At 42.5% G+C, this 60,942-nt stretch overlaps 2 protein-coding genes and 1 long non-coding RNA gene across 3 annotated transcripts in view; all 3 read left to right on the top strand.

Annotated features, from left to right (window-relative positions):
- smpdl3a (sphingomyelin phosphodiesterase acid like 3A) overlaps positions 1-796 on the top strand; it is a 9,402-nt gene extending 8,606 nt beyond the window's left edge. The window contains exon 8 of the mRNA XM_037087122.1: positions 1-796. This exon is cut by the window's left edge and continues 1,056 nt beyond it. The gene's annotated coding sequence lies outside the window, so the exon portion shown is untranslated.
- Positions 797-15,774: 14,978 nt separating this feature from the next.
- clvs2 (clavesin 2) lies at positions 15,775-49,849 on the top strand. Its single transcript, XM_037087451.1, has 5 exons — positions 15,775-17,079; positions 19,224-19,398; positions 45,903-46,013; positions 46,764-46,996; positions 48,197-49,849. Exons 1-5 carry the CDS (start codon positions 16,691-16,693, stop codon positions 48,288-48,290), a joined length of 1,002 nt encoding a protein of 333 aa, XP_036943346.1. The 5' UTR covers positions 15,775-16,690; the 3' UTR covers positions 48,291-49,849.
- LOC119013089 lies at positions 38,816-40,055 on the top strand. The gene is made up of 2 exons (XR_005072686.1): positions 38,816-39,256; positions 39,365-40,055. It is a non-coding gene; the product is annotated as an uncharacterized LOC119013089 (long non-coding RNA).
- Positions 49,850-60,942: the final 11,093 nt, after the last annotated feature.

The following is a 60,942-nucleotide window of genomic DNA, read 5'->3' on the forward strand; positions in this document are numbered from 1 at the left end:
GGACATGGGTCTACATCACATGTAATTGGATACATTCGTGTGACCTCCTCAGAGTTCAAGTTTTTTACAGGAAAAATACGGATTTTGATCTAAATGATTTTTATTGACACATAACTGGACACAGGGAAAACAGGGAGGCAACTTGGAAATTCTTTTTTTTTTTATTTCAGTCTTGTTCCCAAATTTTCCGATACCTAGAGTTGATCACATCACTGAAACGCGACGATGTGTGAGATGTGGTCAGAATTTTTGTTTAAAGCGTCCCAAAAAAAAGACCGTTACCAACAAAATACGAAAAATCAACAGTGTTGCTATGCCGTGCTGTGCTGTGTTTTGCTAAATCAACCAAGAAGCCTATGCAGAGTGTTGCAGAGATGTCTACTAAAGTAAGCATGCTAACGAGCTAGCCCCGGCCCATCCCGTCCAGTAATGACGCTCTGTACCATCAGGCGACAGTCTGACAGCTCCTGTAATATCAGCTGCAAGATGTATGAGGAAGTTAGTTTTCTACATAGTTCTACATAGATAGCTACAGGAAAGCTACCTCTGTATTCTGGCCATTTCTTACAGGTTGCACCTTTTTTGAGTATAAAACTCCAAGTATGAAATGTGTCTAGTTGAATGTACTGTAGCAACATTCAGCCTGTGTACAATGTGAAGGAATGAAAACTGTGGCCATTCTTTGTTACAAATAAAACTGCGCTGCTATATTGTAAGATGAAGTACGACTAGAGAGCACAATCATGTTGCAGATTGCTTATTTTTCTACTCAATAAAAGTTTTTCATTCAAAGGGATTCTGGTAAAGCATGTGTTGTCTTTATGCCGTAAGGGTTGCTAACTTATAAGCCGCTGTGGAAACTTGTGCGGGCTAGTTTAGTTTGTCTCCGCGGGGGGGGGGGGGGGGGGCAAAGGAACAGCGACGAACCTCATCTGACCCCCTCACTTCAATTTCACGCCCTCCCTCCATCAGCCCCCCTCCGATTTCATTCTCCTCCTGTTCAAACTTTCCCGAAACTCCTCTTGTTCCTCGGCCACCACCTCAAGCATTTGCCCCTCTCCTCTCCACCCTCCCGGCTCTTTTGTCCCCTTTGCCTCCCTCCACAAATGTTGATTGCAGCCCTCCTAAAGCTCCGCCGGCCGCTTTTTGATGTAAAAATGCACCGGACCAAATCACCAAGAGCTGGGCTGCAACAGAAATGAGCCAAATGTTGGGCTTGTTGTATTACGCTTAAATTAAATCGGGGCTCTGAAAATAGCAGTTCCCGCACAAGGGGCTGTGGGATCAACCTTAGAGGACATGAGATATTAAAACACAGCCATGTTGGAAAAAATATAGTTTACCTGTAGACCTGTTTCTCATTTGTACTGAATTGCTGGATCATTTTATCTCTTCAGACTTCAGGGGGTCCCTCAAATCAACCAGACTTGAAGGGAAAAGTCACTGGAACATGTGCAAAGCATCGAAAGAAAACACCTCCTTTAAAAGGATCACAAGCCAAAAAGTTTTGGAACCAGAAAAACTGATGACAGTGATGATGATTTGAATATAGAAACATGTCACTTAATGTTTATGGTGTTCAAAACTTCAGAGAAAAGAGTGAGAGTCCCCTTTAGAGCCCCGATCAGTAAATCTCTACTTTGTATGTGTGTGTTTGTTCAAATCCTTCCCCTCATGTGCCCCCGTTGGCCATTATTATTCCCGACGAGCCTCCCTCCACTCGGTGCCTAACAGAACGTCACCGTGGCAACAGAGTTGCTGGTGAGCATGGTGATGGAGAGGACTCCATCGCCGCGGTAACGGCAGTGGAGCTCCTCTGAATCCATCTCTGAGATCACTGTTAACCCCCGAGCTGCCAGTCCGCTCCACTACTAGGCTGTTTCAACATTCAAGCAAAAGCCACTTACTTTTCCACCAAACTCCATTCAAAATTCAAGCAATTTTGTACATGGTAGCTCAGTAGTGACTGAAAGCTTGTAGTTTTGTTTTTTAAAGGTGGTGGTGTAAAGTAACTAAGTACACTTAACGTAGCAGTAGCAGTACCACAGTGTGTGTAATGTGTGGTATCAAGGGGTTTCAGTGCATTTTAGTAACACACCTGGATCTGGAAGGTGCAACTTTTGGTGAGTTATTTTTGGTCAAACTGTTTAAAAGTGTCATTAAATGAGACCTGAGCAGCAGAATTTAAGTAGATGTTCCTCAAAGTGGAAAGAAAATCTAAAGAGACAGCTGCTGAAGGGTCAGAGAGGCGATCCAGTGGCTGAAAAACCTTTTTGAACGTGATTATAAGCTGGTCGGCTGGCTGGTGGACTGTCTGTCTCTCTAATGACTGTCTGACTGGCTGGCTCTCTGTCTGTCTGGCTGACTGTTGGCTGACTGGTGGAGCCCCACAACCAGTTAATCTGAGGATTACTGTCAGGACAGTATAGCCATCCAACGGCCCTCTCCTGGGGAGCTGGAATCTCTGCTCTGTGGTGTGTGTGTGTGTGCCATTACCCTTCAAGCCTCCAGCTCACCTAATCCCCTTTAACATCTTCGAGTCTTAAACACCGTCCCTCTCTTTTAACAGCCAGCGGTCTCCTTTGTTTCATTCCTGCAGTTGTTTCAGAGTCAGACTTCAGCTCCTCACTGCTGATGTCTGGTGGCATCTAGTGACTAGATCCCACTCAGGAGGAATATCCATGAAGCGTCTCACTGTTCTCCAATAAATCAATTTGATGAGTAAACGTTTGGGTTCATATCGCATCTTGGAGTCTTTCCTCAGCACAACAGATATAATCAGGACCTCTCCTGAACTTAGATGGCCGTGCATAGCTTTTGTCCTTGTTCTCCCCTTGTAATGTTAAAGATCCAGTTAGCCTTTATAGGTGGTTTGCAGGTAAAATCTCTAGATGTTTCAAGTAAATCTGAAGCTAAATTTGAATTGGAAGACAGAGGTCGCCTGCACAGTGCTAGGTGGAAAACTTCAATAGGAGGAAAAGGAAATTGAAGATCTTGACGCTAACATTAGCTTGCGTCACATGCAGTTGCGACATGGTATTAGGTTCCATTTCCCATTTAATATTGTGGCTGTGTTGTGGTCTTTTGTAAGTCTGGGAATTTTGAAAACGTTCAAAACTATCCAGTAAATTCACGGCGACAAACACTGAAACACCATCTTGAACAGTGGTCTCCTGCTTGCTAGCCTTCTCGCCTAGTCGTCCCTCTGTATGTGCATATACATACTGCAGAATGCTCTAAGTGGTTGCAGCTTTTATGGAGACATAGTACATTGTAGCCCTATGTATGCCTTTCAGGGGCCCACATGAAACCTTGCACTGGATTTCTCTACAATTTAGACGCCTGGACTCAATGCCATGGGGGTGTGTAGCATAATGCCAACACAACGAGTTTTGTACATCTCTTCCCGTCAGACGCAGCGTCAGCAGTGGCCTGTGACCGCAGGTGACCCCCTCCTTGTGGAACTTGGCTAATCCTTTTGTGTAAAACAGCCCCTTGTTTTGTCTGGATTGGACTCAAAGTGATTAGCAGTTTGTTGCTGAGTCGCCTTTCTTACTGAGGTTTTTCCTGCAGATGCGGTTTTGTGCCATTTTTACAGTTTCGATATCAATTTAACTCCAAGTGCAGGCGGGTCGCTGATTTTGTCGATTCTTCCTTGAACGCCACACTTCACTGTTGCCTTCTTGCATCTAAACCTCAAGACCCTCCTCACACTCCCCTCACCAGCCCGCATCATGGGCGAGCATGGCCTGCTAATCGCTGTGCAGCTGATCTCATTACAAGGTCTAGTAAGGCGAGGAAAATACTTTAATCTGTCTTCTTTGTATACTGAAATTGGTAGGCAGGCAAAAAATTAGGCCTTCATTACCTTTACCAAAGAGATTATGGTTTTACCTGTCTGTTTGTTGGTTGGTTGGTTGGTTGGTTTGTCAGCAGGATTACACGAAAACTGCTTAACAGGTTTTCTTGAAACTTGGATGGAGGATGGGTCTCAGCCCAGAATAGACCCTGTGAACTTCTGGTGCAGCTCCAGATAAAGGGACGGATCCAGGAATATTATCTCAGTTTCTTTAAAGCTGCTGCAAGCTTTGTGGTCAATTAAGCTAACCTCCTGTTTGTTTCACATTGCACAGTCCCCTCCTTCCTCTCCACGTCGCCTTATGAACTTTAAGATTGAATCTGTTTACTCATGAGTGTTACTTTTAAAGGCTCAGCGTGTAGGAATCGGGGTAATCCATTGGCAGAAATGAAATACGATAATCATAATCACATTTTCATTAGTGTATAATCGCCTGAAACTAAGTATTGCTGTGTTTTTGTTATTTCAGAATGAATGTTTTGTGTGCTAAATCCAATAACTCAACATCTGACACTGAAAAAGATAGAAATTACCCCCCCCCAAAAAAGTCTTTTATTATGTTTTACTTCACACCACTCTTTAATTTGCCTGTTTTAAGTCCTTCTTTTAAAATTCTCTGACAGATGTCACACACATCAAGACAACATCATCATTTATAGTGAAGCTTTACTGTTACTTTTCAGTTTTTACATGAACTAAAAGACCATTTCCATTGTTCTGTTTAACACAGAGCTCCTTTCATAACTCCGGTGTGTCTCCCGTGTGATATTCTCTCGCACCCAAGTCTCACACAGTCTATAATGGAGAGAGAGACACACAGACAGAGGGGTGGGGGGTCTCCATAGTCTCATGCTTCAGTAGTAATTTGTCAGCAGGCATGAATGGACTCCTTCATCACTGAGGGGAGACAGCAACAAGCAATCTGAGTCCATGTGTGTGTGCGTGCTTGCGTGTGTGCGTGCGTGTGTGTGTGTGTGCGTGTGTGTGCGTGTGTGTGTGTGTGTGTACACTAGTGGGGGTCCAATCTAGAGTTTGCTCTAAGCCTCTTGTAGCCCAGATCGCTCTTGTATGGCCCCACATAGGCAGTTCCTCCAACAGCCAATCAGACTCCACAGAGCCCATTACTTCACTCGCTGATGGGGGCTGTGTCGGGGTTGGACCAGCATCCACCCAAAAAATGCTAATTTCAAGAAAAGCAGGAGAGCATGACTCGAAGACTAACAGTGCCTAAGAAATAAATATACTTTGCATCTTTCAACAGTCCCAAAGAATCACCCAAGAATATAAGATAACATTTTTAATAAATTCAGGCCCCGTGTCAATGGAGTGCTTGTTTCTTTTGTTTCGTATTTTTTGCACAAAGTGCTGGCAGTGCGCTTGGGTGCACAACAACCTCACAATGCGTAGAGTGATCAAAGCACAGCATTCACCAATAACATTTAGGAAAAAGTCCACCTTAAAGAGAAGGCTGAGGAGCAGCTGGACCTAAATATATCTGCAGTATTTAATTCTTTCAGCTGTAGCAGGTCTTGAATCACCACATTGTTCGTTTTAATTATTAATGCATTGCTTGGGCATATAAGTTAAAGGAACAGTTCACCCGAAAAAGAAAATCTACAGTCACCACCGCAACGACTGAATTAGATGAGGACTTGACAAACAACTGAAAAAAGAACACAACATGGCTCCAAACAGCTCGTCCAGTGTAATCCAAGTCTCTGGAAGCCCTTAGATCCCGAATTGTTAGCGCACACCCCATCTCAAGTGGGTGAATGAGCACAACCAGGTGTGGAGGGTGTAAATAACTTCTTTTTCAGTCAGTTTGGGATCTGCAGGCTTCTGGAGACGCGGAATAAACTTTTTTTTTCGAGCTGTATGGAGCCAGTTTTGTGTTTCTTTCCCAGTTGTTTGGTTTGCTGTGAAGCTCCAGAGATGTTTTGTGGACTGTATTTTCCATCAGCATGAGGGTAAGTAGATAATTACTGAATTTTAATTTTTGTGTGACATTATCAGTTAGGTATTAAACATACACCGACACCACAATGGAATTATGCTCTTGGGATTTATTGTGTTTTGTCCTTCTGGCAAATATTGTATGTCATGTCTATACATACCGTATAAGTAATTAGTTTTTGTATATATATATATATATATATATGTGTGTGTGTAAAAATTATCTCAATCATTCAATCCCCAAAAACTGTGTATGTTTGGATCATTAAACACTTTCATGTAACAAAATCTATACATTATTTCCACCATCTCCTATGATATATTTTCCTTGTATTTGAAATTCCTAACGCCTGTGTCCATTGTAAGACAGTTCATCCGTAATATTGATATTTTGACATCAACAGCACAACAGGTACATATGATGTTTTTTCTAAACTTGTGAAGTTCAAAAGATTGATTCCCAGCTCCTCTTAATCCAAGACACTGAGTTCCCAAAATTGCTCCTGCGGGTTGTCACCGGCTCTGTGATTAAATGGGTTGATGGATGAAATGCAGCCACAATTTCCTAGCAGCCATAGTTTCAACTATGACAAAACTCAGAAAATCTATAAAAAGAAAAAAAAAAATATGTTTCTTCTAAACTATGTCAAGCTCAACAAAACTTAAAGAAACACGTCTTACTTAACAGGCCTTTCTAGAGAGCTGCTGTCTAGGAAGGTGTGTGTGTGTGTGTGTGTGTGTGTGTGTGTGTGTGTGTGTGTGTGTGTGTGTGTGTGTGTGTGTGTGCGTGCGTGTGTGCTCATTCAGTATGAACGAGTTGGCAGGAAGCCAGCCACTCACATCCCGGCTGCACGGTTGAGTCTCCGCTTCCAATTAAAATCTCACCCAGAAACAGGAGTTGTACGTTTCCCACTGGAGTAAATCTATTGTATAAGAACACAAAGCTCTGATTATTGGCGGTGGTGATGAATTTATGAATGGGCACAAAAGATGGCAGCCATTAAGGAAAAAAAAGTGTCTCATTATCGTAGAGTGTTGTACTGAATTTGTCTTCGCGTGTGTGACAGGCTGCTCTGAAACGACGCTGGAGAGGTTAAACACAGAGGCATCTGAAAAATGGAGCATTGGACAAATTTGATCAGGGATTGGTTTTAAATGAAATCTCTTGATAAAGGATAGACTGACAGATATGTATTTTTTTTCACAGTACTGGATACTTTATGCCCTCCTTTTTTGCCATCTAGAGACTTGGGAGGACTGAAGTTGGAGGGGGGCCATTGTCCCCCCACTTTACAGCCCTGGCCCACATCCATTTAAGTTGCATGTCGCTGTAACCCAGTTCCAGCCATTCCTGATCACTCTAGAATAGCTGGTACCCCGTCTCTGTCCGTCTGTCCATCTACCTGTTTGTTGTGGACATTATAACATAAATGATTTTTTTTAATAGCTTCTTTTTTATTGAGTTTTCAGTGTGATCAGCATTTACACAAATCTTGCTCTTTTGGATTGCCATGTAGAAATTAAACAGCATACGACACCCAGAAATAACAGTAGAATAAAACATATAACACAACGAGAGAGAGAGAGAGAGAGACCCAAAACAAGAAAGAAAGAGAAAAACAAAGAAAAAAACATGTGTTGGTACATGACTTTAGTGGTCAACCATATATAAAAGACAGAGGCAGACACGCAAGTGCCTGCGGACGGATCTTTGCCAGAATCAAAACTGTACACGACAACTAATACCACCGTGTTGGTGTTGTTTCTGAAATGCTGCAATAAATCTCCAGGACTGACCTGTTCTAGGAGCTGCGCCAACACTGCTATGTCAAACAGACCTGCAAGACGCAGTCACAAAAGTGTACAGGTGTGTAGATAGAAACAAAAGCTGAGTCTGAAGATGGGCGCGGTCCTACTCATTAATACTAAGTGCTTCAGTGTAGTCACAGGTCAGAACATCAACATGAACAGCTGAACCTCCACAGATCTTTTCTTTTATTCCTCCTACTCGGGCTCTTTCCTGAACAGACTGGCCGTATTGCAAAGACATACGACAAGCAATCGTTCTCCGAGGGGGAAATCCAGGAGGATAAGCTGACTGTTAAAGCTTAATCTCTCTGTTCTTTACTAAGTCCATCCTCCCATCCCTCTATCGTAAACTCACACGGGATCTCCCCCCCTCCACACCCCTCCTCCCCTCCGCCCCTCCACACCCCTCCTTCCCTCCACACCCCTCCTCCCCTCCTCCCCTCCACACCCCTCCTCCCCTCCGTCCCTCCACACCCCTCCTCCCCTCCGTCCCTCCACACCCCTCCTCCCCTCCACTCCCCTCCTCCCCTCCGCCCCTGCCCGCTCTGCTTGCAGGGTCAGTGAGTTTGCCCTCGGAGAGGTCTGTACAGGAAGAGAGGGGTATCGGGGTGTGGCGTGTCCACCGGTGTCTTTGATCACTTCGGGGGTTACAACCCTTTTTATTCCACCTGATCAGCACTGTACTGACCCCGTGGTCCGATCCCCAGGGGAGAAACAACTGCATCGGGGGCTCCAGGGAGGTGCATGGGGAAGGTTTCGCAGAGGTTCTCCGTCGTTCCCAAGCTTTTTTTCCCCTCACCTATTAAGTCCTCGTCTCATCCATGTTGAAAGTTTTTTTCACATCATTGTTTTCCCAGTGAACACAAAACTTATGCAACCATTTGGTTAGCAGGTAATGAGTCGCTATTATCAAAGTTAAAATATGAGAGTATAAGTGTTACTAAAAGCTTAATGAACGTGTTTAGTGCTACATTATAAGTGTTTGCAATAAACTTGCCAAATGTGCTTATATGTTTATAATAGCATTAAAAACAAATGTATTGGTATCAGAGTATAATTCTCACTAATGTACTTATTCCATCATTGTTAAGACTTTTTAAGATTAAAGCTTACTTTATTATGCGTCCAGTAACGGTTGTCTATGTATTTGTGAACAGTTAACTAGCATTATTGCAGCAACCAGATCTGAAGTGAGAACAATCCCTTATTAAAGTACATTATTGCTTTATTATGCTCTGCTTAAGCATTAACAAATACGTGTATTTCTTGCTATTTATCCTGTAGCTCCATAAAGATTAGTTAACTGTAAGTAAATGAATAATAAAGTCTGTTTTATTTAAAAAACAAAGCAACAAAATTGCTTAGTAAAAGTATTTAAATGTGTAAATGTATTTAAAGAAACACCTCAAGTTTTTATCAGTGTTTTTAAGTAGTCCATAAACTGTTAACAGATTACCTCTAAGTGCTCATAAATTGACACATTATCTCAACAAACATTTTATATGAATATAAAGGGGTTCATAATAACCTATAATATACCTGTTAACTAATGCTTATTACAAGGACCTTGATTTAAGGCTTTATCAACAAGGTTGTATAGTTGTCTCAGCCAGAGAAGATGTTATTCATGGAGAACCTGTAAGAGATAAAAGATTAAACAATTAAAATGTAATTAAAGATGAAGCTTCCGTTTCACTTCTTTGTCTCTCTACAGTTTGGCCCGTGTTGCCTTGCTCTGTCTTATAAACATTTACCAGACATCTGCCACTGTTCTTAAAAACATTTGAAGCTGTGGTCTGTGTTAGTATAAAGTGAGGAAATGTGTTAGAAGCAGCACAGGTAACCAACAGCCTCATGTGATACAGTGTTGCAATAATAAATGAATTCATTTTCCCGCTCCATACTGTGTCCTGTGGTGAAATCCACAGGTGAAGTGTGACAAGCTGGGTTATCAACTGAATCAATGCCGCCATCTGCTGTTCCTCCAGTCGTGCTGGCTGCTGACGATGTTTGGAGTCGAGGGAGATTCATATGCTGACGGCCTGGCTCTGAAGGTTGGAGAGCCACAGTGTGGTTAGAGACAGTCCATGAAGTATGATGGCAAGGCTGTGAACAGAAATGTGCATAAATAGCAATTACTACAAGACAACATGCTGTTTTTTCTTCTGCGTACAGTAATACAAAGAAGAAAACCAGTTTTCCATGTGCAAGTTGTGCTTTAACTCGCGTCTTGCTGTTTGTACATCACACAAGACTTTCTGTTGGCTATAAAATAATGATTCCATGTGCACTCAGTGTTTCACTTAAACTTCATATTCTAACATTTATAAGCACAAATGAATGAATAGATGAATGTCAATTAATAGGAACAGCACTGATGTACTTGTACTATATCTGAGTATTTACATTCTGTCCTACTTCAACATTTCAGATGGAGATATTGAACTCTCTGCTCCACGACATATTTCTGAGCAGTAGTTTAGAGTCATTTGTGTCTATTATCAAGGTCAACTAGTTTTATTAGTGTTCTAGAACAATGTGACGTTTTTCTTGGTATTTGTTCATAAGTAAGTTCCTAAAAACAACTTGTTTTTGGGTGAAAAAAAACAGCTACACTGGCAGAAATCTTGTAAAATATTTTGTGGAAAAGACTTAAGACTCAACCAATGAGCATTTTTTTAAGTGATAAAAATTCAATAACATATTATGTGTCACATTTTGCTGATAACACTTCTGCACTTATGGTTTTGAATGCAAATTTTATTGCAGAGAATTCTTTTAGTAAAGAATCTAAACATTTTTCTGCCACTGATACAATCTACTAGCATATCAATGGCTCCTCTGTGTCGTCCTCGCTTCCTCCTCTTCCCTCTTTCCTCTCTCAGGTGTTCCTGATCACCAGCTGATGAGGACCTGCCGATATTTAAGAGGGGTCGAGGGAGAAGGAGCTCTCTCCTCCAGACAAATCATCTCTGACCCTGTTAGACTTCTGTCCTTGTCCTCACTTGGTGTTTTGATCTCTTTAAGTAAAGAGCTTGGTTGTTTTCAGTTATTTTTGTTAGTTTGGAGAGGAAAGCTCTGGGTCTTGCAGCTCACTGCCTGGCTGGCCCAGACTCCACCACCCCAAAGTTTTTGCTATCATTAGTAAATGGAACTCATTTCTCTCTGCAAACTTCTTCCTGAGTATGGTGTGCTATTTATCTGTTGCTGTCAAAGGAGCCAATTGTGTGTTTGATGGATCTTTTCATCGTGCGACTTCAGTAGATTTTTGATGAAGTGTGTTCAAGCCACCGGCCAGCAGAGGGCGTCACAGTGCTTCAGTGTTCTGGATCCAGACAGCCCATCACAGGTTCAGATGTGAGTTCCTCCTGTGGTTGGTGCACGTTCCTGCTGCTCTTTGTTTCTTTTCCAATTTTTTCCAATTTTTCCAAATTGGTGGGTCAGTTCATCTTTTCATTCAGGCCATCACATGGCCGCCCAGAACCTCACCGCTTGAAATGACAAGCTGTGTGGTGCTGCTTTTTAGTTCATTTGTCTTCCAGAAACAGATTTAAAATGTCCCCTCTTGGTACTTCATCAAATGTCACCTGCCTCCCTGTCAACACGATAAATATATGAAACAACTGATTGAGAGGTGAAAAGTAATTAAGCAGTCGGCAGTAATTTCCAAAGACTGACGCTTAACATCCGAGCTCTATGAAGCAATTACAGTCAGCCGTGTTTTGAATATCAAACACGGATATTACTGACTTGTACATGATGTAATTATTCTTTAATTGAAAAGGTTGCTGACTGAGACACACACGCATGCACACTTAATTAGCCAATACAGTCCAACACAGCAGCCCTCCCCTCGGGAAAGGATTTAATGTTCAGCCGTTGTTTGGACTTTCTCACAGAGGTTCAGATGACACCTATTTCTATTATTTTGTCCACCCTGTTTGCATTAGGCTCATGACAGCAGCGCCTCTTAGAACAATGCTCCAAAACGATTGTGCGAATTGAATCGAGACACTTTGAGCAACGTTCTGGGAGGATTTATTGCAGGCCTGCCGCGTTAGCTCCAGATAGGCGTGCCTAATGAAGTGAGTGTAGATGTGTCTAATGGAGCTGAGTATCAGGGCAGGAATCACAATATCAGGCAACAAATGAACAAAAACAAAAACAAAAAAAAACTAAACATTTGTGACACATATGGGGGACTGAGGCCAGAGCCTCAGACTCCCTGAATCCACTGGACGTCCTCGCTAACTTTTTATGTCCGGTCGTCTTTTTTATTTCAATCAGCCGTTCGGCCCCCGGAGCCTCAAATCAAAAAGACAGCTGTGCCACTGAAGACCGGAGGTAATTTCCAATTTCCAATGCATGTCCGCAATTTATTTAATTCCCTCCAACAACCGGCCTGTCAGAGCTGAGGGGCATTAATGCAACGCCCCCGGCTGCCCCCAGGGACCCTGTTGGATCCCCCCACCCCCACTCCCACCCCCACCCATTCAGGATTTGCCCCTCACCCCACTCCCTACTGCCAGGATATTATCATAACTGTGGTCTTCAGACAGGAGCTGTACAGGCGGCAAAACACAGACCATGAGTGATTTCGTTATCAAAAAAAATAAAGTGATGTAGATGTATTCAAAAAGACAGGACGGTCTGTGTGTGTGTCTGTGTTTGAATTAGTGTGAAGAGACAAAATATGAGCATGAATATGAAAAAATATGTGCTTGGATCTGTGTTGCTGCGAGTGGGAGGACGTTTCTTTTGTGATTCAGTCAGCCGCAGATGTGCTCGGTGGAGAAATGAGCTCCCCTTTCTTAAAGGCTGACACAGTCTGAGTAACTTAACAACACATTCTAAGAGTCATCCGTGATTCGGTCTGAATTATTTATTTGACTTCAGAGATGCGGGGCGGAGTAGGTGGATGAGCCGGGTGTTCCTGATACCAAAATGTGCCAAGAAATGTCTTATAAGGTTTGTGTTGGACATGCACATTTATATTGATTTCATATCAAACTATTGACACGTCAAAGTGTGTGTAATCATGTGTTTTAAAGGCCCTGTGGACAAAAGTGGTGGTTGCTCACCTTTTCTCCCCATTCCAGTCTCCTTCCCCTGTGTGTTTCCGTCTTCTTAAGTCTTTTACGTCTTTTTTTCGTCTTGCTACGTATGCCGAGCGTGATGTGCACTGATAGTGAAAGTCTTGTGATGGTGGGAAGGGTGAAGATAATCCATGATTCCCCTTAAAATGCATTCAAACTAAAGTAACAAGCTGTTTTTGAAAATGTGAGGGAGAGAAAGTATAGATATTTGTGTCAGAAACATATATACTTAACTAGAAAAATGTATTTAAGTGCTTGTCCTCTGTTGCCTCCCACCTCTGATATCTGCTGGGGGCTCCAGACGGGCGCTGCTCTTGCCCCTCTTGATGGAGACGGAGGGAAAAGTGACAAAAGAATTGGAGGACGAATGAACGCGAAGGGGGTTGACATTTTCTGTCCACCGTCACTCAGAATTTGCTCAGTTAGACGGAGATTCAATCAGCGAAACAGGACACAGATTCTGCAGGGATTTATTAGGGAGCGGATGAAGCGTAGCCGCAGTGGAGGGGCGCGTGGATGAATAGATGCACTTAGAGGGGGGGGTGGAGGGGTGGAGGGGTTGGAGGAGGGAGTGGCACCTGCTCGCTGGTCACCAGACAGCTGCACTTAAACATGCTGAATTAATTTCTTTTGTATCAGCCCACTTATCTCCTGCGAGGTCGACTGTGTGAGCTTCAGACGCAGCTCGGCTACCTTCACTGCTCCCTGCTGAATCAGACAAACAAACAGGACAAAACATCCTACATTACCCTTCTTTCATACAGTGTTAGGATGAAATGAGATCAGCCGCCTGCAGTTGTATTGTTATATCATGATATGTCTTGGTTTTACAGGCTGCATTACAGCAGAGTGGTGTCATTTTCTGGACTTATCAGTCTGTTCGACTTGTTCTAATACTGGCCTTTTTCCTGCTTTGTCACTATATCCGCATTCATGACGAGTCATTGTAAAAAGAATCTCATTGTACTAATGTTCTGTTACCATTTGTCATCCCTAAAATATTGTTGCAGTACCGATATTGAGGTATTTGGTCGAAGTGCCATGATATTTGATTCCTAAGATAAGATAAGATAAACCTGAATTTATCCTCATTCATCCTGAAATTCAGGCAGTACAACAAAAAAAAGAGAGAGAAAAAATTACATCTTTTCAAATCAATTTTGGATCTACTGACTTCTTCTTCTGCAGCACTGTTTTGCTGTGAAGCTCCAGTAATGTTTTGACCCTGCTGACGTGACTGAGACTAAATTTTCCTCTCTGGGTAAAAGATACCTTCATCAAGATGCTTTAATTTAAGCACCACCTACGGATAATGGCCAAATTTAAAGAAATCAAAGAATTGATTTGGTCCATCACGCATGTTATCGTTCACTTTTTTATTTATATATTTATTTATTTCTGATGTATGGATCCACACCTTTTAATATTGTTCATGCTGATCATGGTGGGCTGAGTGACACACTCTGAAGGAGGCGAGTTACCTAAGGGAACTTAAGTGTTAGTTCTACGGAAGCCCTGAGGTGCCAATGTAGAAGAGAAAGATCTTCATTGAATGCTTTATTATTATTATTATTATTATTTTTTATGCCTATACAAACTCTCTGTGAATAAACTGAAAAAAACAAACTAATCTTAAAGCACAAAACCTTAATTTCCTCAGAGAACAGCTTGTTTATTCAGTTATGAAAAAAAAAAAGTCTTGAATCTGACTTTGTATTATTTGTATATTATTGTATATTTATTATTTATATTTTCTGATAGGGATAGTTTATCAGTTAGTTATGAACTGATATTTCTGTATGGCAAAGCTGAAAGGTAATCAATCTTACATTTAGAAGAGTTTAGGAAAATGAATTTTGAGTTTAGAGCATGAAGGAAGCTGGTGAATTAACATTCAGTGACTTATGGAGAAGGTGGGATGAAGAAGTTCATGATTCGTCTCACTCTTCTTTCAGACATGTAAACACAGTCACCAAGTGTTTGACAATTCATTTTGCTCCATGCTTTTCATTGTCTTTAAACATTTCTTTGTCTGTCCACTGTGCTTTTTATCAGTTTATTTGGGTTGTCTAACTATTATTCCCATCTGTCGTTTGTTGTTCTTTACATATTCGAAACAAACCATCTTTTATTACCTCATTAACATAAATATATATGAAAATTCTGAGTTTTAATTTCTTCACCAAAACTGCAAAGTGCCCTTTCAGTCATTAACTGAGGAAACAAACCATTTAGGTCATACTCAGAAAAATGGATTTCTGGATTCCGTACAGCTCCATCATGCTTGTATCTCAACAAAATAATAAATGAGTCTACTAATAAGTTTGAATTTTGAGAGGTAAAGGTTCGGTCACTCCTGCTCCGTGGTAATCTGGTGCAGTTAATAGAAAATAGTCCACAAAAATGATGAAAAACAATAATTTAGGAGGTGAAACCTGCAAGCATGTGATCCTCTCAGGAGGAATAAGAGCAGAGCGGTGATGCTGAGGCCCCTGATTCTGCCCTCAGGCTCCACATCCAACAGTCCACCCCCACCTTTCAGCTCTCTATTCTACCTCCACCCTACCTACAGACATCCTCCCTTCACTATCCTCTCTCCATCCCTTCCAATTTCTTTCTTTCTTTTTTTTTTTTTTGGCCTCTCCACATCCTCTCCATCTTCCCTGCATCTGTTGCCTTTTCATCTCACACTCCACCCCCTCCATCCAGCTACCACCACCACCACCACCACCACCACCTCCCCCCCAGCCGGTGGCGTCCATACACCGACCGGAGCGCAGACTCCCTTGTTGTCAGTCACTTTCCCCGCGAGCAGACGGCGGCAGCAGAGGCAGCAGGAGGAGCGGAGACGGTAATCCCCCCACAGAGCCACACACCCCACCCCACCCAACCCAGAAACCGGTGGCAGGAGGAGGAGGAGGAGGAGGAGGAGGAGGGGGAGCACAGCCTCTCGGGACACCTGTGCTGCTGGATCCCCTCTATTCAGTCTTTGTGAAGCCTGATTTTTTTTTTCTTTTTAAAAAAATCTGAATTCACACCCAACCCAAAATAATAATAATAATAATAATAATAATAATAAAAAAAAATCGGATGCTGCTGCTGCTGATGATGCTGCTGCTGATGATGATGATGATGATGAGACAGGGGATGTAGAGGCGGGAGCAGGCGGACAGATCTGCCTGGATTGACGGTGACGGAGCGGAGCGGCACCAGCAGCAGCAGCACCAGCGGCGGCAGCGGCACCAGCAGCAGCAGCATCAGCACCAGTCGGTCGGCGGACGGAGATGCGCTGTTGTGAAGGCGGAGGGACGCTGATGATGATGATGATGATGCTGACGACGAGGATGAGGATGAGGATGATGATATAGCAGGTGCTGCAGGGTCGTGCCGCATTGCCTGGCCGCCGGGGTTAGACGGTGATGCTGCCGTCGACGTCGTCATCGTGCCTCCGACTGAGAGAGAACGCGAGGAGACGCTCTGACATGGTGGGAAGCGGCCGTCTGTCGGCTCTGAGCTCGGGCCGCCCGGATCAGCAGGTTGGATGTGCCGAAGCCTGAGAGCCCCCCCTTCCATCCCCGCCCACCGGAGGGACCTGAGTCATGACACACGCTGTGGGAGGAGAGGAGAAAAGGAAAAGAGAAAAAATCACAATAAAAGTTGAATCCTCTCAGGTGGAATTAAAATGTTCGCGTGCGTAAAAGTGAGCGGCCCGTACGTCGATGTGAGGAGCGTCGCAGCGGCAGCGCCCGTGCCAGTTCGGGGTGGATTACGTCTACAGAGCAGCAGGCCTCCATCTCATGTCAGCTGGTGAGGCAGAGAGAGAGGCGTTCGCGGACACACTTCACCCTGTTGCTGCAGGTAACGTCTGATTTTTATTTTTATTTTTTTCTAATTTTTTATTTTCCTTTTTCGCGTTGTTCCGCTGGACGCCGCCGCGCTGTGGTCCCCCGCGGAGGGACAGCTGTTGCAAAAGATGACTCACTTACAGGCTGGCCTCTCTCCGGAGACCCTGGAGAAGGCCAAGGTGGAGCTGAAAGAGAACCCGGAGACTTTGCACCAGGACATCCAGGAGGTCCGGGACATGATCATCACCCGGCCGGACATCGGGTTCCTCAGGACAGACGACGCGTTCATCCTCAGATTCCTCCGGGCGAGGAAGTTCAACCACTTCGAGGCGTTTCGCCTGCTGGCACAGTACTTTGAGTACCGGCAGCAGAACCTGGACATGTTCAAGAACCTGAAGGCGACGGACCCGGGGATCAAGCAGGCCCTGAAGGACGGGTTCCCCGGCGTCCTCTCCAACCTGGACAGATACGGCAGGAAAATCCTGGTCCTGTTCGCAGCCAACTGGGACCAGAGCAGGTAATGAAGAGGTGGAGGGCTGTGGGTGGTGGTGATGGGGCTGTGGAGTGTGTGCTGGGAGCTTATCTGATCAGACAAACAAAGAGCAACAGGACACAAAGACCAGAGGATCAGTCAGTGGGTTAAAAAAAACACTAAAATTGAATGGAGTCTGGTCTGTGTGGAGCTGTCCACTCAGCACCTCTTAAATCACAAACCACAAGAAACCCACTTATGTGTGTTCTTTAATCAAATGAGGGGAAAATGCACTGCATGGCCAAAAGTTTGTGGACACCCAAACATAAGGCAGTGCATTAAGTACCAAAAAGTCACACTACAAGTTGATAGGATGTTAGGATATTAATGGTGAAAAGTGAAAGTCACCCATGCAGGTAGCACCTGAGTAAAAGTAAAACACACTCATGTACATGCATGTATACTGACGATCGATTCAGCCGATTATCAGAGCCGATATTCAGCTTTTCCCTCTGTGTGTCTTTTGTCCATTCGCCGGTATGATGATTTAATTTAGATGTGCTTCTTTGGCTCTGACGCAGCACGCAATCTGCAGAGTAACTAGTAATCACATTAATGTTGTGGAGGAAAGAGTGCACTTGTAGTGGAGTGGAAGTATCAAGCAGCAGAAGTCGGAAATACTGAAGTACAAGTACCTCAGAACTGTACTTTTGACTTCAGTCGCCCATACAAATAGCACCCGAGGGAGCGTCAGAAAGTGTGTACACTCATACAGTATGTACATGATTGTGAATATTGCATAATCAGGGTTTGATTATTGGTCATACTATCAGATCTGATATTGAGCGTTTATCTGTTTATCAGGGATTTTTTTAAAATATCTAATATTGTTGATCAATAAGTTAATCTGTAACCTGAAATGTAACTAGTGACTAAAGTAATCAAATAAATGTAGTGGAGTGAAAAGCAGGAAATTTGCATCCAACATATAGAGGAGTGGAGGTAAAAAAGAAGCTCCTGTTTTATCATGTGTTTTATGAATTGTACTGTCCTTTCTTCAAAACACTGAACTAAAGTAGTCTGTTGATTCAAGCTGGAAGGACACGTTAGTCTGAGGAGGCTTTTCTCTTGTTGAATTAACTAAGTAGAGTCCAAACAGCCTGGACATCGTGTGTGTGGACGGGTGACAGCATGTCCACACGCCTCTGTTGATATAGTGCACTTACTTGTAAAAATAAAGAAAAAACTTGTGCATTTTAACATTTTATTCCAATGACAGTAAACTCATGTTAGCCCTCAGATGTTTAAACCAGTGTTTAACAACATTTCACCCCTTAAAATGAACGATATGTCGACAGGGCTGCAACCAGCGGATCATTTTTAATTGCTGATGGTTTTCTTGATCAAATCGATTCGTTGTTTGTTTTATCAAATGTAAGAAAATGGTGAAAACTGTCGATCGGTGTTTCCCAAAATCCAAGATGATAGAGTCAAATGTTGTGGTTTGCCCACAACCACAAGATATCCAGTTTACCGTCGCTGAGGAGGAAAGAAACCGGAAATCAAAATAGTGGCAAATAACTTAGTAGCTGACAGTTCATCTATTAATATTTGCAGCTCATGTCATCAAATGAATGAATTTCCATTTAAAGCTTTTTATGTGAACATTGTTTGGAGCTCAAACTATCCAGACTCACAAAACACCACAGAGAAAAATCTGAAAATATCCTATAAATTTCATCTTCTTTGCCATCCTGATACATATCTGGAGGTAATTTGAGATTAAATGCAGGTTTAAACTACAAACTGTTGCTCATCGTGTTTAGACTAGATATGTATATTCTTCAGAGTGATTAAAGTTGTCAGATAAGTGCCTACAAGTGAGTGCAAGGTTACGCATATTCTTCTAATCTTCGTCATCTTTCTAACTTTTAGTTGTGAGTTTTAATGTTTTCTCCTTTTTGTGTTAACTTGAAAACAAATCATTGGGTGGCTGGTTCTTTAGTTTAGTGCTGGTTCTCTGTGTAACAAAGTCGTTGTGAGACAGAGGGAGCAGAGAGTAAGTTCTGTAAGTTTTAATTCCAACCATAAGATCTCGTGCATTCAGTGTTGTTACGTATCAGCCGACAGACGGTGCACCGCTGTGAAATAGTGACGATTCACACGGTTATTCTCTCCACTTTTCCCAGGTACACGTTTGTGGACATACTGAGGGCGATCCTGCTGTCGCTGGAGTCGATGATAGAAGACCCGGAGCTGCAGGTCAACGGCTTCATCCTCATCATCGACTGGAGCAACTTCACCTTCAAGCAGGCGTCCAAGCTGACCCCCAGCATGCTGCGGCTGGCCATCGAGGGCCTACAGGTAAGACGCTCGGCGGCCGGAAAGAGGCTTCCGTTTTTGGCCGATTGCTGGTTCTGCGTCAGACTGTGATCCAGGAGGGTGGTCTGCGTCTCAGGATGTCGACCTTGTTCTTTACCATGACTGTGAACTTCACCAAACACTCAACAGATGAGTCAGAGAGCCTAGAGCGTGGGCACCACAGACTTCTGACCAAGGCTGAGCTTGAATGGGGATGAAATAATTTAATCTCACAGGTCCTCTAGACTTTCTAAATTTTACTGGCTCCAGTTGTGACGGCCAAACGAGTCGTGTCCCGGAGGTCGTGACTCTCGCGTCTACCATTTTACAGCTCCTTCTTTCACATTGTAAGCGTACGGGAAAAAAGTATTTTTGGGCCACAGTGCATCACGTGACAATCTAATTACATGGTTTGTCCACTGTGAAAACTGGCTTTAAAGCCTGCCGCTCTTCCTGGGGGCTTTGAAGGGGCCACTTAGCTCCACGGCTAACTGAGCTACTTTCTTACAGCAGCTAGTTGCAGCCCCAACAGAGAGTGTAGTGAGCAGCAGTTAGCGGGTGTGCTGTCCCTTTGAATTCTGGCAGTTTCTTACAAATTACATCTTTAACTGATACTGATCATCAACGCCGGTTGCAGCTCTAGAGCAGCTCATAGATTTTCCCGAGCATCAACAAATCCGCAGTCATGACTCGACAAAGTTATATTGGCAGAGGAAAGAAGCAAAATCTCGGGCTTCACTTGACTCTGGAGGATTATTTTTGACCTTCTGACAGTGGCAGAACAGACCTCCAGCTCCAGCTCCTGTCAGCCACTCTGCAGTCAAAACGTTCCACTTAAGGACGAGTCAAGCGGCGTGTTAAAGCCGTGAGCCTTGTTTAAAGAGCAGTGGAAAGAATAATGACATTTCCTTTTCCATTACACACTGCTGGGTGCTTTTTTTTTTTTTTTTTTTCTTCCAAAGGCTCGCTTGGTAGCTAGACGTCGCGAAGGAAGTGATTTTCAGTTCGGTCTTCCTCTGTGGTCTGGTTTTTGTTTTTGTTTTTTTGTTTTTTGCAGGGGGTGGGGAACAGAGAAATTAGATGAATGTGACAGCGCTCATTAGATTTGTATCTGTGTGTTGAGGGATTTGTTTCCCTGGCATGAACACGCATTAGTGCTCGCCGTCTTCAGGATACCTCTAACGTCATAACTGAAATGAGATACGGGAGGAAAAAGCTCACAGGCAGAGTGTTACAGCTGTCCTCTGGTAGCCAGCCAAACCCGAGAGGAAACGTCTTGCCCGTGTGTGTTCTCTCTCTCTCTGTGTTTGAGTGTGTGTGTGCGCGCGCGTGTGTGTGTGTGTGTGTGTGTGTGTGTGTGTGTGTGTGTGTGTGTGTGTGCGCGTTGGGGGCAGTTATTGCTTTTCTCAACATCCTTGTGAATCATCTGCCAATTTGTGCTGGGCTCCATTAGCCAAAGTGAAATCTAAGGGGAAGCGTTTCCAGAGGGAAGTGTTGAGCAAGACGCAGCGTGGTCGAAAAGATTATCCGAGTGTCCGTGATGGATGCCAAACTGTCAGAGTTGCTCTCCCTCGAATTTCACATCCTAAAGTTTGGTTCTAAAGCTGGAAACTAAGAAGGGGAAGAGTGTAAAAGAAAGCGATTATGTCTCAGAAATTAGCTAATCAAACAAAATGCTAATTCTAAACTGGGCCCACATCAAGCCTGATTATGACTGTGAAGATAAATTTTACATCAAATTGTGTTACTTAATTGGTACCAAATGAAATGTGTCAAAAACTGCCATGAACTGCCAAAGATGCACCTAGTCCAGGACTAACAGCTGCCTCTGACGGTGCCAGGCTCTTTATTTCAGGGAATTTTGGAAGATTTACCTGTTGTAATATGTAGCTTTGGTTTACAGATCATGGGTCTTTAAAGCGACTTCAAGCAAGTTTGATATTATGTTGATTTTGGAGTCCCCTGTGGACAAAAGTGGTAGTGTTTCCCATGTCAAAACCACAAAATATAACGTAAAAAAAAAAAAAAAAAAAAAAATTATTGAAGATTACCTTAAACCTTCTTTAAAAAGGGCGCTTTCTTCTTTAAAATAATGCACTGTGTGTATTTTCACGTAATTTCCTTCCTCATGAAACATTGGCGAAAACGTTTCAAAGTGTGTTTTGTTGACACGGTTTGCTAGCGAGCCGTCTTCCTCCTTGTCTCTACGAACATGCACGGTAAAACAAACCGACAGGCAGAAACCGACCCATCAAAACATGGCTCCACAGCGCTGCCAGCGGTCAAAAACTCTGCAAGGCACCTTCACTGTCCATCCGTCAATCCATTCATGACAGCTAATTATCCTCCTTGTTTAACAGTAATGTGGAAGTCGCAAAGTCATCCGTTAGTGGAGCTTGTTTTATCGCTCTGTGTTAAATTGACTGTTAGCTGAAGACACAACAGTCAGCCGAGAAATGGGCAATTTTCACGCGTCGCTCGGTTGTTTGTTTTTCAAGATAATGAATCAGTAAACTGTTCCGACATAGCCCAATAACAGAAAGAAAAAAAAATCATCCTCTACTTAAGCAGCAGCAATATTTGAATAGATATGATTTTATGACATCAGCGGGGTGCTTTCACATTTCCTTCCACCTCCTCCACTTTCTGCCAATGTTAGCTTTCTGCTGTGTCAGCACAGAGCTGGGGTGGTAACGTCGGCGGGGGGGAAAAAAAAAAATCCTTCTCCTTTTTCAGGCCGAGGGAACGACCAGTGCATCACTGCGACGAGTCCATATATAACACATCTTCTGACGGCTCTCCAGACACAGATTAGAGCCTGAATAATTGATGGCGGCTATTAGCTGAGCCCTGAGTCATTCCCAACTGTGCGAGCGCTCACTCAAATGGCTGCTCATCATTTTTGAGCAGGGAGGGGAAAGAAAGACGTGTAACGGGGTGATCTGATCTGATTTAATGTCGTTTGAGCTGACAAATTAAACACACAAAACACACTGACAAAATCATCAAGGACGTGGCTGTGAATTAAAGCCTCATGTTCTACTTGATGCAAAGATGATGAAAACAAATGTGTATGGAGTGATGATCTTTATAATACTTATTGTCAACAGACTCCAAACAAATGCACTATTTCCTCTTGTTTGAGTGACGTGAGTGTGAGATAAATGTTGCTCCAGGATCGCAGGTGTAAGGGGAGGTGGGCTCCGACAACAAAAGAAATGCTTTTGGAGGTAAACTGATATGGCTTTTTATAATTATTCAAAATTTTTCACCATTAAAACACAATGTTGCATCAAAGATTGCTCTATTTGGCTGCTCCTCATCCACCATGCTGCTTGAAAACACAAGTAAGAGGACATTAAATACCGAACCTAATCACCAGAATGCATTTTAGTTAAGTGCATTTCTGCAAAACTACAGTTACATTTAAACTTAACATTTCTTTATGTTGACTTGACGTCTGTTTAGGTTCAGTTTTCAAATTCTCCCATGTCACAATGCTGTGCTTAAGCTCCGGTCAGGTTTAGCACAAAAACCACCTGGCTAGGGTGAGGAAATCATGGTTTCCCTTAAAGTACGTGTTTCGGTCGCCACAGAAACAAATGGAAATGATCTGACTATGAGGTTGTGCGATTGCGTCACGAGAGAAAAAGTTGGTTTTGGTCTTAACAAAAAAGGCTGGAGAGGTCAGACTTCCCAAGAACAAAAGCCGGCTCTGGTCAACACAAAAACAACTGGAAAGGTCCCCAGGTCTCTTTAAAAAGCACCAAATTTTGTCAGTGTAAAATGGCTGGTGATGGTCGGACTTCAGGTTAAAAATAATTGGCTTTGGTCGCCACAAAAACGACTGGATATGCCAACTGGCCTCCTTAAAAATCACCTGGTTTCGTCTCCACAAAAACAGCTGAAGATCTTTCGACTTCCCGTCAAATATAAGCGGGATTGGTCTCCACAAAAACATTTGAAAATGTCTACAGGTCTACTTAAAAAACACCTTGTTATGTCTCCACCAGAACAGCTGGAGAGCGTTCGACTTCCTGAAAAACTATAAACTGCCCGGTTTGGTCTCCACAAAAACAGATGGCAAACTTTCAACAAACAAAAAGCTGGCTGGGTTTGTCACCACAAAAAAAGGTGTCAACCTGTTGTCCCTGTTGGATAAACAAATATGTAAACAACTCGACTGCAAACACACGAAACATTTATGATTTAGCTTCTGCACAATATGTGAGAATAGTCGAGCTGAGTCACTCCCACGCGCCGACACGCACAGAGATCTAAATATTTCAAAGCAGTCGCAGTGAGTCACTTCAGTCCGAGCAGGTTTCAGTCGGGAATCTGAAAAGCGGTAAGTGTTTAAATGCAGCTGAGTCAGATTCATCTTCAGGGTAGCCGGACGGAGTTTTCTTCTGCATGAAGGTTTGATGTAGTTTGATGGCTGATTTACACGGAACACATCACTCAGTTAGCTTCCGTGTGCATCAGCAGCTTTTACGTCTTCTGCTCCTGCTCTCCTTGTTTTTCTTTGTTGCCACAGATTCTTTCAGGCCGCTCGGAGCCGAATTATCTGATTTCCATTTGAACTGACAGCGGTTTGGCGAGCCACACTGCAAAAAAAAAAAAAAAAACAGCCCAAAACTAGAGAAACTTGCTCATATCGGTCTCAAGTCTCATCACACTTCGTTGATATTGGCCAAGAAAATGAAGTTCAGCTAAGTTCTTTATCCAAATAACAGATTATTCGAGTTATTTTTGTCTTGCGTGGTTATCATGCAACATTTAATCCACTTTCCACTTGTTTCTCATCAGCTGACAAGGATTCACTGTGTCAGGGTAACAAATTAAGTTGAATAATCTGCCTGAAATTGAGCTTGATGGAATAATTGAACCTCCATAAGAGAAAATCAGACTTAAACATCCTAAATTAAGATGACATGGCATTCTTGAATTGCTCCTTTTGCGGTGTAAGGCCTCGGAATCCTTTTTTTGGTTTCTCTGTTCATCTTCCAGTTTTGCCCGCTCTGACTCATCTGCTCGCCTTTCTCTTGTCTCGTCCTCCACGTTAATTCTGCTCAGAATGCCTCAATTGTGATCTGCTCTTTGTCATGGCAACCCTGACAATCTTAGTTTTCAGCAAATACAAATAGCATGTAGGCCACATGCCTTGGGATCCAAATTTGTGGCACAGCGTGCGGCGCAGATCACAAGACTGTTAGTGCCGATCCCTGCTGGCACCCACAGAGGGTTCAGTGGTTGTTGCAACCCCCTGAAACATTTTCTTGTTTGTTTGTTTGTTTTTGGATTATTTTTGGAGCGCTTTTGCCTTAAGTATGTATTCGGGAGGCAGAACGCGGGGAATCCACATGCAACAAAGGTCCCAGCCGGATATGAAGCTGGGATTTTGTGGCTTACGTGTGAAGCATCTTAACGCGGCACTTCTTCAACTGTCAGGAGGAAAAAACTGCAGACTGACAACTCGACTGACAACTCTGTTTCGGAGGCTCGGCAGTAATGATGCTAACATATTCTCCTAAATACTGAGACCCATACAGGAGGGTACATCATCATGGTGTGATGAAAACATGTCCATTCAAACCACTGTCATGCAAATAGAGTCGTCGGTCCACCGTGTCTCTGTCCGTTTTGGCGTCACCTATCAACGCAGTCCCTCCTGTGGTCCAGTTATATTTCAAAATAAAAGCACCAACGCTACCTGGTTAAGCTTTGAGCAAAAACATGGATTCACTTAAAATAACTACCGTCCTCAAAGCAGTTACCGATGGCTGTTGGCCTCATACAGGACCGACTGTCCCCACGTAGAATAAACCTCATGACACTTTGGTGCAGGTCTGAATAAAGGGACTGATCCAAGATTTTCATCTCACTTTTTTTTTTTTTTTTTTAGCCATCGTCATTAATTTCTCAAGGAGCAATGAATGGATTGTGATGAAAATAATCTAGCGTATTTAGGTGACTGGTGTCTGTTAGAGAGTACAGAAGGTACCGTGTTGGCAGAATATGCTCTCTACTGAGAAGTGTGGGTTTGGTGCTGTAGGAAAGCTCTTGGAAACTGAAAGTGTCATCAGCTTCTGAACTGAATAATCTAGATTTTGGTTTGATTATGGAGCTAGAAGGAAAGCAGAGGGTGTCCCAACAAAAAGCTAAAAACATGAAGATCCTGTCATCCTTTGAGAACCAAGAAAAGCACTACATCATTACTGTTAAAACAAGCTCGCACATTTAGGAAGTCACTTAAACCGCCACAATAAATGTTGGTGATGTTGTTTCTGCAAACCACGGATGCGCTGACGCACCTCAGTTTCAAATTTTATCTTGTGACAATGCTGCGCTAATGCTCAGGTTAAATTTAGGCACAAGAGCCACTTTGTTCTGGATAATGTGAAGGCTTACAATTACCTGTTTTGGTCGCCATGAACACAGCTGGAGACGTCCCGACTCACCGTCAGGTATCAGTGCCTATGAGCTTCATCCTGGCGACTGGGCGCTGGGAAAAGTCTGACCACGGACCGGCTGAGCGAAAACCCCACTCAGCTGATTAATCAGGCGTTGTGACCTCAAACTGCTCATCAAACAACAGCCTGGTTCTAAAATTAGACCAAGGGTGGGATCTGTAGAGTCTGTCTGGCTGTAGGAATCCTCCCCCTGGGTGTCCTGGATATAGTTTCACGTACAGATGGACTGGCTTATAGTGCTATATTTTTGCTCCTCTACTAGGATGGAGAGCGGACAAAAAGTCTGTTTTGTGTAGTTTTTTTTTGTTGTTGTGATTCAACAGTGCGACGGGGAGGGAATCTAATGGTACACAATCGTTAGCCCACCAGTGCTCTGTGTCCTGAGGTTGACCCTCGCTGTGGTCGTGCTCTTCATGTGCAGCCTGACGCTTTGTGCCAGAGACTGCACTGCCTGCGCTCTGTGTGCTCACTCCTCTCAGATGCAGCCAGCAGAGTACAGTACGTGTTCCACTTTCCCACTTAGGTTTCATTATGCTTTCATAAAAGAGATTATATTAAGGAGGTGAGACAGTGTGCAGGATACAGACCCCTCCAGTCATAATCCTTCCAGGATTACAATGTTACAGAGGGATTAAAGTTTCAAGTCTGCAGAAAAACCTTCTTTTGACTTGTCCATGTTCCAAACAAGTTTAGACAATGTTTTCAAAAGGGGGAGTAATGCATATTAAACCGCTCCGTAAAAATAGCACCAGCCATTTTTGTAGGAGTCCGGTGTAAGATTTTGCAGCAATTCGCAGGTTTTATGTCCACGTATGAGCAGATTGTAACGTGATGTGAAAAGCGAGACCTCCCCCGTCTCTCTTGTTTGCTTTTACAAGCCTGTGGATGATTTGCTGAAGCTGTTTTGGTGCCGCTGGACTGTGGATTTCTTTGTGATGGACTCAGGTCGGATTTTCCAAAACAGTCCAAAGGATGGGACTTAATGCAGGTTCTCACGCGCTTCGTCTCAGAGCTGCTAACAGAGAGCAACAGTGGCTAACGTTGGTTTAGAAATGGAGTCCCAGCACAGCACAGAAGATCCACAGAGCCCCTTTTATATTGCAGCTTTTACAAAGTGACTTTAACAAAATCGAGGAACCCAATTTCCCTCAAAATTACCAGGACTAATAATTTAAAATTAGCTTGTGCAACTTAGATGTAAAGTCCATTTCAGTCTGTAATTCTAAGGTTAACAGTTTCCTGGCTTTTCCAAAGTAAAGTAAACTTTTAAAATCACAGTTGAGTTATACATGATTCAAGTAGAGATGAGCCCTGGTTTTTGTCTGCTAGGAGCAGAGAGGGAAATCGAGAGAAATTCAAGTGAGTCACAAAGGTTGTGATCGATCAGTAAAGCTTCAACATTTACCTTAAATATTAAATATGGAACTTTTGATTTTTAACCATCCCCAGCATGACGAGCTGCTGATTACAGGATGCAAAATACAGCTATTCAAGTCATCAGGTGAAAACATCTGTACTTTTTCATATCGTATCATAGTATATTGCAGGAAACAAATATCGCAATGTCAATATTTTCCAATAAGGTGCAGCCCTTCTTCTTAACACAATAAAACTTATTGAAAAATGTATTCATCATTTTGTACAAGAGGAGTAATTCATTAAAAAAAGGACCAGAGTGCAGCATTTACTTTCACAAACACTGTCAAAGATGAGGGGAAAATAACAAATAGAGAATCTTTCATTGTCTAAGACAAAATTCTAAAATTCATCGCTTTAAAAAATGAATAAGTCATACTAAAAAATGGGAATGATAATGATTTAGAATACCTTGCTTTCATTTTCGGGCTTTTAAGAAAAAGTTGTCAAACCACATCGAAGTGAAACAGCCTTTCACACCAGAGCGTTTCAGTGTTTTATGGAGCCATTTCATGGAACATGAACTCTCCTAATTCATCATAATTTGTTCAATAGTAAAAAAGAAAATGGCACTTACTTTGCACATCGCTCAAACCAGACCACACCACACACACACAATTAGTTTCCTCCTGAATATTTTTTAATCAACCAGAACTAAAGATCTTTCTTTTCTTTCTTTAGTTTTCTTCTTTTTATGTTTTTGTCATTCCTTAATGCCACTGGACTGGATCGCACAGTTAACCTGTCTTTAAATTCAGCCCGATATGTTTATATTCGACAAGCTCAAAATGTTGCACGATATGAACCATGAAGGTGAGTTATAGAACAGCTTTAAAAGACATTAAAATGATCATTAAAACAATAGAAACCTTTTTGTTATCCTTCTGTTTTTTTGTATTTTTTTGTTATATTTACAGTATTTAGATGATTGTAAACAAACATCTGTGTGGACGTGCCAGATGTGGACCTGAGCTGCTTCCTGAGCTGCCTCCTCTTGTCTCTGGAGATCAGAGATGTGAATCACCTCATTACAGCGGTCTGTCACAGCCTGACACCGTCTGACCTCAGATCAAATACCTGCCAGTCAGGAGTGAACGAGCCGTCCTCGACCTCTGACGCTCCACTGACTGTACAGCTGACACTCAGTAGAGTCAGCGTGTCGTCTGTGTCACCTGCATCGGTCTGAACTAATGTTGTTACATCAGCCTTGACCCAGAAATCAGCTCATTTGATTTTGCCCGTGATGCAGATCTGGGATTTTGTCTAATGATGCGTTCACATGCTCGTTTGAAAGTCCATCATATGGGGGCTCCCTACTGGGCTGATAACAGGAGCTGTCTCGCTGTGCTCTTTTTTTTTTTGAACAGCAGTATAATGAAGTTCAACCTTGATTGGATAATTAAAGCCGAACCGAGTCACTGTAATGTAAAGCAAGGCTACATAAATGCATTATTCATGTGTCTGGGATCCGAGAGCCGGTCGAATCACATTAAGTCTAATGTAGCCGAGTTCAGTTCCGTGGTTTTGTTGTGGATTGCAGGTCTGTGCGTCGACGTGTTTGAACTTTCAGCTCTGGTGTGTCATTAAAACATTTTTGAGAAGTGCAGACAAAATGTATCGCTGGTCTCTTTCTGACCCAGACTGTTGGAGTGTTGGAGCTGCTGCCAGTGATTGTGTCCGCTTTCTGTTTGGTTCTGTTTGGGTTTCGGCCCAGAGTCAGGTATAATTATCACCGTGTACTAAAACGGAATTCATGCCCAGTAAGGGGAGGTTCGTCTGAAGGTCTGTCAGAAGATTCAGACCTGTGAAACATTCAACCTCTAAAACGTGAATGCACCAATTGGGCATTTTTGATTCTTGAGGTCTCCTTGTTTCTGAGGAGGGTTGAGGAGACTTGGATGTATCATGCTGAAACATTTATTGAAGGTCAATCGAGGAGAACCAATTCTGAAGCCTTGTTTTACATTACGGTGACTTTGTTTGGCTTTAATTATCTATTCAAAGTTGAAATTCATTATACAGGGTTAAAAAAAAAAGCACAACAAGATAACTTCTATGATCGGGGGGAAGCCTAAAGCACCTAAATGCAAAATTGGGCAGCATCTCAGATCCACATCGCAGACAAAATCAAATGAGCTCATCAAAACCATGAGACCGTCCTGGAAAAATGTTACACTGTAGTGAATAGAGAAAGACAAATCACATGGCTCACATGGGTTGACTGGTGGAAAAACGCCACAACGGTGCCAAAAGACATCCTGTTGTACTAAATGTAAATGTATTTAACACTGATGATTAGTACCGGCTAATTGAAAGGTCAAAAACTGGATATTCGTACCAGCAAATGTGTCTCTAAACAGGCTGTACCTGTTCAGAGACACAGCTGCTGAGTACAAATACAGCAGGTCAATGTATGCATAAGATTCAACCTTGGCGTAATGGACGGAGCGAAGTGCAGTCTGGTTATTAAAATGTGTTTCTATTCTGTCGAGTGTAAGACGTAGACTATATAAAATCGTCTGTAGTTTGAAGTTAACTTTTACAGACAAGCGTCTCGCTGCAGGTCGGCCGCCGCCATCGACACAGAGCTCCACAGACTCTCAACACGCCACACTTTCTGCTTATTAGCTCAAGGCCGCAACTCCATCTTATTTCTAAGAAGAGCGGCTCTCCATAGTCACAAAGTCGGCTTTGTTTGTGCAATCATGACTTCCTAACAAAGAGTGCGAAAATGAACTTTTATGCATTTTTTTTTTAATTGACGCCAATATAAAGGATAAGGAAGTTGGCCTAGTCGTGCACAGAGGAGAGCTGAATAGTCGGCAGCTTCTCGTTCCGCGTTCCAATTCTTATCAAACTTCAACTTTACAACTTTATTGTGCATCCAAGGCAGGAGGCTCGTCACAGTGGTCCACCCGGTGTACAGCACAGACTCAATTAATGCGTCGTCCCTTGTCTTGTGATAATGTAATGTGCTTTCATCTGACGTCCTGACCTTTTCTTAGACTTCCACTTCAACAAAGTCTGAAGTAACAAAGGAGCAGGGCTCATTGATCGTAGCCACAGTGTCGTCTTCCTCCTGAAACATTGATTTAAAGAGAATCCATATCATGGACGTCTTTTCTGTCTTCACCCTCCTCCTCCTCCTCCTCCTCTCCCTTGTCCCCTCTGGCCTCCCCACCCCTTTCACTTTTGTTTTCTTTACCCTCCCCCTCTCTCTCTCCTTCAATGCCATCTTCATCCCCCCCGTCCCCCTTTTCCCCCCCCCCCCCCCCCCTTCAGTTCAGTCACTCCGTCGTCAGTCAGCAGAGACAGAGTCAGCTTCTGATTTTTAATCTTTTTTTTGGTTTAAAAACGACCTCAATAATCAGAAATAATCGCAGTCATCGCGAGAAAATGTGTCCGCAGCAACATCGTTGCTCGAAGACGTGGCGACAGAAATCCTCCAGAATCTTCTCCCCGTTTTTTGTTTTTTTTTCATTTTCATTTTTAAGATGCCTCAATGTGCTCCATTGTACCCCCCCCCACCCCACGCGCTCCTCCTCCTCCTTCCTCCGCCCTTCCCCGGCTCCCTCCCCGCCACATCCCGCCCTCGCCACGTTGCCACAGCAACGTGTCGGACTGCCGCGCTATCTGCTCTGCCCTCTCCTCCAGATGGGCTCCCTTTTGTTGCGCGTCCGCCTGTTTGTGTGCGTGTGCGAAACACATTCTCTTCATCTCCCAAAGACTCCCAAAGACGCTCGCAGGCGGCCGCTGGGCAAACCAGAAGACACTGTAAATTCACAATGTGATGTGTAAATGTGTGATGTATAATTAACTGTGCGATGACCAGGAGTGAAAAAAAAAATAAAAAAAAAATGACTCAGTACAAAATCCTGTTGCTGGATTTAAATAGAGACCTCTACATTAAGACCTTTCTGTCTTTGCACATTTACGTGTTTTTTCATTTTTTATTTATTTATTTACAGTTTTTCACATATAGACAGTCGGCACAACCACTTTGAGCAGTTTGGCTACACCACTATTGTAACTACAAATCCCAGATCTCGTAACAAAATAACAGTGTTGTGTGTTGACGTAAACATCAGAATGAGAATCAGAATGCCTTTATTAGTAATTATTATAAAAATTTGTGTGTCACAGCAGCCAAAGGACTGTTCAATATAACAATACGCAATGATCATAGTAAAAAACATAATGTTATAATAAAAAGGCCAGGACTAGAAACAGACTTGTATGCACATAATATGTACAAATATAAGCAGTGCAATTATAAACAGTGTGGGCAGCATATTGTTGTTAATAAATAATAACTTTGGGTATGAAAATAGCCCAGTTAGTTAGAGCAAACCAAAATGAGAAACAGGGTCATGGATGCAGTTTTTATTGCACAGTGAGGTCTACTGGGAGCAGTGGTAACGTGTGGGTAACACCACAATCCTACCCTCTCACTGAAGTTACATTTAAAAGTGACGGTGGTCACATATAGTTTACGTCATGCTTTCCGAAATTAAACTACTAATGATAATAACACCCACTGAATTATTTAAATCAGCTCACATGCCAAATTGTCAAAACACGGCGTGCTGAAGCGTCTCCTGTGATGAGTTGCTCATTTTCTTTGCCGTAAATCCTTTTAAGATTTAACGTCTTTGGGTTTCGGCCAAACACCATCCCACAATTCCTTGCTGTCACCGATTATTCAGTTCACTTTGAATACGAGTGCATCCCGAGTATCCGCTGATATTCAGACCACATTAACATATACAGTAGTACAGCTCCAGTCAGTGGATCCTCTGTGGGTTTACTCTGCATCGGCGTCGTTATGTAACACACAGACACCTCCAGAATAACTGGGGCTCCTGAGAAAAATTGTGCCAACAGCGTCTGCAGGAAACACATGAAGCACACTCTGGCCCACTGTATCTCCGCGGGCGGCGGACGTGTTCGTTTTTCAACGTGTTTCATTAAACAAATTCCTCCTCCTTACATAAGATTTCCTCCCGGTCAGTGCGGGCCCAAGCCTTTTGGGGGTCCATGAGCAGAATTTGATTCGGCTGACTCTTAAAAAAAAAACGGTTGAATTTGATGCAGTGTCTATGTTTATGCACGTGACTCAAACGCTGGCAGACACAGCAGTTGTAGGCAGGTATGTTTATCATCAGATCAGAATCATCTTGCCTTGAATTATTCATTCATTCATTCATGTCTCGTGTTTAATATATTTGATATGTAAAAAAAAATAATTTAAAAAAGTTTTTTTTGATTGGGGCCCTGAGCAGTCGCTTAGTTCGGCCCTGCTCCGGGTTCACCTGCAGATAGCGGTCTGTAAACAGAAAACAAGACGGGTTTGTTGTGGACGACCAGGTTTCGTCTTCACGAACACCGCGGTATTGATTGACACCATTTCCTTTATCTCAAGACTGCAGCTGGAAGAGTCTCTCTCCCGCTTCAATAAAATGGATTACGCTACGTTTGACTGATACGAGGTTCTGAAGCCTGTTCAAAAAGACGTTGCCAGCAGCCGACATTCCCTGCCAACGTCCTGCTTTTTCTCTGAATTTTGTTTGTTTAGTTGGAAGCGTCGTCGCCAGAAAACAACAGCATTTGTTCAAACACTCGAAAAAGAAGAAGGAGAATTGGAATAAATCAGAGGCTCGCTTGACTTGCCGTATTATCAGGCTTCAGGAATCATGACGCAGTGACGGAGCAGAGAGGGTCATCCGTCGCTGCGTCTCTCTCCTTCCCGCCTCCCGCTGTGCGTTTGGCGGGAGGACAAGATCCGTTGAGCTCCGGCCCACAATCTGGACTCTCAGGTCAACTGCGGCACAACGCACACAAGGATGAACACACTGACAGAGGGCCGGCAAACCTGGCAGAGCTGAGACAAGCTGCAAGAAAAAGGGGGGGGGGAGGTTTGTCATTCGCTGAGAGACATTTGAACTAGTTTTTGAGACAATGTGCTAGCAGACAGATACATCTTAAAACGTAATCCTTCTTAAAGGAACAGTTCACAAATAAAAAAAAAAAACATTTAATCCAGTACATGGAAAGGGATAGAAAGTCGGGTGAAGATTCGTAGTCCACAAATCAGCAGCGTAGCATTCTCCCGAACAACTGAAGTAGATGGGGACTGGGAAAAAACATGAAATGTCTCCCAACCCGATCACCATAATCAGTGTCAGGTGGGGAAGTTTCTGCAAAGCCACAGATTAGAACTGGATGTTTGTGTTGCAACTTCACTTCCTGGTTAAATTTTCGATGTATCTCTCGTCACAACACTGTGCTCATGCTCTGGTTAGGTTGAGGCACAAAAAAATCACTTGGTTAGGGTTAGGAAAACTTAATATCTGCATCTGTTTTGATCGCCAAGATCACAGATGGATATGCACCAGCTTCTGGTGGAAAATAGCCAGTTTTAGTCGCTATGAACGTATCGCAGGTCCTGACACCCCAAACATGGATAGCGATGTCTCCACGACTCCTTAAAAACACAAGATTTTGTCACCAAAGAAATGCTGGAAATGTTCGCAAGTCTCCTTAAAAACACCCAGCTGTGCGACTCGAACCACAGTTGCCTGTTTGGCTGCACTGTTGGCTTCTAATCACCATTTTCTGTTTTGTTCCGTTCGTTTTCTCGGTTGGTTACGCTAACACGCGAGCGCAGGCGCTTGAAGCTACATGAAATCGATTCCACGGCTTTATGAGCTCTGGAGCACGTCACCTGGAAATCCTGTATGGAAAACCATACAATTGAGCAGGAGCTGCAGGCAGAGCGGTGCATGAAACAACCAAAAAAACCTGTCCTGATTTGCGATCTGCTTTAAAAAAAACAACCACTGCTTCCCAGTTTGATGACGCTCTGGCTGAATATGTCCGAATGCATCGGCATATTAATGGCGCTGGTGGATGCGTCTGTGCTAGCCGGACCAGGCGTTTGCATTTGTGTTTAAGTGCTTGTGTGGGCCATGTTTCAGGCCTCCTTTAGGTGCTCAGGAGAATGTTACAACGCTCACTAGATGATGGCTGAATTTACATTTTTCGGGTGAACTTATCCTTTAACAATCACAGAACATACCTGAAAGCGCCGGTGTGGAGGACACTCCGCTGAACGCTCAGTTTGAATTCAAAGTTCACCATCAGACAGTGCTGTAAACGCCCTCTCAGGTCGAGCAAAACACTCCACAGGCAGCTGAAATGAAAAAAAATATATTAAGTACACACACGTGCACTCACACACACACACACACACACACACACACACACACACACACACACACACACACACATATATTTAGATACATGTTTGATCTCTGTGCTGGAGAGAAGTTTCATCTCTCTGCTTCGTTCCCTCTCTCAGCTCCTGAGTGGAGTTGCCAGTGTTACATTAGCCTGCAGACGCTGCAGTTTAATTGGTGTGACCTTCACTCTCAGTGTGAGTCTCTGGCAGGAAAAGAAACTGTACAGTCCCCCTCTTATGTGTGAGAGACCTGCAGTTCTCCGATGCAGGAAGGGAAGACAGCTGCAGTCAGGAGTGTCCCCGACGGGGTTACGCTCGCATTACTTTTATTTTAATGTAATGATGAACGTGTGATTTTTTTGGCATCTGTTGCTGTTCATTTCCTTCAGTCTATGCGTGCTGACACATCTCTTCCTTGTAATCCGCTCTGTGCTCCGACTGGTCCGATTATGCGCACCTGGCAGTGTTTAAATATTTAAATGAGGTTGGATGGCGATGGCGGCCAAGACGTTTGTGCTCGTTGCTCCTCCGTCATTAGCTTTCCTGTCCCAGTGTGAACCAGCTTTACTGCAGTCCCTTTTTTGCATTTATGGTGTTGTAGGTGAGTTCATAAGATGGAGGTCTTGAAGGCTGTGATACATTGGGTTGAGCCAGGAGGAGGAGCATCACTACACTGACAGATTATAATGAGAGTAAAGGGCATATGCTGCTGGTTAGTGTGGTGTTATCCCCATCATAAGGTAAGAATAGAGATGGTTCGGAGTCAGGGCTTCACGGTTTTGATTCAAAATCAAAGATCCATACCAAGGAGCTTTCAATTTCAATCATCAAGATCAAAAGCAGGATCTGCAAGGTATCCCTGCACCTCCGACAGTCTGACGCATTTCTTCAAATTTGGCATAAACACCGACTTGGACTCGACGATGAGCTGACCGGAATTTGGTGGTCAATGTCAACGTGACAACAATATATTTTTTTTGGGTTCGTTACTCAACAAACTCTGTGGCCATTATTCAACGCCGTGGCTCAAGAATAGCAACTTCATTGGTGCACAGAGGCAAAACAGATGCAACATCTAGCTTACCAGAACTCACGGGCACTTACTGTGTGTGCACTGAGACGATACAGCACCAGAGATGTTGGGTTTATTATCTTCACTGAACTGTTTGGGATGAGGGTTAACTCTACACTAAAGCTGGATTTCCATCTTCTGTTGTTTACTCTTGAATCCCCGAACGGTTGTATTTTTTGGTGAACACTGTTTGAACTTCCCTAACGCCAACCTGCAAAAATCCACCTGGATCGAATCGTAGCTCTTGTTTCAAAATAACCCCGATCTATATGAGGAAGAATTCAGAAGGGTAAATCAGAGTTGTTAGGACATCAAACCGATGAGCTGTTGATCTTTACACACCCAGGTGAACAATGACAGTGATGTTTGAATCAAGAGTGGAACTGAATCATGGACTTGGAGAACCATGACCCCGCCAGTACATACAGTAGTGCAGCGGTGATGGCAATCATTTTAGTAAAGATAGCTGTTTTTATTGCCACTGTTCCTTTTGTTATATAGACCTCTATGCTTGTCAACACACTTTGATACCAGCATTAACATAGTTTGTCTAGTACGTCTTATTCTTTATTCCCCTTTAGTTTTTCTTACCATATTCTTCGATATCTCACGAATAGATAGGAAATAATCACATTTGAACTCAGATATATGTTGTACTTTGGAACGATAAGGATACAGCAGTTAATGTATTTGTTTCAGTGTGTGTGAGAGTGAATGTGTCATTTCTGCAGAGTTGCATCGCTCTGGTGTGTTTCCAAAGACTTGACCTGCCGGCAGCCCGCTCAGGTGACTGACGGAGGTGCACCCGTAGAGCACCCCACACGCAGGGCGGCTCGTTTCAGCGCTCAGGAAAGTCCAGCGTGGATGGGAAACGTTGGCGCATTCTCTCATTGTCTGCACAGCTTTGTTGTTCATCAGATGGAAAGATTTCTGTCCGCGAGTCTTCCCTTCACTTCACTTTTATTGCCATGATTACAGTGCCAGAGGAGAAGACAGATAAATGACACTTCGTTGGGGGAGGGGGAGTGTTTTAAGGCACAGCTCATCCCTTGGAACCGTTGTGGTGTTTTTTTTAGCACCTCACATGGAAGCCCAAAAAATGTAAGCTTAGGTTTCAGAAAAAATATGATTGAAATGATATTTGGAGGGACAATCGGGATGAGTGATTTGAGCGTGACGATGGAGAGAAAAGAAATAGGTCCGGCTGTTGAGAAGGTTCAGGAGTGTGGGCAGAGGTGGAAACGTATTGAAGTGGCAGCAGGAGGAAGAGGAAGAGGAAGAGGAAGAGGAGGGCTGGGTGACGAGCCGGTTCGCCTTTGACATTTTTTAGGGATTTCTCCTGACGAGAAGTGACTCATGGTTAAAAATGTTCGACCCGTGGAGGCGAGCGAAGCGGCTCCGCTCTCCGCTTCCTGTCACACGCGCTTAGATTCACCGCTGATTTACCGCCCAGCATTAACTCCAGTCAGAGGCTCCTCTTCAGAGGTGGCCTTTTAAAGGAACAAGCCGGCAGCGAAACAATGTCATCACTCCAGGCTACACTTTACGTCCCGCACGAGAAAAAAGCACTCAAATGGATGTCTGCTTCTTTTTTTTCACTGTTCACTGTTTTCCCTCCATGTTTTTTTTTTTTTTTTCCACTGGAGGACACGGTTTACTCATCTCTCGGCGGATGGGAAGTGACAGGAACAGAGCAGAGTGGAGGGAGCTCATCAACCTGATGTGCTGGAGAACGACTGAAAAAACCCTGACAGAGAGAGAGATGTATGACCACGGCACCCTGACACATATAGAGCAGGAGACGACGCATGTCAGCTGCTGTAACGTCAGCTGCGTGCCGGTGGAGTGCTGATCGACTCCCTCCGAAACTCCAAAACCAAAATCCAGGATGTTAGAGATTTCCTCAAACCAAAAGCTGGAAGTTCGGTTTGCAGTGTTTGAGGCCCAGTCTCGTAAAAATCACAAATCAGGGGAGAGGAAGTTTCATGGACTTATCTTTTTACACCTAGCAAGTAATTTTTTTTTATATATATTTTTTTTGTATCACCTTTGTCCATTTTTAACATATAAAAAAACTAGGAAAATCTAGAACACTTTCACCAGACCTTGTGTTTTATCCAAAGTAGGAGGAAATTTTTGTGATCCGCTGTAAGTTTTAAGTCTTTTTTTTTTTTTTTCCATCTGTGAAAGCAGGTTAATGAGGAGGTTGGAGAGACAGTTACAGATAAAATGTTTTGCAAGAACACAAATGTTGTGTGAATAAGTAGTGCACTCACACATACTGCCTGCAAAGAATAATCAAAACAAATGGTGTAGCTCCAAGTATCAACTGAGGAAAAAGGGACATTAAACTTGCCTCGCCGGGCTTCTGTAGCAGTTATATTCAATTCAATTCCCTCCACAGTATGAACTTTATGGCAGGCGAAAACGATTTTTTTCCAATTTGCCTCTCAGGGCCCCCGTACCAAAGAGTTTCCACCAGATCTGCGACCGGGGAAGGATGATGAAGGCTCGCCGAGGGGCCGATGTGGATCTGGTTCCCGTCACCTGTTTCCATCCCGCCCCGTGCTGCTGTCACAGCTCCCATTTGATAAGTTGAATAATAAATGAGCAGCCTGTGAATCACAGGTTGAATCTCCGGACGACCTGATGTTAGAGCTTCAGCAGGTTCGGCTGTGACAAACACTTCATACATCACAGACGGAACAGCTTCCCTCTGTCTTCCTCTTCACATGAGGGCCGTCTTTGCTGTGATCCTGACAGACGTTGCACTCATCTTTGTCTTCTTCTTCCTGTTTCCTGTTGCGCTTTAACTCGAGATTGATCCCAGCCGAATGGTTCATTCTTTACTCTATATGTTGCAAAAAAAATGTGTTCACGATTTTATTTTATCAAATGTTTGGTTGTAAGATAAATACTGAAGCCCTGAGGGGCCAGTCAAGACATTTTTTTCTTAGTCTGATCTAACTTGTTTATGACTTTTTTAATTTTTCCAAATTCCTCAATTTCTCTCTCCACCCTCCATCTGAATAACCCTTTGTATTGATTGCAGTGGATTCAGATCACCTGTTGCAGGTGTGGAGACTGGCTCCTAATGATAATTGAGCGAGAGCAGCTTGAAGCGTTCCCCTCCCAGCCAATCAGGGTGCGACCACGCCCTCTTGTGAAGGTTTAAGAGGGGAGGGGCATGTCACACCCAGGTCAGACGTTTCGTTCTGATTCTGTTGTGAGAAACTCTGTCCAGGCCCTAGTTGAAATTTCTTTGCTGTCTTTGTTCTTTCTTGCTGAAAGTAATTGTGAGCATTATGCAACCTGGTTGAGTGGCCATCAAAAGTCCCCTGTCAACTAGGTCACCTGCATCAGGCAAAGAGTTTTTGCTTTTCCTTTCAGCCGCCTGATGCCTGCAGGTTTCTTTTATTCCTCATAGCTGAAGCCCTCGATACCCGAGGCCCTCTGTAGGGAAGTGATTCACAGATGGAGGTGCTGAGGGTTCAGTCTGTGTGATGACGTCATAGTCACTGGTGTGTGACATTTATGTACCTGGTTATAAAATAACTGAAATAGAAAAAAACCCACACCAGCCAGTTGCTGGTCAGCTTCGCTTAGCGCAAAGACTGGAAACATGCAGGAACATGGAGGTTAGCCTGGCTCGGTCCAGAGGTAAAGATTTGCCTGCCAGCACCTCCAAAGCTCACTATTTAACACGCTTCACCTCCTGTTGCTTTATCAGTTTTGGTTTTAAAACACTCTTTATTTTGTCCTCTGCAGCCCGTTCTGATCCTGATTCAGCAGTCCGCTGATACTGGAGTCGAAATATGAAAGCTGCTCGGAGCAAAGCTTGTACTGTGTGTTTTCGGTTATCTGTTAAAGGACACATCCAGGATCTTCTCGGGGGCTCAGAGTAGCCAGAGCGCAGCTTTTTATCCCACCCGACAGACATTTCAGTAAAGAAGCAGCTGTGGTCTCCGATTGGCTGACTTCATCTGTTCTTTGCTCCAGCCGTCGCGGGGACACGTCACATGTCGTGTCCGCTCAGTGTGTGTGTGACTGTGTGTGTGTGTGTCAACAGACTCTCAGTGTTTAACCCTCAGTGTTAGTGGCAGCCTGTCTGCGTGTGTGTGTGTGTGTGTGTGTGCCCTCCGGATCTGTGAGGTTTCGTAACAGCAGCACACCAACAACATATGATAAGAACACTGATGCTGTGTTCAGGTCACGTGGGACAAAAGTGTTGGGGAAAGCTGTCACACACGAGAAAGTCAAGTCTGTAATTCTGCTGCTGAGTTGAATTTACATAATGGTTAATAGTTATTATTGAGCGACAGCTGTTTGAGTTTGTCATGCACATGTAAGAGTCAAAAAAATTGTTTTTGACATTTTAATTCAAATTATGCGTTTATATGTCAAACACTTCTGAAGCTCTTCTTCATTGCAAGACGCATTATTTCCTGTATCATTTAATCAAAACTTTTGTCAAATTGTTACCCATATTTAATACCTCTACGCATCCAAATGTGTGTGTGTGTGTGTGTGTGTGTGTGTGTGTGTGTGTGTGTGTGTGTGTGTGTGTGTGTGTGTGTGTGTGTGTGTGTGTCCTGCTGCAGGGGGCTATAAATCACTGCAGTTTTACTTTAGTAAGAACAGCTTGGAAAATGCCTCTGGAAGCAGAAAATAGGGAGGGAAAAAAAAAAACATCTGCAGATTAAAAACCACACTTCCTTTAAGTTATTAAAAGATATATAAATCATTAAACTGCATTATTTATTCTTTTTAACCATCTAGATAATGAACCACATTATTTAGGGACAAAAGGATTCCCAGGTCTCGGACATGAATTGGATTTATAAGTCAGAAACTGGTAAACAAGGTTAACTCCTACATGACGTGAAGGCAGCACCATGCTGGGCTCACATGCGGCTCGGTGCTGGGCGAGTCATACCTGCTTATTAAACTGAGTGTGTGTGTGTGTGTGTGTGTGTGTGTGTGTGTGTGTGTGTGTGTGTGTGTGTGTGTGTGTGTGTGTGTGTGTGTGTAAATTGGAGCCATGGCGACAAATGGATTAGCTGTCAATGCCAAATCAGTCGCCAGCTGTTTTGACAACGGCTTCAACGTTTTGGGTAACTTACAAGAAAAAGTCAAATTCTCTGTTTTCAGCTTTTTTAAATATGAATGTCTGGCAACTTTCGTCCATGTTACGTTGCGTTCGGAGATCGATACTTCTCAGTTGCCATGACGGTGGAGCAAAGTTTCAGGTTGTGTCGAGCCCTTTTTTAGTAAAATATAAACATTTTGATGCTATCGCTAATTTGCCCATAGCACTCCCACTGAAAATGAGTTTGAGCCGAAAATGAAAATATGGTAAATCTTAAAAGTGCCTCTTTTGTCGTGATTATGCTTTTACATGAAGGTTTGACTCCTACACATTCACAAATAAAGCCTGGGTTGCTTTTTGGCAAGTCTATTCTTGTTGCTAAACCAAAACAGACCTTAAATTTGAAAAAAATTAAACTTACGTTTGATTGTTTGTTTGTAGAAATATTCAACAGGTTGGAAAATCACCTGGTGAATCAAGGTCCAACACTTGTATTTTAGTCTTAATGTTGTAATCTTTTAATGATTACTTTCACTGTGAACACAATTGAAGAAGTGAAACTACTGGTGTTGTAATCTACTTCTGAAAAGCAGTTCTTATTCCGCCTTTTTTTTTTAAAACAAAAGCTAAACATTTCCCGCTTCACTCTGATAAAATAAAGCAGATTCATTTTGATCCATTACTGCAGTTTAAAAAAAAGAAGAAGAAGAAGACCATCACCAACGAGATTGGCAGCCTCTTCACTGCATTTAGCACGTTATGGCTCCGGGTCAGATTTAGAGGGAAAATCTGCTGGCTTGCCTCGGTGTCACAAAGCAGGAGGTGGGCGCAGTTTCTCTCCAGCAAGCCGAGCTATGGAGAGAAAATCATTTCTAATGTGTTTATCCTCTTCAGTGAAGCCACAAGCTCCCAGGAGGGGGGGGTGACGGATGAGGCGACAGAGGGCTTTAAAGGAGATTCTGAGGAAACACAATGTGTCTGTATTTAAAAGCCATTGTGTTGTTTGGAGAAAAAAAAAAAAGACTCTTCAGTTCCACGTGTCGTCCTGTCGACGTTGACAGACTTTTGTCCCGCCGGCTTCGATTCTCCTCAACCTTTCGCCGCGGCCGAACGCGCTCGGCAGCGACCCGCAGCAGCGAGAGGCCAAAAATAAATCGGTCGCTCGTTTGTTCCCTCAAACAACAAAAGCATAAAAGACAAAGCCGAAGCAGTTTTGAGCGTTTGCATTCTGGAGCCGGCTGTTTATGTTTAATGAATATTTGTGCTGTTTACTTACCGACTAGACCTCACCACAGGTGTCAAACCTGATCCCCTCTAACACAGGATTTCCATGAGGTTTCTGCACAATTAATGTCAAATTATTAACACATGCTGTCATCTTAAACCTCTAACTGTTACTCATGTTTGGTTTTTTGCTGTATAATGCCATTCAAAATCTCTCTTGTCCATTAAATAAACTTTTTGAATGAAGGTCCTGTTTGAGGCAGTTTGAGAGTCCTGGTTACATTAACAATAAACTAAAGACGAATGCAGTTGACTGCAAAGGAAGAGCACAACATGAGCTCCGAGTCAGAGCTAAATAGAAATGCAGTCATAAAAGCATGAATGAAATGGAAGGAAAAAAAAGAAAGAAATTAGGTCAAATGATTTATTCTAAAAATAAACAACCCAGATCAAACCTAAAACCAAAGCGACTAGAAATCTGTCGAGAACTATAACGATACATCCAAAAAACAATAATTTAATGAGACTAAAACATTGGCAGCAAGAAGAGAAGAGATAATGTATTGGCAGCATTTATTTTTAAATATACAGCCATGAACCAAATTGTGCAAAATAAAAGATCTGATCCAGTGGTGGATCAGAAGTAGCGGTAACATTTTATCTGAAGATGTGTTACTGACATGACAGTTTGACTACAGGGAGCGACAGTAACCAGACCGGAATCAAGTCCAAAGTGTGCCACTTATGTACAGTTGAAGAAAATTATTCATGACCCAGTTTTTGACTCCAGCCACAAATAAAAGTTGAATGTGATATTGCCACATAAAGCTAGATAGTTAATTTCAGTTGAATTATCAGGCCTGCTATGATGTCTTTATGAAAGGTTGTCGTTTGGTAATGTCAAGTTGCAACAAAACACATCAATATCAACGCTGCATTAAAACTGACATTACTGACCAAACGACACTTAAAGCAACATTATGTGACTTTTAGGTTAACATAACAGCTTCAGGATCAATTTTCTGACCAAAAATGTTCTGGTTTGTAAGGATTTGCTATTTTATATCATCAAGTGAACAACTTTGGGCTTCATGACTGTTGGTCTGAAGTTTGAAGATTTCATGTTGTGCCATGGAAAATTCAGACATTTTTTTTTTTTTTACAATGATTTACTGAATTATAGAGAGTGTAACTGGCAGAGTAATAATTTACAAGATTAGTTTGAATGCGTCCAGCCTGTCAGTGTCAGATTGCTGATGATATCATCAAATATCAATTAATGATTCCGCAGCTTTATTTCCTTCATGATCGTCCAACAGATCCATATCATATTTGGTGTTTGTGGTTTGTTTTCTACCTCTTACTGACATTAACTGGATTATTGGGCTGACTATTCGTTTAATGGTGTAGTAATAGAGAAGTCATCACAAAGATCTGAATAATATGATGCCAAACATGACTTTAGTACTTCGCGGGGATTTATCTGCTCTTTAGCCAGCGAGAATATAAATATTGAATTAATATATGCATTGGACTCAATTCTTTTCATTGCACACACTCCAAACCATCTGCGTTACTTCTCATCTTAAAAGTGTTATTAGCCTTTCTTCTTCTGAAACATTGATCAGTTATCTTATCATTGGAAGATTTCTCTCCGAGAATCCTGCACTTTTTCATCTGTACTGTAATAAAACAACAAAACGATGCTGTCCAAAGATCATTTCAAAGCCGCTCTCCTCTCCCCTCCACCTCGCCTATACGTCTTTCATTCCCTCTTGGATCTCCTTTGCCTCGTATCAATCTCCCTCAGACATCACTTTGGTGAGAGCAAGTCAAACCCCCCCGCAGCTCATATTCCATTTCCAGTGTTTCATGTTTAATGCAGCGGGTCCCTTCATCAAAGTGAAAATGTCTGTCCGGGCGGAGGGCAGGCCAGAGGCTCGGAGTCAGAGGAGGAGGGGCTGTCTGAACGTGTTCTCACCAAAAATAAGCCTCTTTGTTGCTGCAAATTTGGAAACCTGCTGATGGTCAATATTTTGCACCTCTTTCAGTAACTGGAGTCCCTCACATGGTTTCATATACATTTTTGTTTTGTTATGGTGGATGGTAATGTAAAGTACACATGGAAGTATGTGGCTATAGCTATCACTTAACATCAAGGCAGCATAAATTAGCCTTAAGATGAAACCCTGAAATACAGTTTTTTGAACATGTCATGCTGCCAAGTGTTTGCTAAAGGGGACACTTGTAACATTAGGCCCAGAATTTTTATTTACAATTTCAACAGAATGTGTAGAAACGTCTACATACTGTACTCTGTTGCACATACTACATACATGCTAACCAGTTTGCCCCAGTCCGTCTCATAATACTACTTTGTACCTCAAGAGGTGATGGTCTGACAGCCCACACAGTTTCAGCTGGGAGATGTGTGCAAGTGAGTTTGTGACGCCTGACCTTCTGTAAATCACCTCCTTACTGTATCTCCCTATATTCCTGAACTCCATCGATCTTAAAGGTTGTGGCCTTGTTGAGCAGGGCCTCGCTGTGACTTTCCCTTTCATCTGAAGTCCCAGACCAGGAAAAATCTGATGCAGCTGGCTCCACAGCTAACTGAGCCATGAGCTGATTAGCTATCTACAGCCAAGGATAGCTAGCAAAAAATGCTGCCCCCTATTTATTTTTGGGGCTACCTTTGAATTCTGGCCATATTTTACAAATGACCCCTCAGAAGGTAACAGAAGTGTAAGCTATAAGTTCAGGTCACCAAAATCCTCCTGGAATCGTGAGTATTAACATAAAATTGAGTGTGAATTTAGCCAGAGATGTCCAGATACAGTATCTTGCTTAAAGCCGACAGTACGGCAGCCGACATCCCTGCAAGCGTAGCTAAACCGCAGGCTGTGACTTTGGTCTTTGTGACTCATGCGGGTCAAACCCTAATTTACAAACCTGGCCTGACCACAGAGACTCTCACTGTCTCGCCCTCTCCCACACACTGCTAACAGCTTTTATGTAAACGTCTGCCCCGAGCCATTTTCAACAGCCAGCTCTGTTATGTCAGAATATGATTTCACCATACTGCTGGACCACAGCCAAATTATGACTCACACACACACACACACACACACACACACACACAGAGCAGAGTGTAATTATCATAATTGTGTCCAGCGTTCTAGGAAAGTCCGTTTCAGGCCCAGACTCCACACGCTAACCTCAACGAACAAGGACTCATTTCCCTCAGGCGTTGTGCTGCAGCGACTCCAAAATAGACCGGACCATTTCCTACTCACTATGAGATTAGAGCCCATTTACGAAACTAATCTAATGAAATGGGACAGGAAAGCCACAGAGGTAATTTTTCATTTGCTGGAAGTCAAAGATGACTGAAAAAAGCCCCCTTGATTGAGACTACCTCTTTGTTATTTGTGATACAAAACCAAAAAAAAAAAAAAACTGAGAGTTCATGAATCATAGTCCAATGTGTCTGTATCCTTGGGGAAGAAAATCATGCACAGTCGCAACAATGAATTTGAATCTATTTTTAAGACAGTGACTTGGCCACGTTTCCTACTGTTGTCTGTTGTGATTATATATAAGATTTCTGCAATTAAGTTTTAAAAAAGGACTTGAGCTTTGTGTACTTACATCATCCCAGAGGGACCAACAATGTTCTAACCCAGAGAAATCCACAAGTTTACTCAAGATACAAATTGCTATAAATTTGAAGTCAGTGAATGAATCCTGGTCAACTCTCACCGAGCAGCAGAATTCACATATTGTGTGTCAAAATACAAAGGATGCACAATATATCAGTTGTCGATATATACAATTCTCAAAGGAAATACTGTTTATCACATCAAGAATGTTTTGGCACCCTTTCACTGAGCCTTTCAAACACTAAACACAAGGACAAAAAAGAAAAACGTGGATCAACTGGATGGGATTATCCTTTGCTTGTTTTAACTGTTTTATTTCTGTCTCAAACAGGACAGTTTTCCTGCCAGATTTGGAGGAATCCACTTTGTGAACCAGCCCTGGTACATCCACGCTCTCTACACCGTGATACGACCCTTCCTCAAAGACAAGACCAGAAAGAGGGTGAGGATTGCACATAAAACATTACATAATCAATAATTCCAGAACAACAATGGACTGTATGACTATGTACACAAAAAATGGGTCAGTAGTAGTCATAATCCCATCTGAAGTTACAATATCTTCCAGCTAATTTTTGGGTACTAAAGCCTGCAACTGAGCAACTAAAGAGCCTGATATTTCCCTCAAAAGATGGTGGAGACCAAAACAGAGCTAAAAGGAGAGTGACTATTGGACTCACCCTCATCAGTTGGACACCTAAAGAGTGACAAAGGTGCTTTGTAACTTTGTGAAAATAGGTGAAAGTTATCAAACTGTTCACACCTCGTTTCCGTTGCCCCAAGTGGCCAAAAATCAGTGAGGGCAGGTTTCAGCAGACTTTCCACCAGAAAGGGTTTCGGTTTTGGTATGTAAATGTTAAAACTAAAAGGAGTTTGAGGATTTTTAATTAAAAACAAGTGAGGAAATGTTCAATAAATACAGTGTTATTCTATATTGTGATGAATTGCGGTTGAATATATTATTATTTATCAGTTTTCCATGAAATGTAAAAGGAATTTTTTGAGATTCCCTTCTCAAAATGTCATGACCCATTTTGCAACATATAGACATAGAAGTCCAAAATGAAGTTTCTCAGTCTTTATGCTATATTACTCTACAGATTGAAAGGAATCTGAATCTGACGCTGTAAGAGTTCCTCCAACATGCGGCCAATCTCAACCCTCCCTCTGTTTGTATCCTGTCCTTCTGCAGATCTTCATGCACGGTAACAACCTGAACAGCCTCCACCAGCTGATCCATCCTGAGATCCTGCCGTCGGAGCTCGGCGGGATGATGCCGCCGTACGATATGGGCACGTGGGCGCGGACGCTGCTGGACCACGCCTACGACGAGGAGACCGACTACTGTCCGGAGTCCTACACCCTGTCGGTACAAGACCTGGAGAGAGACCTGGAGAAAAACCTGTCCCCGAAGACCATGAAGAGGTCAGCTCAGCTGCTTTACAGCAGATGTTTATGCTGCAGGGATTTGAAACAGCAGCTTTTGGTGTCATGTCTTGACTCTGCTTTGATTCCATGGCTTGGTGTGACATTTTATCACAATAGTAAGATCATAATGATTTGTTTAAAGTGGGACAACCACAGTCTTGCTCAGTGTTGGCACAGAGTATCTTTGTTGCCATAAAGCTGTGAGTATGTTTGACATTTCGCAGAGTATCATTCCCCCCCTATAGGCCACCGTGCAGTATGATTCACTGTGACAGTAAATCATCTGACCACCATGTGACTCCAACTGACTCATTCACTCAAAAGACATTTAGACAGTGGAACACAAACAAGGATATGAGCTCAGACAGCAGCCTGTCAGCCCCAACACATATCGATAGATCACAAGTCAGTCATGAATTATCTGACAACTACGTCACAATCAGAGTCACTTGACGATTCAGTTTGATGCCGTTAGAAGTTACAGTACGAGCATATTACATGCAAAAATACTGTTTGCAATGCAAGACGGGGCAAATGTAACGAAACCTGCCAAGATGTATTCTTCTTTGTCAAAGTAAGACTTACGAGAACCAAGTTAAACATTTGACAAAAATAAATGCTAAAATACGCCTGCAGATGACCTGTAACAGCCTCTATTAGCTGGAAAACATAATGGGTCCACATCATATGGTCTTACATGGTTTCAGTTCAAATTCAATAACAATGTCGCTAAAAATGGACACAGGAAATGTTCAGGCGACTGCGAGAAAATGCCATTTTCTGACCCCCAAATACTCCTATTTGAGAGTAGCTGTAGCACTTAACTCATTATAATGTTGTATTTCTTTATTCACTCAAATTTCATGCATATAAAATAAGCTAAAACAAGTGGTGAAGTGGAAAGAACGGGCTTTGTCAAGAGCAAAACGCATACAACTACTTCAACTAGCATAATTTCCAAATTTGGAGCTTAAGAAATGGATATAAAGTAGATGTTCCTGGATTTGAAATCTCATTAGCTACGTGATGCATCAATAATCAGGAGGCTGGCGTCTAAGTGGTTCAGGAGAGAGTGGAAAAAGAAGAGCGAGCAGGTCATTCATTGGCGGTTGTAGGCTCTAGGCCTGGCATAGAAGCTCCTATCTGCTGGTAATGCACATACCCACACTTGACGATCGTGTCCTCTGCCTCCTGCAGGTCTCAGTCTGTGGTGGAGCCGGGCGTCCTGAAACGACCGGACAAAGTGAAGAGCGAGGAGGACAACATGCAGCCGCTGCTCTCGCTGGACTAAACCAACACGCTCGGCGACAGCTGAGAAGCATACCCGACTCAATATTAACACACATGTAAAACACACTGACTTACCTGTGCACCTGCTGGAAGCGACGCGCGCGCCCTGAAACAAACACACCTTCCTCCGGGAAAAGAAAAAAACGCTGCTTCTGCTACCGGATTCTTGTTTCTCTTGAACTCAAACGAGGCAGACAAACAAGCCCAGAGACGGACGTTTCCTCACGCGGAAGGGGCATCCTAAGAGCTACTGATGTTGTTCGATATATTTATTTATTTAGTTATTTGTCAAGTGCCAATTCCAATGACTTTAAATTAACTTCTTTGAACAATCCAGCCCTTCGGAGTGGAGCAAGGGAAAGGAGAACGAACACGTGTGTGTGTGTTTCCTACAGTTGTATAGTGTTCTGGTGATGAGGGCTGCGGGCCACGCTCCCCGAGCAGCATTTCTGTTTTTTGTTTGTTTTTTCTGTCTTTGTACAGTGATTTGAAGAAACCGGCTCAGGATTAGGAGAAGTGATGATAATAATGAGCTTGTTGAACCTCCTGGACACAAAACTGGCAGAGAGGCAGGCAGGGAGGCAGGCGCTGGGTTTACTGGGAGTTTACCTGGGGGTTAATGGGCGTCTTCGGTCTCGCACCGGTTATCTCTTGGTAAAAGCAAACGCCCCCCCTTTACTGTGAGAGTCGATCTCTTGAATTATTATTTTTTCCTTTTGGCCTTTTTCTCTCTGTCTCTGACCCGTGCGTCATGGAATATATTATTTCTTCTGCCATTAGGGAAATACAAAAACATCTCACATCGTCCAGTGTTTGTTCGGCCTAAGATAAATATCAAGAATATGCCTAAGTGTAATTTTGTTAAAGCAGAGGAAGGGTAAACATGCCACCCTCTCCTGTGACACATTTGTTATGTCTTTGGCAATAATAATCTTACTTACTGAAACATTAGCGCAGTAACAACATCTGCTCTCAAACACGCCAGTATTAGAAGATTTGATGACGCATCAAAACGCGCTGGCCTTTTTTTCTTTTTGCATGATTTTGACAGTTTATTAAGAATCACACTGTTTAAGCTGTATTATTTTAGCACACTGGTGTTTAACTATTTAACGTATTACTTTATAATCTAAACTCAAGGTCCACACATCTCAACTATTTATTTCAACGTTTTGATCTGTCGTTAAATAAGAAATTCATACATACAAAACACAAACAAACAAAACCCGGCATGTCCTAACCAGTGACGTATTTAACTGAATGTGCATGATCGGGCACTTTTGTCACGCTGCAGTCAAAGTCGGCTCAGTTTCAAATTACTGTGAACACTAGCAGCATACCGAGCTAACGCAAGCTGAACCAGAGATGATAACACGTAACGGCTAAACCTCTGTAGAATTGGGCTGACTTGGTTCCTGACCAAAAGCTAACACAGCCGAACGTTAAAGCAAGTGCAACAACACAGGACTCGACAAATAACTTCGTCTTTTAATCAGCGAAGCTACCGCCAGCGACCAAAAGTCTGTCTGAAATATACATTTATCTTGTGCTTCTCACTGAGTCACTGCTTCTTTTTCTCTTCTTAGCTTCCTCCAACAACGTCGTCTTCAGTCTCTCCACCTCTGTCATTGACCTCCGGATCTGAAAACCTCCTCCACCCGGTGGTTTAAAGCTGCTGTGACAGCAGTCAGCTAACAGAGCTAACTTGTCGCGTGCTTTCAGGAAACTCTGCAAATCACAGAGCTGAGGCAGAACAACTGGGGAGACACCAGAAGGAAAACTATTAAACATTTTCCTCATGAAATATGGTCCAGTTTCACAAAAACCACTCAGGCGGGTGCCGTAAAGTGTTACGCGCTGTGATACTACCAAGTTCTAACTGAACTGACGTAGAAACATGCAATGGGGGGTGCAGTTGCTGAGGCAGACTTCATTTTTCATGTCGTGATTCACATTCCTGCCTTTAATTTAACAGTTTGTGAAGTCCTAATGTAGTGAAGAGCAAGACTGCTGGCTGGCAAACATCAGCGCAAACCAGTTAAAATGTAAAAAATTGCGGCTTTGCAAATGTTTTTACGAGGAAAGAAAATCCCGCAACATTTGTCGTTTGTTGAGTTCTGGTGGTAAACACTGAATGTAAATAACACTTTCGCTTGTTTGTGAGAACTGCAGGGGCACACTTGAGTCTCAAATGTCGGAGCTTCCTGAGAGCACACGAACGCACCAGACCCACCAGAGGTTAACTGCAATAATTTACCTTTTGCAAAGTGATAATGATAAAATAAATTCTCAGTCAGGTGTTGAGTAGTAAGTAGTAATGTAAGCGTGACTGCCGGGAAATAAGTTGGTTCAGCATTTATCCCTATTTTCTGTACAGGTGTGTCTTATCTTTGTTTCATCCCAGAAATGTATTATTTCATATATTTAAATTACAGTATTTAAATAGAAAGTATTTTTCAGTCGGATTCTAATTTAAATTCTGCAGTCAGACGAGCTACTGCTGCAGTGTAAGTACAGTACGATATTTGTTTATCTATTTCTGTTTGCTCCACTTGCAGTTGTTCAGGCTTTACTGACTCCCCAAAAATACTCCTCCATATGAAACAGGGACCGGCCGAAAGCGTCAAACTAAATCACTGACTCACTGCGGGCTTAAGACGTGAAGTGCAAAAAAAGGTATGACAACCCCCCCCCCCGAACTTTAAGGAGGCTGAGACTGCCATAATGACGGGCAGAGCGGTTGAGGAAAAGCCAGTCGGGCTGGCAAGCATGCAGCCGAGCGGATCACAGAAAAGGCCCGGCAGGCAGGAAGCGTGAGGTGGCCGGCCGCAACGAGAGCAGACAGCTGGAATGTTAAACTATCACACCAGCGTACACGACATGTCAACCCTGCTCACAACAGCTCAGAGGCTCACAGACCCGGTGCAGAGCAGAGTTAGACTGGCGGTTCCTTCTTCAGGCTCAGCGTGATCCGTCGGGCCCCACTGGTTGTTCCGTAACGCTCGGCCACATGGGACGGTGGTATTTTTTTCCCCAATTTGGCATTTCAGTCCTCAGAAAACCTGTTATGAGTGTTCAGTTGCTCACTCGTATTAGTCATAACAGCAAAGTCCCATGTGCTTACTTCTTAGTTCACACAATAATCGACCCTTTTGCTAAACCCTGCTCACGTTAGTTGCTGTTGCTACACCTGTCGAGCTGCAACAGTAGCATGCAAACATACACTGAAAGAAAGAAAATCTCAACAATATTTCTTCCTGTTAGAGGCGGCTGCTTCTTACATGTATTTGGCCAGGTTCAGATGTTTTCAGGTGCGTAGGATCTGGGAGGATCTATTGGCAAAAATTAACGTTTTCGATTTTGTACAATCACCTGAAACTAAGAGCCGCTGTCATTTTGTTACCTTTAGCTTTTTTATATCTCCAGTGGAAGCTCGTCCGCCATGTTTCTACAGGTGGACAAACCAATCACAGACTCCCGTGAGGGACTTTCACATTTTCTGTGTTGATTTCAGCCACCGTAGGGGAGGGTTAGATGATGTTCAGTTCAGCTGGCTACGATCTGAAACCTCACTGCTGCTGGACGAGACTGTATCCTGAACACATGCCCTTTATTTCTACAATGAAAATAATTCAAACTGCAATATGAGACCAAAGTTGACCTTCTGACAGAAAGGAACCCTGAAGAATCGGTCTCGGATTCATGTGATCAACACAGTGATACATTTGACAGTTCAATCACAAGCGAGATCTAAAACTAAGACATGGCTATAATCTTTTCCCATCTTCAACCAAGTGTTAAGGTGCAATATGTTAGATAGCCAGCTGTCGAATTCATACTCCAAGCAGATAGGGGGCAGCGTATAACCAGATTGACAGCTAGCTGCTGCAAACTGTCGCTAACGGTCGGCTCAGCAGCTAGCATACAATGTGATTTTAAAATGTTTAAAACAACTTTACATGTGTCAAAAACAGAAATGAGCTTTTGCAGAAATGTTGTTTTCTCGGCAAGCCAGTGACGGTCATTAACAGTAAAACGCACTCATGAGAACATGATCTTGAATCCAAATGTTTATCAGCGTCACTGCTGATGGCGTTTTAACTGTACTACTTTTCTGATTAATGTCATTTTTTGACAGATGTTATTTGTGTTTAAGCCATTTTCAGGCATCTCCTCCTCCTGCTTCGTCAGACCAGTTGAACGCAATCACTGATACTTCCTGAAGGGGAAATACAGCAACTGCCAGTTTTGTGCACGTCAGAGAGACTTTAAGAAACTGTGGGTCAGACCGCGTGCGTCAAGTGTTCGGCTCGGTAAAGACTGCGATGTATTGTCTTGCAGTGAAAAAACACAGACGCCGTCGAGCAGTGACGGGCTGTGAAATCAGGATTCAGTCGAGCTTTTACTGTATCAGCGTCAGTCCGAGTTATTCGGGAGGAATTGTGAAGGAAAACACAGATTTGTACCATAAGCAGGGACAGACACACACAGACACACACGCAGACACACACACACACACACAGCCACTGTAGATGCTTCCAGTTGTTAGGATACAAAGTTTACATTAAATAAACATCTGTATACTGCTTGAATATAGCAAAACTGAATCTCACACGTCCTGCAGGTTATTTTTAAGGTTCTTAGAAGTCGGTGCCAGAGGCGACTTTGTTCGGTTGTAAAACTTATTGTATGTAGAGGAACTTAAAACACAGTAACACACAAGTAAAGACTTTAATTTTTATTGCAAATATACTTTATCGGGCGGCGCTTCGCTCCTCGCCACACATTTAAGATTTTTAAATGTTTTTTTCCTTTTGTCAGTATTTTATTAAGATTGCTATATACCTTGTTTATGATGCAGGTGACAGATTGTTGTATGAACTGTAAACAGAATTATGAAGTCAAGAGTCTGTTCTTTTTGTTTTTTTATTTGAAGAAATTCAGCATTTCGAATGTTCTCTCCGTGTTGTTGTTTATGTCTTTCCTGCTGTCCTTGGAACAAAGTATTGATGAACACATGACAGAAACCTGTTTTCGACCCAGTATTGACGGAAAACTTCACATTCGTTAGACCGCCCAGGAGGTCGTCCTTTTCTCTGAATTTTTGATTCAGCCATCTCAACAAAAGTGAACGCCAATGATTCATCTCTCTGCTGGCTTTGACTGGAAACCTGGGATTGTCCTTACACCATGTCCAGGAAGAAGGAAGTGTAGAGCCTACGTCCTGTTGTTCTCCCATGCAAAATAAGATCTCGCAGTGGCGTGCGGCCTGTAGGGAGACGTGAATGAATGAATGAAATATGAAGCCAGTTACATTCCAGCTGAGATTTTGCAGCATGAGGTCACTTCCTCTTCTATTAACTCTGACTTCCTTCATTCATTAAAACGAATTTCATGCCGGTGAGCCCTGAAGGATGAATGTGTCTGCTGTTTTCCCCCTTCAAACATATTTGATGCTGTCCACCATTAGCAGGGCTCGCGAGCAGCTTTTGTGCCAAAAAACCCATAATACATGTACACATATATATTTCCTGTGGTGACTAAGCAGTGTGACAGCCTACCAATCAAACACTCTCTCCTTAAACATATGGCAGCCTGCTTACAGCCCGAGTACATTTATTAAGTATTTATTTTTGTTTAGACCTCGTTGTAGGACCATTAGAGGAGCTGCATCATAATGGAACAATGTGCTGATTCCAACCCACATAACACATAAATGATGCGTATATCCACCAGGGGTTCCAAAGAAGAACTGAATAGTCGATTGGTCAACGTGACTTTAGTTCTTGCTGAACATGCGTTTGTTTAACAATCATACTCTACATTATGCCAAGCTGCATGTTACTGTAGTCAAACAGTGTCTCCACCTCAGACACAGATCTGAGAGCCAGTCGAGGACCATTTCACCTACCCCAAGGTTGGCTTTGTTAAATTTGGGACCTTTTAGTGAAAATTGACCATTGTTATTGTTACTGGTTGAAAAAACTTTATGGAATTAGTCAGGGACTCCTAAAAATGCAGGAGTGATGTATGCACGAATATCCACACTACAATGAAGGTAACGGACAAGACATTCTTTGGGCTATTGTTTAACAGAACACCAACTGTTCCACCTCAGACACTTTACAGGGTTTCCACTCTGTTTTTTAATGCCAAAAGGTGCCAAGTGGATGGAAACACACGGAACCAGACGGAAGCTTCCTCAGCCTCTCCGGTTTGCTCTGCAGCTCAGAACGTCACATCCTGTCGGCGAGACTTTTTGCATGGGAGAAAAACAGCAGGCAGATTTGACATTTTCGTCAGAACCTGTGATTTGTTCTTTTGGATGTGCATGCTCTTTAACACATGGTGAGAAAAAAACAGTATTTGAACAGGATTACTTATTTATTTATGTCAAGCATGATCGCCCTTCATTTTGAATTCATTTCGGTATGTTGAGACGGTAGTGCTCCTCCGTGGTGGTGCCAGTGGTGGTGAGCAGACATGATGTGACTCCAGACCTCATGTTTGCAGATCAGGCCCCGCTTGTCGAGGCACTGGGTTTTGAGCCTTGATGCTTGGAGTCTCTTCCTCTGCTGTTTGCATTCATCTGGCTCGTATGTTTGACAGTAAATGGCTATTAAATAAAAGAGAAAATATAACCGTAGCGTTCAGTTTTGACGATGTAAATCAGGCAGCAATGACAGTACATGCACTGTAAAGATCAGTTAGTCAGAGCTGATAAAAGTCGCCAGCTCTGCCTATAATTTATGACATGAAAATGAAGTCAATGGTGTCATTTTTTAACTGATTTATAAATTGAATTTCACTCGCATTTCTTCCCATAAAGCATCATTATGGAATCGAACTCTCCATCACAAGCTTTGTCGATGCACTGCGGTCTTTAACAACGATACATTTTCCTGTATATTAGATGAATACGTTCCATTTCTCGCTGACTTTGACTAACGTTTTGATTTTTCTCAGCCAAAGCCTCCTCCTCGATTAAAACTCTGATGTATTTCTTCTTGTTATTATTAAGTATATGTTCTTTGGGGATTTTTGGACATTGAATGACTTTTTTTTTTTTTTAATGATTGATAATTCTTCTGAAAAATGAATGCATACCCTTCAGTTGGTGTTATATTTATTAATTTGTTTTTTGTTTTTTTATATCACTGTTCTTTGATTGTATAGTTACAGTAGGAACTGTAGGGAGACCAAACTCAAAAACTGAATTGTGAAGTCACTTAAGGAAAGCTGGTATATTATAGGAGCAACAACTGTTCAGTTAGCAGGTGTTAAATGTATACATGTCTTCAAAGACAATTTGCTGAAATGCATTATGTAAAACAAGCAAAATAAATATGGACACACGTAGATTTTCTCACATCTCTCTTTTTTTGGTAGCTGGTGCTGGAGATCTAAATATAACAGTACGTCATTTCTAGGGCAGGCGTCAGCAGCCTTTACTATCAAAAGAGACTTTCTTGCCCCTCTGCCCAGGGGTGTAGCCATCATTTCAGATGTGAGGGGGACAAATTGTTCAGAGGTCTATTGAGTAATTCATTACCCTATCTCATTCACTTGCACCTCTCCTTTGTGGCTAAAGAACCACATAACCACAAACAGCAGAGCACCAGGGTACCGACATCAGGACTTTGAAATTATATACTATCAAAGTCTAAAGTTAAGATCTAAAATTACATTTAAAACAGGGGGAATGCATCCTGACAGCTTCGAATATTACTGTCAGATACTGTTCCCCCTCTGTTCAAAATGGAAGGAGGCTCACACATCTTTCAAATTCATACAGAGTAATATTCAGTAATATTCCAACCTGTCAGGATGTGCTTTACCTGAAGTCGGATTTAAGACAAATATGATAAAATGCGATTTATATTTAGCCCATGAATGAATGAGCACACTTTCGACCAAAATCCATAATATTTGAACTGAAAGTCTCTCACAAATATAATATTTTTTATCAGTAGTTGATTTTTGTGAATGCATGCGTCCTTTGCCATTCAGGCCATTTCGGATGGGGACGGGACCAGGGGAAACAAATCTTGAGGAGGAAACAGAGCTCAATAATGTCTATAAAAAGTGCGGGGGACAGAGGGCACTGATACGGGAAGTGCGGAGGACATGTCCCCCCACGTCCGCTACACCCATGTCTCTGCCTCACCGAAAAATCTGTCTGGAGCCACAAAACACAGCTTCAAATGTCTAAACTGGACCATCAAGGTTATTAGCAGGCCCTGACACATTCATTCATATTTTCACATGTGCCTACTCTGTAGTGGGCTAAACATTCTAATTATGTGTACAGTTTAAATGTATGCTCTTTATATTGGAGAGCAAAACACAGAATTGAGCACTTGAATCCTCCCTGTGTCTGTAAAAATGACTCAAATTAAAAATAGCTTTACGTTAAATAATACACATTGCGTCCAAGCTTTAAAGTTAAAAAAACAAACAAAAAAAAAAAAACGAAAACAAAGGGCCAGTTTCTATTTAATTCTGACTACATTTTATCTCAATGTGCGATAATCCTCTTGTCTTTTTTTTCTTCCTCAGCCACACACAGCGCTCAGCCCTCGGGCCTGAGCATAAAGCACAACAATATCAGTTCAGGGTCATTCAAATTCACTGACAGAAATTACAACTTGCTAGAACAGATAGTACTCTCTGTCTCGCTCTAGGCCTGCAGCAGTGTGTGTAAAAATAACTACCATTCATTTTCATGTGATTTTTTTTTTTTTGTCAAAGTCACAGGGAGCTGCTGCAGAGGAGCAAAAGGGCCACATGTGGCTCCAGAGCCGCAGGTTGCTGAACCCTGTTGTAGGTTTTAAAGAGATTCAATATCAACTCTGTTGGAAAAAAAACAGCATATACTAGTATAGCTGGTGACCAGCAAGATCAGCATATGTCATGTTTTTGTGCTGGTATGCTTCATCAGCAACTTCACCAGCAAGACTATGCTGGTAGGCCAGCATATTTATTGGGACCTTGCCGGTGCTAAACCAGCACCAAACCAACACTAACCAGCATAACCCATCATGATATCCATGCTGGTCTATGCTGTTTTTTTTTTCAGGTGGGAAAACAAAAGAATTAAGCAGTGCGGTATCATGGGAGTCATCATTGTTAAATAATACAACGTGTTGTCAAGAACTGTGAAATTATTGCTCGAACAAGTAATGGGGCAGCATATCACCACAGTCATCACTAACTTCTGCTAGCTAAAGCTGCCATTAGCTAGTTAGCTTAGCTACCTGTGCAGTTAGCACTCATATTAGCTGACTGGGGTTCAAAGCACTGGGGGAGTGTTGGAGGTGTTCACCATCACCTTTTGAGATGCAAAGTGGCTCTGGCCTAGCTGGTTAGCATGCTAGCTTAGATACTTAGATGATTTAATCAATCTCAATTAATCAATCTTTATTGCTGAGCGCCGGTTTACAACAAAAGCAAGCACAAGGTGACAGCGCTCAGAAAAAAAGTGTCTTTCACCTCGGAACAGAACCGGACTCAAACTGACGTACTCTTGACTCTTTGACACATTGTCAGTACAGTTAGTTCTTCACACTCTGTCGATGATTGTTGTTCTTGAGTCAAATTTTTACATATTGCACCTTTAAACAACCACCATTGCCACTGAAAATCTATCTGACTCGTCTCAGGCCGATGTTGTTAATGACGAGGACATCTTTTCCTCATCTTCACTCGTCGATGTTCCATCTGATGTTCTTGCAGAAGTTACTGTGACAGGCGACCAAATGAAACTCACTGCTGTCTTGTATAAAATTCTCTTTGGTTTAAAACATTTATACATTCACATTTATAACAATGTTAGTCAAACAAAACACTTACATAACAAAAGGTCTAGACATTTTTAGTCATTCAGATGCAGAAGTGTTACATTTTATATCTGCAACAATACCAACTGCAGCTGCAGGAAATCTGAATTTATACTTAGGGGCAAGTCCCTATTTGTCAACACATTTTAGCATTTTATTTGGCAATTGAGAGATTTCCATAATGTTCCATAATATTAAATATTATGTCATAGTCCACATTGTCATAACCCCAAATCTTTGAACAAAAATGAAGACAACCTGTGAGGGCACTTTGCCTATCATTACATTTTGTAATACATAAAGTAAAGAAAGACACAATGGCCTCACAACTTTCTGCAAATATTTATTGAAATTATGACTCACAAAATGCATTCTGGTGATTGTGTTCTACATTTTACCACAGCAGACATTCTAGGGTCCTTAAGTGCCATTTCAGCAGCCTGAACCTATGACATCAGTCTCCTAAAATGTTTCAAACTGATCGGTTTAGGCTGCTAGCCTTATCATGTGATTACAACTCACACCTCTGCTTTATAATACATGCAACAGGTAGTTTATATTGTATAATGTATTTAAAAAGTATTGCCCACATTACAATTTAATGAGACTGAACAACACAAACACATCCTATGTGAGCAAACCGGTGTATTAATTAATTTTCTTCTCTTTAACTGTGAGACTGGATGAGCTGATCAGCCTCCAGAGTTTAACACACAAAATAAACATGGTATTATACAGTCTTTATACACAGTCTGACTGTTGACTGTGATGTGTATTTTACACTGGAGAGGGATTCACTGGAAATGTGGTGTAATCTTCCTTTAAAGTACACCATCATGCAAATGAAATAAGAAATCACGTACAATAAACAAGTGATCTTCCTAAAATACCAAACACCCTCAAATCATATTTGTTCAGCAGATAAAAGTGTTCAAAGAACAACATTAATGTAGCAGTAATTGTTGCTGTTATTGTGATTTTACAAATTACAACTCAATCATCATATTTCCAATATTTCAGACTAAAACTGTAGGTTTTAGTCACAAAAACAAGCCTAATTTGAAGTAGCATCCCGAATGCTTTATGTTTTTCTAAAAGGTATTTTTACAGCATTTACAGCAGGTATGAATCTCAGTTTCCTCCAGGCCTCACAAATGCCATAAACCTGGTTCTAAATCACCTGAATTCTGCTCAGGCAAATTACGATCCATATAATCTGATACCATACGACATTTACTGCTGGCTGCCTAATTCAACATCTCTCTGGTGCACTTTGTCATTTTGCAGCCCCTCCTCAGAGAAACAACAATGTAGGTCGACTGTGCAGGCAAAGTATTATGACCCATATTTATGTTTCTTGTTAGGTGGTGACCTCTAGTGGTTGTATTCATTATTACAGCAGCAAAGGAGGAAGTGAGAACAGGTAGTAAAAAGAGCGGCAAAATCGACATAGAGAGGAGGTCGGCTTGGACGGTTGGGTTAAACAAACACATGACATTCGACGGTCGATATTTTATCAAAATAACATTGTAAAGTTGCAACACATACATAACAGAACCAAAGCTACCTATGTAACCCAAGGTACATGTAATTTAGGTAGCATAAGTTAATTTTACCTAAACCACAAAGTTGTCCTAAGCTTAACCAAACTTCACATGTATGAGAAAGGTCCAGTACACCTGTCGCTGGTACGCTTCAACAGTCGAGTCAGTTTGGGAGTCACTATGAGTATGTGTTGTTATTTTTTGTTAATAAATTTGACTTCAATTCATATTCTCTTATCTCTCTATAAAGCACATCACCTTCAATGGCAAGCCTTCGTGCTCATGCTGCACATTTATCTAAATATTCAGAGGAACAATAACAACAATGTCACAGATCTCAGATTCAGATGCAGATGAACAAGTCTAGTCATGTTTGTATGTTAAAGATACTTTGTACAGCAATTCTACATTTTTATCCTCTTTTCCACCACCAACTGTTGATAAACATAATTACATGAAAGTATGGGACATATCAGAGTTCTCCAGTGACAAAATGTTTCCGAGGTTAGATTGTCCAAAAATGTCTATTTATTTGTATGTTTTCCTCGGGGACCAGCTCCCTGAAACTTTTCTCTACAGCAACACTAATGGTCAAAGACCCCACCAGAAACCTTTAATGGCAGAATGTCTTCGAGAGTATTTGTCAGTGCTGTATTTGTGGATAACATATATCAAATTATCAAAAACAAAACAATACTAAGTCACTGACCAACAAATACAGGAAGCCCAGTCCAAAATGTCTCTGAGGAGAAGGCCCAAATCAACAAATATCATGGGGTCTCTGCAACTGTGGTTCAGTGACTCTGAAAACTACTGAAAAACTGAAGAGATATGCTTCAACTGCACACACTGTACCCAAAGAAACTGCTCCAGTACAGTGACATCATGCAGTAAATAAAATGATTTGCTCTCAGCAGCATTTCACAAACATGTTCAATATTTAGAGGGCGTAATCACAGATGCAGTGAAGAGTTCACCCAGTATTCCTTTTTTTAAGGATCACACACGGGCTGTGAAACATCTTGTGTACAACCTCGTGAGATCTGATTAGATAAAGTAAGAGCATAATTACAGTGCACAGCTCCAGCTGTATGGCGTAATTAATGTCTGTTGATATCAGGCCTCCAGAGCAGAAACCTACTCCTGCCTCCCCCCACTGGAATATGATTGATTTTAAACATCTACAAAGACAAGGTTTAACACCTGAAGTAAACACCAACATCAGATGTCTTTATAAATGCTGCTCCAGCAACCACGCACTCAGTAGGTT

Source organism: Acanthopagrus latus, chromosome 22, assembly GCF_904848185.1.
Source record: "Acanthopagrus latus isolate v.2019 chromosome 22, fAcaLat1.1, whole genome shotgun sequence".
NCBI classification, from domain to species: domain Eukaryota; kingdom Metazoa; phylum Chordata; class Actinopteri; order Spariformes; family Sparidae; genus Acanthopagrus; species Acanthopagrus latus.

Coding starts and splice junctions, on each gene's coding strand:
- clvs2 (XM_037087451.1), top strand. CDS start 16,691: ATGACTCACTTACAGGCTGGCCTCTCTCCGGAGACCCTGGAGAAGGCC. Junction 17,080..19,223: donor GCCAACTGGGACCAGAGCAG/GTAATGAAGAGG, acceptor CACTTTTCCCAG/GTACACGTTTGTGGACATAC. Junction 19,399..45,902: donor TGGCCATCGAGGGCCTACAG/GTAAGACGCTCG, acceptor TGTCTCAAACAG/GACAGTTTTCCTGCCAGATT.